Raw genomic sequence first — 70,831 nt, 5'->3', positions numbered from 1 at the left:
CACTCCACTATTGACAACACGGTGAGCACTTTTCCCCTCAAGATTTTAACACAAGACATCACTTTAAGGTAAGCTATCATGGAAGCAGATGGAAAGGAAGGCCTCCTCCCAGCCTTGGGCCGGTCGCCACATAGTCCTCATTGCTTCCCACCCTCCAGCGGTTCCTATCTTCCCAGCAAGGGCACTAAAGACTCAAACCATTCTGTATTCACCTTTATGCTGGAGTATTCTTTTTTCTCTAAAACTAATGTCCAAACATTGAAAACATGTGGAACAGTTGGAACTTTTTTAAAAGAGAAGAGTATAATGACCATCCGTGTATCCATCACTGTGCTCCAACAATTACCGACATCCTGCCGTCCTTGTTTGAAAAGAATATTTTTAACATCATGTTTCCCTCCGTTTTTACGAAAATATATTTTCTCCATTGCCATTGGAATACTCCTAGGTGTGTCTATGCCAGAATGTCATTTTTAGAGTTTTCAAACTCCTCTGTTAATCCCAGCATCAACTTTTCATGATGGCAGACTGCTCTTTACACTTGCATAAAGGGCCACATCTGGAGCTCTGAAATGCTTACACTATGGGTGGGCCACCCTTTATTTGGGTCCCGTTTCTCCTCTCAGAGGGTTCCCTAGGACTGTGTCCTCAGCTGTCCTTTTGGCCTGTGGGCCTGGAGTGACGCGCCAGCCGAGGAGGTGTCAGGTTTAGGCGGCTGACTTTTAGGCGGGATCCACTTACACCAGCTGCGACTCACACATGAGACTCTAAGCTGGGCTAGAACTGGCGCAACAACCTGATGAAATGCACTTGGCACCAGCCTGGTATCTAATCCCCATGTCCACAGCTCCTTGTTACACTCGGTGATACTGTGAAATATCAGCCCCCTGGGGCAGGAGCACTGGGCGCTCTCCCGCGCTCTCAGCACAGTCCTGGTGTGCCGAGCAGTGGCCTGAGCCAAGAGCCTCGCCATGCTGAGTCTCAGCTATCGCTTTGAAAAGGGGGTTCAATATTCTTACCATGGCTTTGCACCCACTGGAGAGAACAGTACAGGTGAGAGCTAAGGCTCTAGCTCCTGGGTGTGGCTTTAGATAAGTTCTTTATCCTCTCTCTGCCTCAGTTTCCTTACCAGTGAAAGAGTATGAGTCTCCATCTCCGAGGGTTGTTGTGAAGATTACATGAGATGTGTCATGTAAAGCTCATGTGCACACCTTGGCACTTACTGAGCAGTTTACAGACATAACTACTTGTTGGCTTTTTGTCTACAAAGACGGCACTTGGGACCAGGGAGACCAGTTGGCCTGGGACAGTCTGGTGCTCACCTGTCATCCCAGAATAATTATTAATAGAGCCTCCCTTTCTTTCTCTAACGTGCTCCGATTTAGATGATAAATTATATGGTCAGCCTACTTATGATCCATCTACAGAAAGAATCGCTTTAAGCCAGAAGTTGCCGACTACTACCCTACAGTGTCTTGTAAGACCTACAGTGTCTTGTAAGACCTACAGTGTCGTGAGATTTGGCAGACACAGATATAACAAAACAAGGCCACTTGCTACGTGTCTGGCACTGCTTTACACACTTTATATGTATTAACTCAACTAATCTTCATTCCAATCCTAGAAGGCGGGGACCATTATTATCCCTGTTGTACAGAGAAGGGAACTGACGCAGAGTGGTTAGCTAACTTGCCTGAGGTCACACAGTCAAGAGGCAGAGCCAGGATTCAAACTCAGGAGCAGTGGCTCCAGAGTCAATTGTACTGTTAGCCACTGGGCCTCACAGATCCAAATCTCATGTGTCACATAAAACCCAGATTCTACATGTAATCCCTGACTTCCAGCTTCTCTTGAAAACTCAGATCTGGACACACTAAGGTTACATTTTCTTATGGCAATAACTGGCTTCCTCCTCTTGCTGTAGCACACTCCCTCAAAGTCTCCCCAGGACCCACCTGTCTCACTTATTTAAGTCACTTGCAAGCATTTGAGTCTGCAACCCCCAGTTTTAGCTATTAAATGCTTCTAACTCTCTGTTGTCATCAAAGACAGTGGTTTTCAACTTTATTATTTTTAGTAGCAGATCTTTTGTGCAATTGAAATCACATGCTTATTCCTAAATATATAAAATACATGACTGTGGGGCTGCCCTGGTGTCTGACTGCAGAAGACATGGCAGAGAAAGGGCTCCAAGTCTCGTCTATGGGTTCTCCTGCTCCCAGCCAGCCCAGAGCCTCCTCGGGAGCACATGGGGTTCGGGGCATCCACTAGAAGGACAGCCGAATGGGGCGCAGGGGCAAGGCCGTGGCGGGAGTTCTTGGCGGTAGATCCCAGGCTTTCAGGGGCACAAGGACCCACATGGAGTTTGCTGCAGGCACACTCCTGGGTCTTGCCCACAGAGGTTTGTATAGCAAGTCTGAGGCAAGGACCCAGCAAGGTGCTTGAAAAGAAAACTCCAGGTGATCCTGGGGCAGGTGTTCCACAGATACACTCTGAAAACACAAGACTGGCCACAAGCTGACCGACTCCTTCGGAGACACATCCCGGGGCCCAGCCTCCAGCAGCACAGGCTTCTCAGACGGCTTTACAGGAGTACAGAGCTCTGTCAATACTCTGGTTCCTGAGAAATACTCTAGTGGGCCTTACAAAAAATGGGGGGTTAGGAGAATAAAAAATCTCTCTCCCCCCGCCACACACACACTCACACGCACGTGCGCACGCTCACACACAGTGAATAAAAGTTCTAGAAAGTATTTGCTCCCAAAGCAAATCGGGTTTGTCAGAAATGAAATCTGCTAAGGCCGATGCTGCGATGACTTTGCACAGACTTCAACGTATTTGTGACCAGTCCTGACAGCCCTAGTATTCTCCTTTTATGGCACCTGGCCTTTTCACAAGTCCTGGGGTATTTAAGGATATGGTTTTCTGGGCCTTGTGTTCTGCCCATACGTGGCGAAGCTGGTGCCCGAAGTGAATCGCCACCTCTGTATAATCCACGGTCTGAGGGGGGAAGAGCAATATTCATTGTTCTTTTGTTGAAGGAGATGGAACTGAGCCATTTATACATTCAAAAAGAAGTCCTGAACTACAAATTTTTGGTAAATACAAAACTGCATTTCAAAACCTTGGTTGGAGAAACCAGTAAGGGACTTTAGAAAAGACGAAGCGTACACAGTCCCATTGGAACAGGATTTGGGAAAAGCCACTTCAGTTAAAAACATGCAAGCTAAAAAAGGAGGGATGTTTTATTACATTATTTCTTCTTTTTAATAAATCCATCAAATCCATCTTGGAAGCAGATAGGGAGTAAGCAAATAAAAAATTTTAAACTTGCATTAATTCTAATCTAATACTAATACTAATCATGATAATTCCTACAAAGTTCTTCTGTGGATATTATATTTCCACTTTTCTGATGAGAAAACTGAGGCATAAGTTTAGCAAGAATGAAAAAAGTCCAAGGGGCTTTTAATATCCATCTCTACAGCCTCTTAGAACAGTATCAAGTTTTAAACTGACCTGACTAGCCTTTGTGACTTCCGCAGCACACCAAGGAAGACGGCTGGCGAGCAGAGTGGGATGTGAACTCCGAGACATCAGCCACTCCCTCGACTCCTGCACTGGATGGGAAGTGAACCCACAAAGCCATCTGGCTCCAGAATGGCGCGGCCCTGGCAATGTGGGTGTCCATGACAACAGTGACCAGGGCACACCAGTCCTTGAGAGGTGTAACAGCAGGAAGGTCTAGAACTCTCTTCTCCTCACACTCCAGCTCCTCTCTCACCCTCTGGTGAGGGATTATCGGGTAGCCTTTTTTCTTTAAAAAACATTTTTCTTTTTAGCACAGATCATTCCCTGTCTAGAATGGCAATGCTGCAGGAGAGAGGCAGGTGCCAGTAGGCTGTGTGGTGGGGAGGGAGGAAGGGCACGCTTCCAAGCCTTAGCAGCCAATAGGTGGCGTCTGATCCCAGGCAGCGCTGGCAGTGAGGGGGCGGCCAGCAGCCATGCAGCAACGTAATCTCCACAGATGGGCGGGCAGCTGGGCAGAGAGTGGAGGGGCAGGGGAGTGAGACAGCTGGCCAGAGGGCCCCAGCTGCCCTGGCTCACCAGGGTGCAGGTGGTACCGACAATGACTGACGTGGAAGTTCTGCAGGGAGCAGCAGAGCTGGGACCAGGGCTGAGCCCCAGCAGGAGCTGTCCTGAGAAACCTGTCATCTCTTCCTGTGATCTGAAACTTACCTTGACGTATTGGGGAAACTCTCTAGTGAACTGTTGAACCCGTCCTATTGCTTTGGGAATGACTGCAGGTGACAGGCAGGGCCCCAACACTGAGCAACATGGTGTTCACAGCCTTAGGCTTTCCTCCCAAGAGGTTCGCTGTTGGGCTAACATCCCAGCCCTCTTCCTTACTCAAGTCTCCCAGCCCATGAACCCCAGTCAAGATTTCTCTCTCCTTCTCCCCTCCTGCACCCCAAATCTCTTCTGCCCTGAGTCTGCTTCCCCCTTCTTTACCCAAGTAACAGGCTGAGCCCCAACATTTTTATGAGAGGGCATCCTGGTCAAAGATGACCTGGAAGAGAAGAGGAGCCGATATGAAAGTTCAACCTACCCAGAACAGAGGGGCTGTGGAGGAAGAAGGTGTGTTTTTATTGTGTGTTTAAGGCCCCTAGGGAATAGGGAGAGCAGCACTTTAAAACATCTTTTATTATGAAATATTTCAGGCCAAAAGAAACATGTAGAGAATAATTTTTTTAAGACATGTATACACTATTCAGCTTTGTCACATCCCAATTTTTCTCAAAGCTGCTTCTGATGTTTTTGTTTCTGTTTGTGAGGAAGATTGGCCCTGAGCTAATGTCTGTTGCCAATCTTCCTCTTTTTGCTTTAGGAAGATGGTCCCTGAGCTAACATCTGTGCCAGTTTTCCTCTACTTTGTATATGGGATGCTGCCACGGCATGGCTTGATGAACAGTGTACGTTCACGCCTGGGATCCAAACCTACAAACCCAGGGCCAGCAGAGCCCACGAACTTAACCACTACGCCACCGGCTGGTTCCCTGATGTTTCTGAGAAACAGACCACTACAGATAGCTGGGGCCTCCTGCATACTTCTCCCCAGTGTTACTCCTCTCCTTCTGGTATTGACCCTGCACTTGGTTGTATTTAACTTTTTAACTCATTTGTATACACCCCCTAAACAACAGACAGTATTGTTTTGCAGTTTTTAAAACTTTATAAACTCCATCGTTCTAAATATATCCTTCTGGACATTTTTTGTTCAGTGTTGGTTTTTGAGATTTACTGATCTTATATACGTAGCTCTACTCGATTTATTTTTACTTGCAATGTTGTATTACGTTGTACAAATACACTCAATAGGTTTATCCATCCCCTGTGAATAGACCTTTAGAATAGCTCTGTTTTTTCATACATCGATGCTGCAATATACATTCTGGTATATGTCTCCTTGTGACCAATATATTTGGATTTATTTCTACCACTGCATTTTGTGCTTGCTGATTACTCCTTTTTTTCCATACTCGTTTTTTTCTCTTCCCTGCATGGAACTAATAGACTTTATTCCACTTCCCTGCTCTACTGATTTGAAAGTTATATACTCTATTTGTTATTACTATTATTCTAGACTTAAATTCTAAACTTAAAGACTGTTCATTGTTCCCCAGTATCTGTTCTCCCCTTCTCTCTCACATAAATAGAACCTCCAACTTTTAGCAGAGCACATGTTTATCCAGAATAATGACAACACTTTCCAACCTTCCCTGCAGCTAGGTACAACCACGTGAATAAGTTTTGGCCAATGGGATGTGAGCAGAAGGAATGAATGTAACCTCCAGGTCACGTGCTTAAAGGGAACAGGTTGGAATGTGGACATGAGGGCAAACCATTTTCAAACACGTAGCAGACATCACCCTAGAGGTAGACTGATTATGCCTGGAATGTGACATGAGAAGGACATAAGCATCTGTCTGGTTTAAGCCGTTGTTATTTGGGATTCTTTCTTACAGCAGCCAAACTATGATCTAGCTAAGACAGTAAGCATAGATTTAAAAAACTTCATGGTGCTTAGACTCATTCTGCTTCCTGAATCTGAGGCTTCATGTCTTTCATCAAGCTTGGAAACTTTTAAGCCATTATCTCTTTAAGTAATGTCTCTCCTTCATTCTCTTCTCCACTTCTGGAATCTTATATAGGATCTTGTCATTCTAGCATCCACATCTCAGTCTCTGTGTCCTTATGCTGCCTTCTGGATGATTTCCTCAAGTCCATCTTTCCATTCGTTAAGTCTGTCTTCAATGGTGCCTAGTCTGATGTTTAACCTATCCACTGAACATTTAATTTCAACGAAAACATTTTTCATTTCTAGCAGTTCTATTTGTTTCTTTTTCAAGTTCACCTGATCTTTTTGGATAGTGTTTTGTTCTTGTCTCATGTTTTCAATTACTTCGTTACATCTGCAATAGTTTTTAATTCACTTATTTTATAGTGTCTTGCCAACTATTCTATTATTAGAAGTTATTGAGGGGTGTCTGGTCCAGTTGTTTGTTGTGTATGTGGACTCTCACTCACTGTAGATTATTCTCTCAAGTATTGAGTCATTGTGGATCATATATTCACCTTCACTAAGGCTTTTTTTTCCATGGAGATCCTGTGTGATCTCAGTTGAGGTCTTGTTTCTCAACCAGGGAGGCTCTGTGTCTGTTCCTACAAGGTTTCCCAGGTGTATCACTGGTCCAGAACTTAGGGTTCCTAATCCACAGAGATAGTACAAATTCTAAGGTTAAACCAATGGCATCCTCAGGTTCTCAGGGAACACTTTCCTTTTTCTTTATTTTTGTTTTTTCTGCCCAGAGCCTTGCCAAGTATGAGAAGCTGTTCTGCCATCTCCCTGTGCTGGTGGATGATTTTCTTTTCCTTGTATACCTTTTTACTTAGGGTAAAGTCCTTTGATAGTCCTGACTTTATGAGGAAGTTTCAGTTTCAACTCCCACTTCCAACTGGCCAGACCTCATCTCTGTTCCCACAGATGTTAAAACTCAAAACTCAAAACTTTCATTACTAAAGGGAGGCCAGACACACACCCCATCCCACTCAGATGCCAGAACTGAGTATCACTCGGGATTTTCCTCACTAATGATTCCTCTTACTTTTTTCAGTGCACAGATCTGCACTGAGAAGCATATTTTAAACAATTAATCCAGTATTTCTAGGTGTTTCATAATGGTCTTTTTTAAGGTTATTTTGTTGTCTGTATTGTTAGAAACAGGAGTCTCTTCCCTCTGAGATGTGTTTTAGACCATCTGGTCTAGATCCCTGCTTATCCTTTCCTTCCTCGCATGCCTCCCCCAATCCCATATCCTAAAGCAAGGTTCTCAAACTTTATAGTGTATGAAACCAATTTCTGGGAGCTTGTTAAACATGCAGATTATTAGCAGCAGGAGACTTGGATCAGGACACCCCACCAGGAATCCAGGGTGGGGCCCAGGAATGTGCATGCTGAACAAGCACTCCAGGTTTCTGGCATAGGTGGTCCCAGGACCACCTTTGAGAACCACTGCGTAAGGCCCACTTCCCTTTCCCTGAGGTGGCTGGATTCTACCCTTTCTACTAGTAGAACCTGAACCATATCCATAGGAACCCTGCTGGTCTCTGTTCTGCAAAGCCTGAACTAAGAGACAGCAATGCCAACAGACCCACCGTTCACGATTCTAGTCCAGGCTAGGCCAGGGCCACTCCCCTCAGCAGTGGAAATGTAGAGGTGATACCAATAATTTGTCTTCCTGGACTCCAGGTTTGAGGCTATCAATAAAATAGGTCATTTATTCAGGCTTTACTAATCAAGACTCTGACATTACTTGAAGAAGGATGGACTGAATTTTACTTTTGTACTATGAAAGAAGGGTTTGCTAGGCAATGGATACAATAAACAAAACTATGGAGAGAATAGTTGATTCAGGTAAGATACATATATTTTCTTAGTGAAGGTCTCTACTATCTAGATGGGTTATGCTCCAAAATGCCTCTGAAAGTCAGCCATTTAGAATGTAGCTTCCCGTAGAAACATTATGACTCATGGTCAGTTTGCCAGACCAGCCTACCCAAGCCTGTAAAGATAATAATTATTCCCATTTAAGATCTATTCTGTGCTAGAACATTTATATATGAGATATGATATAATTCTCAAAATAACTCTGAAAGGTAGACATTTGTGTCCCTGCCTTAAAGGTAAAGGTAGTTGCCTAGGGTCACATAGCTAGTAAGTGGCAGAGCCAGACGTGTCTGGCTCTAAAGCCTGTGACCTCGTCACCAGGAAACCAGGCTGCCTTCCATAGCTCCTTAATAGAGGATGCACAGGAGGGGGAGGATGCCTAGGAGGGTGAGGATTTCCATTCTTCTCTCCTATATCATCCTCCTGCCCCACACTGGAGAAGAAATGTTAAGGGAGTAATAGAACCTTCACTGCACTACACGTGACTCAAGAGTTGATGGAGAACTAAGAAGACCTGTGTCACTTCTTTGGCGTGCCATACGAAGAGGCAGAGCAGGGAAGGATGCAAGCTGACAGCTTAGTCAACTGCTTTGATTTCGGTCTTTTACAAAAAAAAAACACCATGGGTTTCAGTTTGCATGTGTAGAAAGCATCTTATTAAAAGTTAACCCTTCCGTAAGGAGTAGCAAATAAGGATCTAATGCCCAGCATAGTGAATACAGACAACAGCACTCTATTATAATCATCAAACTTGCTAAGAGACTAGAATTTAATTATCCCAACCACTAAAAAGAAATGCTAATTATGTGATAGAGGTGCTAATTACCACTACAATGGCAACCCTATTACAATATATAAAGGTATCAAATTAACATGTTGTACACCTTAAATTACACAATGTTATATCAAATATATTTCAACTAAAAAGAAATAAATGAAATAAAACAACAAAAAAAGAAAGCTCACCTTCCCCAACTCTCCCTCTCTCACACAGACCTCTGTGGTGAGTCGGGCCTACCTGCTCTCCAAGACCCACCTTGTCAGCCAGCAGCTCCCTTATCTTGCTGGCCTGTAGGCGGAACCGGAAGAGCTGGGTTTCCAGGGCCAGGCAGCGCTTCTGCCAGTCCACGCTGGTCCGGCTCTCCACCTTGAGTTCTGCCATGATGGAATCAACTTCTGGATAGTCTAGGGAGCCCTGAGAACCAGCACAGTGAGAGAAGAAAAGATAAATAAGGGTGTGGGAAGAGTTGTGTGGGGAGAGGAGGAGGAGGAGATCAATGGAGGACAGAAAACAGGGCTGGGGAGGTAAGTTAGTCATTGCTCTCCGCCTGTCCCATTGCCACCTTTCTCGGCTCACTGTCTCCCGCTCCACTCTAAGTTAGCCGAGCAACCTCAGGAAATCACAGAACCTGAGAAACCGTAAGGAGAAACTAGTCTCATTTTTACAGAATGGAAAAGTAGGGCTCATCTGTTTTTCATTCAATTATCTATTTAACAAGCATTTATCCATTCAACAAATATTTACATGCCAGACACTGTTCCAGACACTGGAGATGCAAAGGTAATTAAGAGAGGTCCCCTTGTCTTTGAGTTTTTCAAGAAAGTCTAATTGCAAAATTACAAGGTAGTCACAATTGCTTTTTTTTTTTTTCCCTCCCTAAATCCCACCAGTACATAGTTGTATATTTTTAGTTGTGGGTCCTTCTAGTTGTGGCATGTGGGATGCCGCCTCAACACGGCTTAATGAGCGGTGCCATGTCCGTGCCCAGGATCCGAACCCTGGGCCGCCGAAGTGGAGCATGTGAACTTAACCACTCAGCCACAGGGCTGGCCCTTATAAATATAGGGGTTTTAGGGGGGGTTTTTTTTGAGGAAGATTAGCCCTGAGCTAACTACTGCCAATCCTCCTCTTTTTGCCGAGGAAGACTGGCCCTGAGCTAACATCCGTGCCCATCTTCCTCTGCAGTTGCTAATCAATATGCAGATAAATGGGAGCAGGCAAAGGGGGCAGATTATGCTGGGGGGGGGGCGGATGGTGTTTCAAGAAGGCTTAAAGTGGGGAACAGATTCATCTGGGATCACAGAGCTAACTGGAGGCAGAACCCTGGTTCCCAGTTTAGTTCAGATTCTATTACAACTAGATAATTTTAGATGGGAAGAAATGGAAAGAAAATGTAATGGTTTGAATTTCCTTGACAATTTTCTTTTTAGTTGGGATTTTGTCAATTGTTGTCATCAAACCATCCTGCTTTGGAGCAGATTTTCACTCTCTCCTTTAAATTATAAAATGCAAACCAGAAAACTGGTAGATATATTGCTATAGTCTCCGGGAAGAGCCACAAGTCTTTGGAAAACACTTTACACAAATTCAGAACAAATCAAGTAGACATCTATAATATCTCCAGCCAGGGGAATTTAGCCAGATGTCTCCTGGATATATTTAAGAAAAACTGGGTTGGGGATGAGAAAATGAAGAAGGATGTATGAGTGTGCATGAGAGGAGACAGAGGCACAGAGTGAGCACAGAGGAGAAAAGGGCTGGAAGATACATCCAGCATCAGATTTGTTTAAATCCTCCTTCTAGGGCACTGTTAATAAATATGCTTGGCAACAAGCATCACTTTGGTCTGTCCCAGACCCTAACATATGGTCATCCTAGTATTAGATGATTTTAAGGGATGACTGTTAAATCTTTCAGGCTGATATATTTTTAAATGTCATCATTTAGAAATACATATGACTTACAGGTGAAATGATATAATCTCTGAGTCTTGCTTCAACACTTTACGGTAGGGAGTGAGGAGTGGGGGGAGATATATGAAATAAGATTTATCAAAATGTTGATAATTTTTGAAGCTGGGTGATGGGTATATGGGGTTCTTTATACCGGTCTCTCTCTAGTTAAATATATGCCTGGGATTTTCCATAATAAAAATGTTTTTTTAAATCCCTTTTCCCCTCTTCAGGAGCCACATGGCCTCAGAAAACCCAGCCACCTCCTGTACTGCCAAATACTACCCTGATGCACCAGTGAGGCTGTCCTTGACGGGTTAACCACAATATTGCTTCCTATCTCACATCTGACTTTCACAAGTATCTTTCTCCCATTATAGACCACAAATAGCTATCGTTTATTGAGTCCTTATTGTAGGACAGGTACATGTGGCCTCTTTAATCCTCAAGACAACCCATGAGACAAGGGGTAGGCACTAGTGTATACACTCTCACGCGAAGACACGGAGGAACTGAGAGGCTAACCAACTTATATAGAGAGTTCTACAGCTAGTAAGTAGTGGAGCTGGGATTCTTGTTCCAAAGTCCTTCTTGTTATCCACTGTGCTCTTTACCCATCCAAAAACTGGAAAGAACTCTGATTTCAGAGTGAGGTGGATTGTTAAGAATGAAAGAAATATTTTGTAGGATCTTTCGGGATCATTGGTGCTAGGGCAAACCTACATCCCAGATTTTCTAGGGCTTCAAGATCTCAAATATTCTGACACCATGACCTCCATAAGCATAGGCATTTATCATGTGTCCCGATTCTTTGTTTAAAAACCAGCGTCAGTAGACCTGTAGAGAAAGGCCCAACAATTAAACCACTGATGGGTCTGGTGTCTGAGTCTTTTGGTCCTGGGCTGCTCAGAACACTGGACACATGACCTCAGCCCGGCTCTCCGGGAACTGTCATCCCAAACAATCCCAACATTGTGAGCCCCCAGCAATCCCCACCTCAAAGGACTGGGACCAACTGGAACGGGCAGGAAGACAAAAGACAAAAACAAAACATGACCTTTTCTGATCTAAGATCACAGCTGAAAAGACAAAACAGAACCTTGTGGGGGCCTCCAGAGAAGGCTGGGAGGTTTCATGTTTATGTTTGATTTGCTTTGTCCTTTAAGGGGATTTTGCTTTTCCTTGTATAAGTAAAAAATGTGGCAGATCTGAAACTAGGAGCTGAGAGTCTTGCAACTTAGCCCAGGGCTAAGAATTAGCAGTACAAGCACCCAGGTAAAACCAAGGGGCAAGGGAAACTTAATCCTTTTGCGGTATTAAAAGAGATTGGTGAACTTTAATTCCCTCTCATTGATTGTCAAAGCTGCTGCTCAGATTCCATGGGGAGAGTGGAAACTCAAATTATCAAGATCTCCGGGGACTTTAGAAATACGTCATCGGCCTCTGCTGAGCCCTGATATGTGAGATTATACCTAGACGTAGCGAGTGCTCTCCCCAATCAAACATCTGCATGACATCACGGTTTTGAACCCATCAAGCACTCTGCTTAATCCTCTCCCTGCCTTGAGGATGCTGGCAAGGGGGCTGGCACTCATCTTAGGCTTGTCTGGGCATGCGAGGAGAGCTAAGAGGTTTGGAAACGGATCTGGAGCAAGGTGTCTGCTGCCAAGCACAAGCCCCAGAGGCTCTTCCGACCGAAGCAGGTGGTGAGAGCAGCAGCGATAAAACACAGGACGTTAAGGGAAGATACCAGTAAGTTGAACCCCACCTGCCAAGTCACCTTGCGATTGTACCTCCCATAAAGATGCACAAGGATGAGCAGAAATGAATTTACTAATGGTTCTTATCTTTTCAAAGCATTGCGACAGGTGTTACTTCTCTCCTTATCCTCTCGATATCCCTGAGATGTAGGACAAGTGATATTATTCACCATGAACAGATGAGGAACCTCATCACATCTGTGACTTGCTTAGAGACACAGAACTAAGTAGTATAAGAGCTGGGCCAAGAATCCTGATCTCCCAACAGATAGAAGAGTCTCTTTCCATGAAGATGAGTCGGTGGTGGAGGGACAGTCTCACACTACCAGGCTAGCCTAACACAGACGTAACATTAATGGTAAAAATAGATGGGGAAAGGAGAGAAGGGACGTGAGCTGGGGACGAAACCCAGCTCCGCTGTTTTTTTCATTTTTTATTCTGGAAAGCTTCAAACACACACAAGAAGCAGGGAGACTAGTATAGTAAATCCCCATGTGCCTCCCTCTAGCTACAATTATCATCAACTCATGGCCATTCTTGTGAAACCCTGTTCTCTTAATTCCCACTGGTGCCCAGCACACTAAACAGTTTGGCAGGTGAGAGTCAGATGGTTGCCATGGCCTCAACACCTGCTTTGCAACTCCCTAAGTCCTCCAGCTCCCTGGACTGACATGGCCACAGAGGTCAGCAGAGATGTGCCTCAGGGGTAGGGGCTGCAGGTAGGATGGGTGGTGAAAACAGGGCACAGGTAGTCTTTAGGTGACGTCAGACTCTGGGTGTGTATCAGAGAAAACACAAAGGTGACCTGAGCTGGCTCTGGCAGGTTTAGGGATTTGACCAGAAATTGACAAAATGCTAAGATTAAATTTAATTCAACTAACTTTTGTTAGGTGATTTCCCGTGTGCAAGGTTGGGGACATAAAGGTGAATAAAAATCCCATGGCTTGCGAGGATAAACTCTACCATCTGAATATCCAGAAACTTCCCTGCCAGAGGGGCCAATCAATACAAGAGCCTAAAAGAAAGAGGTCAGAGGTCACTGCAGGAGGCATCAGATGGTAACACAGATTCTGTTCTGGGTACAATTTCCACTGGGCTCTCCTGTGTCAGCTCCCTATGGTTCATTCCCTGAGTGTGAGCATCTTTTGTGATTTCCACCTGCTAGTGATGGGCTACCACCATCTTCTAAAAGTGCTCTGCTAGATGAGTCTGACCACCTGCCCAACTGCAGGAAAGGAAGAACTCTGTGCCCTCTTTCTGGTGATGCAGCTCCGGGGGGCGGAGGGGGGAGGTGGGCAGTGAGTAGATGCAGGGCACAGCTCCCTCTGATCTTGCACTGTCATCTGATCAAGCCAACAACATGCGTTTTACCTCTTTTGGGAGCTGAGCGTCACATTTCACAATGTCGGGGGAGACAGGAAAAGGTGAGCACATTCCAGCCTTCAGGGATCTAAAGAGTAGAAGGGGCTGGGACAGCCAGGAATAGCATCCCTTGAGAACAAAACCAGTAAAGAAAAACAGCAGAGTATACAACCTAAGACACCATGTCCTGGCGTCAGACAGGCCTGGGTTTGAATACTGGTTCAGGCACTAATTAATCCCGCAACCTTAAACCATTTGCTTATTAACTTCTCTGAGCCTCACTTACAGTTTGAAATTGAAGGCAGAAAGATTAGGTTGAACCATATGAAATCGTCAACATTTAACCATTTTTTGGCCTTCAAAAACAGCAATTTCATAGACCACACTATGTCAGATTTTTTTGAGAATTAAAGGAGATATTACAAAAGCATGGCACACAGTCGGCACTCAATAAATGACAGCTACTGGGAACAAGCAAAAGGCAAACCAACAGTACCATGGGCATAGGGAGAGATGTGGCCCATAGAGGTGCTCACCACCAGATCCACCTTGGAATGGAGGTCAGGGGATTTTTTAAAACGATTTTATCTCTTTATTTTTGAATATTGAACAAAAGAGTATATGGGGCAAAGTTAAGGCTTCTTCCCACCCCTGTCCTTCAGCAATAGTTCACCCCAGAGACAATCACTGTTATGGGGTTTTATGCCTTTCAGAGATATTCAGTGCACACAGAGGCATTCAAACAGATGTGGCATACACATACACAAGTGGTAGCATACCATACACACTGTACTTGCCAATATAACCTAGAGATCTTCCTAAAGCAATATACATATCTGCCCCATTTCCTCTCCGTGCTTTTTAACAGCTTTATTGTTTTCTATCATGTGGCTATGACATGATTTCATTTAAGAGTCCCTGATTGACAGACATTTGGGTTGTTTGATACCTTTGCTAAAATAAACATGCAGCGATAAATGTTTAATGAATATACATCATTTCATCCACATCAGAATATATGTGAAGGATAAAGTCCCAGAAATGAACTTGTCGGCTTAAGTGACGCACACTTGTATTTGGCCAAACAGTCAAAATTGCCCTCCCCTGAGGCTATTCTAATTCACACTCCAGACAGCAATAAGTGACTGTTTCCTCAGAGAGGAGCTCAGTTGTGAACTAGTTTTTGACAGAAGGGAGGGACGGCTCAGGTGGGCTGGCCAGAGAAGGCAGGATGGTGGCTCAGCAGCCAGCCTGCTGTGAAGTCATGGATCAGGAGTGAGGGAATCCTGGCACCTTGATGTGAGCATGTACAAAGCACTGTCAACCACAAGAAGCAGAGAGCTCCACACCCACACACACAGCCTCAGAGAAGAAGGGGATAGTAAAGAGGAGAGCACCATGGGGGAGGAGAGTGAGAGATACACACATCTCCTTAGCCAGTGACTTCTTAAAGGGGCACAAGGGGCATCACATTTTCTCAGCTCAGTTGTTAGTTTCAGTGAGTTTGGGACCACAGGGTGTACCCCACGGGAACCCAGCTCTGAGCAGGGCCCCTCAGCAGTGTACAGGAGGGACGGTGGCAGACAGTGGACCAAACCCCACATTTGGAATTTAGGAGGCTTCAGTTTGAGTCTTGCCTCTTCCACTCTTTAGCTACATGACCTTGGGCAAATCACAATTGTTCTGAGTCCACTTCCTCCTTTGTAAAATGAGAATAATATGCAGAAACACAGGAATCGATGTTCTATAAAGTGTTAAGTGATGTTACCATATACAGTATCTGACGCACTGAAGACAGTCCAAAAAGTTTGATGAAGGACCCATTGACTTCTCCACTGCAATTGTTACTAAAATAATCTTTCAAGGAGCAGTTTTAGCTGGAACTAAGGCTCTGTCCGGAAGCGTTTTATGAGGAGGATTCTTAGCAAAAGCTTATGGAGATGTCCTGGCAGGGAGAACTCCAACAGGGAGAGGATTCTACCCAGATGAGGGTCTTCACTGCCTCTGCCACCCCACTTAAGGCCCCCTGGTTCCTGGTGACCGATTCCTCTCGAAATCTCAGGACACAAAGCTCCTGGTGTCATTCGGCGCCCAACTTGTTTTCTTTTCTGCTTGGCTGACCTGCCTCTAGGAGTTGAGCCTGATCCCATTAGGACTCCTAAGAGAACCACCGAGAAATCACACAAGCGATAACCTGAGATGAGGTGAGGAGGGGAGCCAGCGAGCGAGACGACAGGTACCGCGGTGGGAAGACTGCCAGTACGCCCCGAGGGCCGTTCCCGGGAGCAACTGGATCCAGCCGGTCCCAAACTCCCGATCCTCCCCTGGAAGGCGACTCCTCGCCTCACCGTGCGGGTCCTCCGAGCCGCACCCGCGGCTCCAGCGCTCCCAGCGGCTGGGAGTTCGGTTCCAGGTGGGGAGGCACCTGCTCCGGAATCGCCCTCGGCCGGAGGGAGCTGGTCCTCTCCGCCGACCAGACACCCTCCCGTCGAGCGCACACCCCGCACGCCCAGCCCTGCCCGCGGGCCGCGGGGCTGCTCACCTCCGGCGGGCTCGCAGGCGTCCGCGCCGCGCCCCCGCACCCGCACCCGCACCCGGCGCCCTCCGCGCGCACCCGCCGCTGACCTTGCGTCGCTCTCGCCCGAGTCCGCGGCGGCCGCCGGGTCTCCGCTCCCCGGCAGCAGGGGTCGGGGTGGGCGGGGCGGCCGGGAGGGGCGCCCGGAGGCTGGCCGCGCACGGCCAGTCCTCGCCTCGCTGCGCCCCGCTCTGCGCTCCGCCGCGCCCCCTCCTCCCGCCCGCTCCCGCCCGCTCCTTAGAGGCCAGCGCCGGCTCGGCTCTGCGGGCGGCTCGCGGAGAGGCACAGGAAATGACCTCAGCGGGCTCGGCCTCCTACCTCTCCGCACCGCGGGCCTCGGCCCTGCGGCGCCGGCCTCCAGGGCTCCGGCCCCCGGCTCTCTGCGGAGGCCGCACAGCTGCCGCGCGGGATCTGCTCAGCTGCCAGCCAGCGTGGCACCCTCGCAGGATGGGACGCGACACCAGACCCTCCCCCCCAAAGGGCGTTCCAGCATTTGTCTAGCGACCTGTAGGAGCTGTAACGCCCACATAGTTGGAGCAGAAATCCTTATTTCAAACAGCCTGTCCCACTGGCAGACCAATGCTCTGATTTGTAATTTGGGGGCGGGGTGGGGGAAGGTCGCCACAGCCCTGGGAGAACTTGCTTGCTTGTGTACTTATGCATTGTTTTATTTTATTTTGTTTCATTTTAAAGATTGGCACCTGGGCTAACAACTGTTGCCAATCTTTTTTTTTCTTCTGCTTTATCTCCCCAGACCCCCCCCCCCCCCCACGCACACACAGAGTTGTATACCTTAGCTGCAGGTCCTTCTACTTGTGGGATGTGGGACGCCGCTAAACGTGGCCTGACAACCGGTGCCATGTCCGCGCCCAGGATCCGAACCCTGAGCCGAGGCAGCGGAGCGCGCGAACTTAACCACTGGGCCACGGAGCCAGCCCCTGTATGCATTATTTTAAAGGAGCCGGCCAAGAGGCCAGAAAGGCCAACAGGACACTGCGGGGCAGCTTGCAGGGCAGTCTTCACTGGACTGTTGTTCTTCGAGGGCTTGCTGTCCGTCAGCTCGCCAGTATTATCCTACACCCAGTGAGCACTGGAACACTCAACTGTTGGTCAGGTGGATATGGGGTAAAGAAGATGAATATGGATATTATTGCAGGGAGGGCGTTTCAAAGCAGAGCTTTCGTCCCCAATCCTGCAGGCTTTCAGTCTAGGCCTGAACAGGGGCAAACACCACCAGGGCCCTTTTCTCCAGCCTGGAGTGAGGCTTTAGAAGACTCACTCCAGGCTGTGGTGAAGGATCCCCTGGCACCACCCCTGGTTTGAATCTGCCTCTCTGGAGGTGAGGCTGGGAGACTGCCAGCTGACAAGCTCTGCACGCAATTCTCATGCACAATTTTGAAAGCTCAGACACTCCAGAAATCTGTTTCCAGTAATTTAGGAGGCAAGGGTGAAAGTTCAGCTGGGCCAATGGGACTCTGGCCTCTGCTATCCCCCTCAACACTCTGGAAGTTGCCTAAGGAAGCCCAAAAGCAAGTCCTCTGGAGTTTGTAAGGGAGATTCATTCATTCATTCATTCATTATGAATAGGTAATCATGCACGGAGTATAAATTTCAAATAATACCGAAGGGCTAACCATGAAAAGTAAGTCTTCCTCCCTCGCTGTCCTGCGTCTCCCAGATCACTCTTCCCCAAATGCAACTGCTGGTGTAAGTTTTTGTGTATATCCTGTCAAGATATTTTATGCATACATAAGTATTCATGTATTCATAAGTACGTATGTATATATATGTATCCATATCCTCCTTTCAACACTAAGGAAGCACACTTTGCTGTTTTCTCTTGGCACTGCCATTTGTTGACTCTCTATGACATACCAGCACACTTAGAGATGTCTTAATTTCTTTAGTGGTTCCCTAGTATTCCTGATGATGGATATTCAGGATGTTTCCAATCTTTGACTGCTATATACCTTGCTACAATGAATATCTTTGAACATACTTCTTGGTCCACATATATGACTGTCTTTATGGTTTAATACTTAGAAGTGGCATTGCTGGCTCTAAACACAATGTGAATTTTAAATTTCCACAGATGCTGCCAAATTGCCCTCAAAGGAGACTACACCAACCTGCACTTCTGTCAGTGTGTTTGAGTGCCCCTTCATTCCCACCCACCTGCGCCAGTGAAGTGATTTATCACAGAGTACAAAGCTTTTAGAAAGGGAGGATTAAATGAGTTAACATGCATGGAGGATTTTAAACACGGCCAGCCCACAGAAAGGCTCAAGAAAGTGTCAGCCGTGGTCTCCCAACCACAGCCGTCTGTGGGCTCCACCTTGCTTTGGGCTCTGTTTCAGTCCCAGCTCTGTAGACTGGGGCAAGTTCCTCCACCCCTCTGGGACTCAGTTTCCATATCTTTGGTATAAGGATCATAATGTCTCTCTCTGGAATTGGTCTGAGGATTAAGTCAGATAATAGAGTTACATAAATTTGCCGATCCAATCATTGTTCAATATTCTTCTTGTTCCCTCAAACTTCCCCCCCAACTTTGTATTTTGAAAATTTCAAACCTAGAGAAGTGGCAAAAAATAGTACATTAAACACCCATTTACTCTTTATCTAGATTTACCAATTGTTAATACATCGCCACATTTACTTTCTCTCTTTCTCTCTCTCTATAAAATAGTTCTTTTTCTCAACCATTCGAGAGTTAGTTGTACACATCATGACCTTTTACCCCCAAATACTTCAGCACATACCTTCCTAAGAACAAGGGTGTTCTCTTAATATTATCACACTTAGGAAATTTAGCATCGGTACAATACTATCATCTACTATATAGGCCATATTTAAATTTCCCCAATTGTCCTTTAAAGCTGAGTTTTATAGCTCTTCTATTTATTGTTACTGGTCCCTACCTAGTACTTGCCAGAGTGAATGGATGCCCAGAGGAGAATGGGCTCGTCCTCTCCTCTGCTCCAGGGAAAGAGTGGCTCCCACAGCCTAGACTCTGGCATTCTTTAGGGCTGCAGGTAATCAATAACAGGCCAGCAGGGATGCTCACAGGCCGAGCAGAGTTTCCCATCGAATGCGAGCGATTGTCCTACCAGCCTTCTTTGCTGATGTTGCCTCCTCTGCCTGACCCCAGCCACCCCATGCTGATGGCCCAGGAGGGTCCTGCCCACCTTCTCCCAACTCTGGCTGGGTTTCTGGTGTCTCCGCCACCTTCCCCATTGGTCCCTACTCGGCAGAGGCAGCTGTTCTGGCTCCAGTGAGGCCTGGTTCCTACGTCACTCTCAATCACAGCCCCTCGCACCACCCCACCACAGGGATGAATGTCTGTGGACCTTCAGGCTGGCCTCTCCCTAACTTAACCCTGGGATTAAGGGAGTCTCAGATGTCTGAGACACTGTCTTTTTCCCACAATCTTTCTGTCTTAAGGCACTTTCTATGTAGCCCTCCATGGAACTGAGACAGATTCAAACTGTGGCCATTGACCAAATCTAAACAATAACATCAATGTACACTGACATCCTTCTCTTTTTCCCTCCCCTCTTCCTTCCTTTCATTCATTCATTCATTCATTCATTCATTTCTGTAGCTGACTTTTAACTTGTTCCATATCCTCTGTTAGATGCCCAGCTACAAGCTTAGATAAACCCTCTCCTTGCTTCCTGCCTCAGTTTGTCCTTTTGTAAAGTGGAGAAATTATTTCCTTGGTACAGCTACCTTTCAGGTGGGAATATTTGAGAATTAGAGGGAAAGACAGGATTATGAGGGAGTCACCACAGAGAGGGAAACTGTGCAAAACTGAAGTAAAGAAAAGCCATCTGGGGCATCATCCTTGGCCAGTACTGTAGTGGGAGAGGGAGTAGAGTGGGAAGGGCTGGGGTGAGAGCTGGGGGCCTCGGAAGCCTGCTGGAAAGGCCCTGAGCCCCCATACCTCTCTGAGGACCACACCTAAAGCTCGTTTCTGTTTGATGTTAGCTTATTATTACAAGTGGCCTGACAGCAGAGAGAGAGGAAGAAGACCATCATGTGCCCGGAGTCAAGGGTCAGTTGGCCACTGAAGCTGAGGGCCTCCTTTTACTCTTCTGGGATGAGGAGGAGACCTGGATGGGCATGCACCGTGAATGGGTCTGAACCAATTTGGCCCTCTGGCAATTGTCAGGTTCTTATATTTGCAGCCACTGGAGATGAGAGGTGAGTGGGGGCCATTCGTCCCCTCTTCCATAACCTCCGACAGGTTAAAAATGGCCAAGGCCAAAATCTGCCAAATATACAAACATTTATTAGCGCGCAGGCACAAGAAGTCCCACACCTGCTTCAAGGGAGTCCGGGAGTTGGCCTGGTCTGGTTTTCCCACGTCATTTATGCACGGGCCCAGGTCATCTTTTTGGCTAACTCCATGTTTTGAAAACCATTTATTTCACCAGTGAAAGATCATTTCTAGCATCCCTCCAGCACATTCAGCTCACTGGTGCAGATTTTGATGGTGTTTGAAGTGCTTCTGTAACCACCTTCTAGGTGTGGATTCCTGATTAGAGTACTTCTGATGCTAACTAACCATTCTAGAGGGGAGAGGAGAGTCAGTTTATATACAGACACCTCACAGTTTAGACTGAGACAGTTAAAAAGTAAGTTCCAACAGGGTCACTATAACAGCATCTTAGTGTGCGCCTGGTCCCCTGGGCAGCACCATGGGAAAGAATGTGGGCCACAGAACAGGCCAGACCTCAGTTCAAGTTGCTGCTTTACCACCTTTGTGCTGAGGTAGACTTGGGGGAGTTGCTTAAGCTTTCTGAGTTAATTCCTCATTTTTAAAATGATGATAATAATAATTCTCACCTCTCAGGGTTGTTGAAAGGTTAAATGAGAGAGTATGGTGTCGGGCACGTAGCAAGTGCTGTATAAATGGTAGCTTTTGCTATTCATTCTTTGAACAAATATTTGCTGGAGGCCTAATTTACCAGATATGCTCCTAGGTGCCTACGTATCTCCTCTAGTAGGTCAAGAGGTGGTTTCTGCACTCAAGGAGGTTTTTCTGCTGCAAGATTGCAACAGATAAGCAAGATGCCTTGAGAGACGGGAATAACTTTAAGAAGAACTGGTGAAATGTTTGACAATTCATCTTCTCCACATCCTGGGCTTTCTAGAGACCCCTCTTGTTTTCTCTTAGCAGGGCTCTGGGCTCCAAAGAGACCCCTCCTGCTTCACTGAAGCCCTCCCAAATCAAGCCCTTCTGCTCTGCCTTCAGGGCCTGGTTTTCAGTTGCTGTTGAAAGGAGGGTAAAGGGGAAGAGGCAGAGGGCAGAGAAGGGGGAGGGGGCCTCAGACTCCCTGGAGTCCTGGGGCCAGTCCTGGTCCAGCCTTCTGCCTCAGGAGCCAGGGGCAGAGCTTGGTAGCTCTTGGGTTACAGAAAATTCAGGAGGCACTCTCTACTGCTGAATCTCGGGGAGCAGCTGGGGCAACCACGGGCTGGGTTAGAGAGGCTCAGAGTCCCCATCCAAGTGGGGCTGAGAGGGGAGTGATTGGACATGCAGGGAGGTGGAGAGTAGGAAGGAAATGAGATGGCCCAGAGGCAGCACAATTGTGTGTGTGTGTGTGTGTGTGTGTGTGTTGGGGGGTGTCCTAACTTGGAGTGTGGACTCTTCTTTCATTTATTCATTCAGTTACTCATGAACAAATATTTGTTGAGTACTTACCGTTTTCCAGGCACTATGCAAGATAACAAAGTATGGCAAGTGTGACCAATGAACTCAGGGCACAGGCTTGAGAACCAGATATGACTGCCGTTGAATCCTGGCTCTTCTCAGTGGGGAACATGGGGAAGAACTGATGTCATCACCACATATATCACTGCAAATGATCTGTCCAGTGCAGCTGCGGGCTCCAGAGCCAGAGAGAGCCAAGATAGGGAGGGGAGGGGTTCTTCATTTATAATACGGGAATTAGAATGCTTTCCTTAGAGTGTGGTTGTAAAGGTGGCGATAAAGGGTCTGCCCCAGGTGTCTGGCATATTAGAGATACCTCATAAGTGTTGTCATATGAAGGTATAAAGGTGTAAAGGAGGGGCCGGCCCAGTAGTGCAGCGGTTAAGAATGCACGTTCTGCTTCAGCAGCCTGGGCTTTGCCGGTTTGGATCCCGGGTGCGGACATGGCAGTCCTTGGCAAACCATGCTGTGGTAGGCGTCCGACACATAAAGTGGAGGAAGATGGGTACAGATGTTAGGTCAGGGCCAGTCTTCTTCAGCAAACAGAGGAGGATTGGCGGTAGATGTTAGTTCAGGGCTAATCTTCCTCAAAAAAAAAAAAAGCATAAAAGACCAGCAAGATGCCTAAAGACTAGGGACTTGGAAGCTAACAAAGAGGAGCGGGTAGAAGGAGGGGCCTGGTCAAGAAGGACTCCAGTGAGAAGGCAGCCAGTGACTCCTCATCTAACCTCCTGTCATAAAATCCTGGGGGCACTGATTAAAAATATGGATTCAGGCCCTGGGCATTGGGATCAACAGCTTCAGGGGACTGTATTTTCATGCTCTTTAGGACTGTAGGGTGCCCGGTATTGACTGGTTTGTCATACATCATATTCCAACGCTCCAATGATCTTCTCAGAGAACAAGAACAGCCCCAGAGGCGAACACAGGGTAGAACTGATGTAATTACAACATATATCAATGCAAAATGATCTGGGCAGTGCAGCTGTGGGCTCCCCAAGCAAGATAGAGCCAGGTGGACGGGAGCTCAGTAGGATGGAGGCAGAGCGGGGGGAGAGGAGATGGCAGGGAAGGAGAAAGGGAAGCTGAGTTGGGAGCTAATAGAGCTCAGGACCAGGTAAACCCAGCCATCTAACTGGGATTCTAGATCATTTTAGAACTTGCAACATCATGGTGTTAAACCAGCTGACTTGTTTCTCCATCAGCTTTCGTCACAGATGAAAACTGGCTGCTCACATCAGGGGGCAGAAGGGCCGGGCAGGGACCAGCTCCAAGTAGGCGGCAGGGTCTACAGCAGCCTGGGGGCCTGTATGGGAAGAGGTTCTGGGGTTCTAAGAAGCCAAGGAAACTTAGGCCAGTCAGGGCGCTGGTTGTGGTACCTTGGCTCCTTTTCTGCGGCACGTGTGTGGCTGCCCCAGACCCTTGAGTTCTCAAGGTGACAGTGTGTGGCCTGTGGGGTCCTCCTCCCAGAGTTCAAATTCCAGCTCTGGCACTTAGGTCAGTACTAGCATTTAGCAAATGCTCATAGATGCTGGCCATTATTCTTATCTCTTCGGCGGAGGACAGACCCAAGCTGATGGAAAGAAAAGTCTTCCTCCCACCCCTACCTCATCCCCAAACTCAATTCTGCGTGAGTGCCCCACTAGTTCTCCTCAGAGTTGAACTAACAGTGTGCAAGGCCGTGAGCCAGGGTCCTGCCTTCATACATCTGATTAATGTTTGGTTGAGCGTCTGCTGTGGTCCAGGGAGTAGGGAGGGAGAGTGTGGAGGAATAGGTGGCTCAGTTCAGGGAAAACTGGACCTCGGAGGGCCTCTTCATCCCCCTGGCCTCCCCTCCTCTAAGCAGTTGCTTCACCTGACTGGAAGAGGCCTGAGGTCTGGGGCGGGGACCTCCCGGTGGGGCTGAGAGTGCGAGTTCCCTCTCCTTCAGGGATACACACACTCCCCCGCAGGGCGCTTTCCAGGCTGAGCGGTTGCTGTAAGAGTGCCCAGAATTCAGAGGAGGAAACACCCGAAGTACCTGAGCAGAGTGAGAAGACAGCCATGCAGCTCTCGCTCCCTCCTTGGCCAAGTGGTTTGGTGTGAAACCAATAGGTCTGTTATCTCCTTTGATCAATCCGGCCCTCACCTCATTGGGCTTCTGATTGTCGTGCTCAGGCTCCAGTTTTTACAAGGAGTGTCAAGGCTCATATCCTATTGGAAGCTCTCTGCCAGCTCCTTTCTGTGAAGAGGGGTTAGTCCAGGTGATAAAACCTGTCTTTCCTCCCCAAGTCCCGGGCACGACCAGCCACCGACCCTCCGGGACGTCGGAGGCTGTCTCTCAGCGCCATCTAGTGGTCAGGATGGCTTGTTTTCTTAATAAGACCCTGAGCGCCTGCATTGGAACTCCCAGCCACACCTAGGCCAGATCTGTTCCCTTCTGATCTGACCACTGCATGCTTTGGTTACCTTGAAAAGTCATGATTAATGGATCTTTCAGCTCTGCCTACAGTGGAGACTTTAAACTCTGCGTAATTTGTTCCTGTTCAATTTTGCATAGTTTCAGGGAAGGGAATTAGAAAACTTAGTGGTATTAAAAGACTAGGGTAAAGTAGGGAAGGAGGGAAAGAACATTCTCCCCCTTCCAAGCTCTGGACGTCCAGCTCCAGCAGTGCGCAGACCACTAGCTTAGCACTTATTCCAGGCGTCTCTCACCCAGCCGTGCCACAAGGACAGGGGACAGGAAGAACTCCTGCTGCACAAAGTGCAGGCTGTGGGTTAAGGATCACCTTTACTCTGCCACGGACAAAGTCATGGGACACGGAGCTGGAACCAGACTGCTTGGCTCAGAGTACCGAGGGAATCCACGTACTGGGAGCCTTGCTCATGGAGAGGTGAGCTTTGGAGTTTTCAGAGAGGTGGTGCAAACAGTGCACCTTTCCAAACGTGAATTTCCACATTTCCAGACCCTGAATTTCCTAGCCCAGGTCCAGAAGAGGGAACGCTAGTCCTTTTACCTTTACAGAGTGGGGGCCACCCAAAGGAATAAGGGAGAGCCGACAGACAGGTCTCGTACTTAAGAAAGGAGGTCAGCAATGGGGCAGAATACACAGATTCCTAGGACAGGAAACCAACAGGCATCACTCTAGGGGTGACACTTGACTGCTGTTCCTTCTAACACTACTCATAGCCCCACTGGCCACTGGGGAAACTCTCAGATGGCTTCTGGAATGGTCTGATCCTGAAAGCAGGAATTTCCCTGCAGCGCACAGGGGATGGTTCTTACATGGACCCAAGATCTCTGGAACAAAAGGTACTCTTGAGAACAGCATGGTTCTTTGGGAAGCAAAATTTTAGTGTTCAAATAAATCCATTGGAATATTCAGAATAAGAAATCTCCCTAAATATACTTGCCCCTCAAGCCAGTGGAATAGTAATGTATGTATGTAGCAATGTACATAAGGTTGGAAGCCATTTATAGAGGTGAAGACCACTAAAATTTTTCTAGGAACTTGTCCTGCACCCCAGATCCCTGCTTTCAGTGACAGGGTTTTATGATTCTTGTGTCCTTTCTTGAGCTACATCATTCAATATTTCTTGCAATTTGTATTAGAAGAAAGGTGCTTGAAAAGACTGTATCGCCCCCCATATTTATAGCAGCAATAATAACAAAATAAAGAAAAAAGACACAATCTAAACGTCTATCAATTAAGACTTAGTAAGTAAATTATTATGATTCATCTAGAAAATAAAATGCTATGTATTGGGGCTGGCCCAGTGGCACACTGGTTAAGTGCGCATGTTCCGCTTTGGTGACCTGGGGTTCACTGGTTCAGATCCCAGATGCGGAAATGGCATCACTTGACAAGCCATGCTGTGGTAGGCATCCCACATATAAAGTAGAGGAAGATGGCCATGGATGTTAGCTCAGGGCCAGTCTTCCTCAGCAAAAAGAGGAGGATTGGCAGCAGATGTTAGCTCAGGGCTAATCTTCCTCAAAAAAAAAAAAAAGCTATGTACTATGCAGTCATTAAAATTTCTATCGAAGAATTATATTTACCAATGTGGAAAGATACTCATTACTTAATGTCAAGTGAAACAATTTCTAGAAAAGTACGTATGATTTATTTTATATAAAACTGTATACATATAACTATTTGTATATCTATGATATAAATCTGAGTAAAAGACTTTTTCCTAAACCTTAACAGTGATTATCTTTGGGTATAGAAATTTGGTGTAATGTTTTTATTTTCTGCTTTGTTCTTTTCTATATTATGTGAATATTTTACAAGGAGTATGAATCATTTTTCTGATAAAGCTATTAAAACGTTTTAAAGTATTGATCTCATCAGTAAAGTAGAAAGCTGAGATTCAGGGAAGTTGATGACTAACCAAAAAAGCCATAATGTGCTGGTCAAAGAGCCAGAATTTGCCCCCATAACTTCCCATCCCTCAAGTTTAATGCGAACTCCTTTGAGTCACTGCCTCTAACAAGTTAAGACCCTGGGGACGGATATGGCAAGTGGGGACCTGGGGAAGTTGGGATCAATGCTGAGATCAAAGGGGACTCACACACTTTTGATATTGCCTGGATCTCTGTTACCTCTTCAGAGCAATTAAGCTATGACCACAACAGCATTACTGGATTCCTATTATACACTATGTTCTTGTGGCCTGGCAATTGTCCACGTCTTGAAAGAGTAGACATAAGTCTGGGGAAAGAGTTAAGTTGGGCCCAGTTCTAATCCAAGCCCATTTTACATCCTGCAAGGGAAATGGCATATTCAGCCATGTTCTCTGCTTGGGGAAAGAAGGACCGTGAAGGTAGTTGGGTGCAGTCCAGAGGCCTGGCTTCGTGAGGTTCTGGGTTGGAGCAGCACAGTGAATGATTTCAAGGAGAAAGTCCAAGGAAGGCCCCTCTTCCTTCCCTCCACCCCTTCTCAGTCCTCTACACCCACCCACATTTGTCCACACTCCTTCACTGCAGCACCAGAGACCATCATGCCCCTTCCATTGACATTCTTAGAGTTCCAGGACATCATCCAGCTCCATTCAGCCTGGTGGACATTTAGGACAGGGAGTGGGACCCACTGGGCCCAGTGTCTTCCTAGAACACAAATTTGGATTTAAATAGTAAAAGCTCAAGGATGTGCTGTAGTATTAATCTCCCATCATACAAATGCCCAGAGGGCACTTACCGGGTCAAGACAAGGCCCCTGAGCAACCAGTTCCCTTCTTAGCCTATGCACCCAAACACAGACATGCAGTTCCAGAACAAAGCACTCACCCCCCGTGTCCTTCCTGTGTGTCATTGGAAACCCCGCTATTCTTCCCTCCTGTCCCTAGACCCTTCTGCTGTATTCTCTGGGGGGGGGGGTCACAGCTCTATATCTGACATTACTGCCCACAGATATGGAAAAATACACCAAAGATGGCACCACCCCTTCCCAAGTATGTATCTTGCTGATAGACGTAAGAGAAAGCAAACCTTGACCTAAGCTGTGGGCAAGAAAGAGAGGCAGAGAGTTTTTGGACAGAAAGAAGTGTGTAAATTTGTAAATACTGGTCAGTTTTGAGCGAAAGCCCAAGAGTTGACTTTACAAATAAAGTGCAGTAGAGATAAAGTTGGATCACGGAAATACCACAGAACACAAATAATCACAGATCTTCCACGGCATGGGAGGTACAGAATTTAAAGCAGTCCCTAGGAGCACGAGGTAATGCTTTGTTATAGACCATCGTGTACTGTCTCATCTCTAAGGCGTAGGTCTCAATCTGTTTACCTGTATGACCCTAATCCTTAGCACCATGCATGGTACATTAATGCTTGTTGAATTGAATAACAACTCCCTTGAAGTCAGGAGTCCAATCCTCCCCACAGCACAGAGCTAGGGAAGAGAAGACACTAAATATATACTTATTAATTAATTAGCATCCGAGACTAATAGGACACCCCAATTGAACCAATTCCCCAGACAAGATAGAGTCCCTGGGATCAGCAACTCCTCAGGCATATGCAGCCTTCCCTGAAGGTGGCAGAGTTCTCCTACAAGGGCCAGGACAAAAAGAGTGAAAAGACTTGAAACAGGTTTTATCCTATCCTCCATGATGCAATCCGCACCCCCCACCTCCCACCCCCTACTGTGAAGCTGGGCTGCCTCTCAGACAGCGCCTATGGGAGAAACCTTTTGACTCAGATCTACAAATAGAAAGATTTCCCCCATTCTAACCCATCCCAGGACCTAGTGGGGCCGAGAATTGGGACTTGGATGAGATGTTGTGATAGAAATTCTTAACCTATTAATGTTGCCAAATCCCAAGATATCCTCCTGCAATCACTGCGTCTGGCTGAAATTTTTCTTTGAACTGATACAGTGAAGTTGGGACAGGCACACAGTGTCCCCTGGGGGAGAACAGCTTAGATAGCAGCATAAAATCTTTTCGTTGCAAAGCCTCCTCATAATCAGGCTCGCCTTAACAATACCCCTTTGTCCCTCCTCAGACGACTAAACTCCTTGCATCCTGGCAAAGGGAGGCACGGAGGGGAGAGGTGACCAGTTTGAAGTTTGGTTTCTAATCTCCAGGGCAGAAATTCTTTCAAATTTGCCCAGCACCTGGGCTGACTGCTGGGTGGGAAATGAAAGCAGCTGGGGAGTGGGGGTGGCTCTCTCCATGGTTCCGAAGTTGACTCTATTCTGCACCCCCCGCCCCGAATCTATAACTTTCACGGTTGAACCCACCCCTTGAAGTATGAAGTAGTATAGTTTCAATGCGCGTGCATATTTTCACATTGATTTCTTTTAGCATTCGCTCCCCACCCCCTTAATTTACTGTTAGTCTCATGAACCTGCACTAATTTTCAGGGCTGTCTTAGAGCACACACATTAATATCTTAATGCTCTACGGATGAATTCACATTTTCACAGAATGGTGAGTTCTTCATTTTCAGGCTCAAGATGTTCACGAATACTGCATAGTCCTTATCCACTGCATTTTCTTTTTGATGACTGAAAAAGAGAGAGGACATGACTTTTGAATATCCCCAAAGTAGGAACACGCACATTATCTTGTGAGCTCTGTGGAAGTCCATACCCTCTTCCCACATAGACATATAAAGAGCAAACCTTCTGACAAACCTGCAGTCAACTTGACCATATCCCCAGGCCCTAAGTCTCCTCCCCTTCCACTGGTACCCCTTTCCACCCCTCAGAGGCATTTTGTAAACATTCAAGGGCATCCTTAACAACCTTTTGCACTTGCCTCCCTTATTACAGTTCACCCATTCCTGAGCACAGCTCAGAGCTGCACAGGTTCCTTAAAACGTCTGCCTGTCTCCAGCTCTAATCCAACTCCAGCATGAGCTTGATTTTATTCAGCATTCTATGCTTTCCTGTCGTGGTACTTTTCAGAGATTCCTGCTACTTTCTCGAAGCTTATGTGTTTCTCCCTTTACCTTCTCTCATAGCCAATAAGCTTACAGGGCAGTGGGTCAGATATAAATTCCCTGTGCTGCCTACGCTCTCCCCACGTCATGGACATTTGCTTTTGGGCTGCATAGCAAGCTTACATCAGGGTATCCTTCTGGCTCTTCCCTGGCCAAGAGGTGAATGCCTTACTCAACTTAGGTAAATTTGACTCTTTTGCACTTGAACAGAAGTGATAAAAAGCTTGAAGTCCAGTTGTTCTGGCAGCAGAGCCCTGAGGAGACTCTCAATTACTTCCCATTACCTGCGCCCCCAAAGCTGTCCTGGTCCTAGGCTTTTCAAGTCTGTTTTGCCAGCATTCCCTCTAAATCTGTGAGCCACCTGATCATATCCTTCCAATAAATTCCTTTTAGACTTAAGATAGCTAAAGTCTGTTTCTGTCGCTTGCAACCAAAGAATCCTAATGATACAGGTTCTTAGCCATATTTTCTGAAAGACAAGAACTTTTCTCTCCTTCCAAGCAAACCATCCATAAAGTGTTGCTCTTGTCTACTGTAAGTAATTTTCTTGATGACTTTTAAGGAAAACAGAAAGATTTCTGTGTGCTTGTTAGAGAGGATAGGTTCCCTGGGGCTTACCCCAGTTATCTCCCTCCCACCTTGTTTTTCTGTAAAGCTGGTCCAAAATAATCTCAAACTCAAGATTGCCTTTGACTTCAATACTTTCTCTGTTCCTACCTCACTTCTTTCTTCCTTATCACAGCATCTGGGACAGACTATACATAACTCTCTCTTGGCCTCCAATTTCTATCTTCCATCTCCCTACCCAGGTCCTTCCTGATCTGGCTGTGGGCCCAGTCCCTCCACTGAAATCACCCTCTTGAGCCACATCTCTCCTGACTTGTGGTCAGAGGGCAACCCCCAGGGAACCAATCCTCTCTAACAAGTATACGGAAGTGTTTCTGGTTCCCCTTGAAAGTCATCAAGAAAATTAGTTACAGTAGACAAGAGCAACCTCTTTATGAATGGTTTACTTTGGAGAAAGGCAGAAAAGTTCTTGTCTTTCAGAAAATATGGCTAAGAACCTAACATATTCAAGCCACTTCGGAGACTACAAAGACACTTGAAAGCCTCTCTTTTTCCCCGCCTGGTGGTAGAAGAGAGATGTGAAGAGAACCACCATTAACTGCCTGCCACAGCCGGGTCATGTACCTGGCACTATGCCAAGTACCTGGCCTGCATCATCTTATTTATGCAGCTGTGGGGTTGGGTATTGTTGTCATTTCTATTTTGCAGATGAGGAAATAGACACAGAAAGGTTAAATAAACTGCCTTAAAACATCTGGCTAGGATGTTGAGTCTGAACTCAAATCCAGGTTGCTTTGACAAGACAAGAAGGCAAAGGAGGTGCTGGCATCCTCTGGTGTGTGCTAGCGCAACAGGGCTTAGTTTGTTCCATGGGCCTCCACTTTGAATCTGTACTTGAATCCCCAGAACCACCATTACTGAGTCTACTTCCGCCAGGGTCACCCTCCCCACCCATTCGCACAACCCTGTATGCAGGTCTCAGTATTCTTTGGGTGAAAAGTCAGGGGACCCACTCATCGCGACACATGCTACTTTTAGGTCTGCTTCTGCAGCAGACCACTCTGCCCTGTACACGCCTAATCTTATTTGAAATCTTCTAGCTGCAGGTGGAAAGGACCTTGGATGAGGTGGCAGAAGACCTGAGTTTGAACTGCATTCTGCCTTAACTAGCAGTATAACCCTGACCAAACCATACAATCTCACTGAGTCTTGATTTCCTCATTAATAAAATGGGGATAAAAATAGCTGCCTTACCCAAAGATAGAAGATATGTCAACTGTAAGGTATTATATAAATTTTTGTTAGGAAGAAATGATTCCTAATTTAGGAATGAGGAAGACCCAGATCATAGAACTAAGTCCTTGGGACAGCTGGATAAAGTAGAGAATGGCTGATGCTAAGGCTTGTGCCTACTTCCTAATTCTTCCTTCTTTCTGATTCTGTAACTGGTCCCTTGGCTTCTATATACTATGGCTTTTATACTAAGGATGAAAATATTAATATTATATATGAAAACATTTCCCTTGACCTCAAAGTTTATTTTTGTCTCTGATTTTAAAAGAAATTCAAACATTTTTGTGGGACCTGAAAATATTGAGGGCACTAGGCACTGTACCTACTGTGCCACATGGTTATGTTGCCTGGAATTCAGATCTTTAGCCTCAGCCCATTACGTGTTCCTCTGCACAGTGCTGCCTCCCAGAGCCAGAGGGAGCCGAGTCAGCTGCCAGCCACAGATTGAGAACTGGGCCTCCAAGGAAAGGGGGCACAGCACAGGTCCCTCTTCAGCAAGGGAGCTATGCTGCCAGACTAACTGAAGCCACTTCCTGCCAGGGTGTTCCTGAGAGGAGGCTGTCTCCTGCCTATCTGACAGTGTTCTAGGGACAGATGGCATGCCTCACTGGAGCCCTGACCCCTTCTCACCCCTCCCTGCCTTACCCCTAGTAGAAAACCCTTTCCTGTTGTTGAAGGCCTACTGTGCACTGAGGACTTTACATGCATTATGCCGTTGGGTCATCACAATATTCTTATAAAGTAGGTGATACTATCTCCATCTTTTTTTTTTTTAAAGATTTTATTTTTTTCCTTTTTCTCCCCAAAGCCCCCCATTACATAGTTGTATATCCTTCGTTGTGGGTCCTTCTAGTTGTGGCATGTGGGACGCTGCCTCAGCGTGGTTTGATGAGCGGTGCCATGTCCACGCCCAGGATTCGAACCAACAAAACACTGGGCCACCTGCAGCGGAGCGCACAAACTTAACCACTCGGCCACAGGGCCAGCCCCTACTATCTCCATCTTACAGAGGAGGAAACTAACTCAGGGAAGCCAAGAGCTCTTGCCACTGATGGCATCACATGGCTGTGTACTTCTTATCCTAGTTTGAGAAACTCAACAAAACTCCTTCTGCCCCTGTTGAACTTTCCTTTTGGAAAGAATGACTCAGCCAGCCCAAGAACAGGGAGTGTATGGTGTAAGCTTAGAACTCCTCGTCCACATTGCCCATCCCTAGTTCGTGACGTATCTTTGCTAATCTCTGAATATTCTGGCCAGGAACAGGAGGTTGACAGTAGACCTGTGGCCCCATCAGTCAATTAGGGGAAGATATAGGATGGGATCAGGGTCAGGCAGTAGGAAAGCAGCCTAGCTTCTCACCCAGAGTGGGGCAAGACCAGCTGGATAAACCTCAGTTCCCTTTTCTTTGAAGACTCTGTGCTGCCTTGGATCTCTGTACCTCTTTGTCACTGTGGCATGTGAGGAAAAGGGAGAGAAGGCTAGGAGAGACACAGCCATCAGACTTCTCAGATCAGGCCTAGGCACACATAGGGTCTGTGTGAGAATAAGAAAAAGGCGCCCCCTCTGGACAGATTATTTACAAAAGGACACCCCTGAGGGACATTATGAATTTTTTTAAACATCCTTTCCTCTTGGCTGTGGCCCCCAGTGCCAGGACCCAGGCTTGGCCTGGAGGTAGGGGCTGGATTACATTCCCACTCCCTGCTCGGCCTTTCTGCAGGACCCAGGACCTGTCTGAGGGGCCTAACTCAAGTCAGGGGCCCTCTGTCACCAATTTCCCATATTCCATGTTCTAGAATCTCCAGGCTTTTCCATCTTCCAATAGAAGAATCTAGATTGACTTCAGAAAGGAAATTTCTGTTTAATCTTTGCAGTAGAAACCAAATTGTGGGCCTTGGAGGTTCAGACCTTGCCTTAGGCAAATTCCTTAACTTCCGTAGGCCTCAGTTTCTCCATTTTGAAAATGGGGATAATAAAAATGACCTTGCAGGACTGTTTCAATGAATGGACTGCACGGAACATAATGCTGGCACACAGTGGGTCTGCAACACCATGTGGAGCGTGGCCCTCAGGTAGCCAGGACCTGCAAGATACCCACGGCAGATGTTGTATGCGCAGTCCCCACAACTCCTGCAAGCTGCGAGGTGAGTGGCCCCGGCCAGTCCTCTCCTCCGTGCTCTTGTAGACATCTCAAATGCAGGCGGGGTGGCGGGGGCCGGGAGGGCCCAGGAGCTCTGCACTGCAGCCACCTGCGCCGCGGCCCGGGCCGAGGGCGCGCTCCCAGGCGCCCAGGACTCGGCCGACTGCCGGCTGCGGGAGGCGGCAGGAGGCGGCGGGGTCGGCGGGGCATCGGACCCGGCGGGTGAGCCCGCGAGAGGTGAGCAAGGAGTTAAGCCGGGCCGGAGGCAGAGCGCCTGTCAGACGCGAGCATGTGCAGTTTGCACCGCATCCGTACTATGGGTGAGTGCCGCCGCCGCCGCCGCCACCGGGGGCTCGGATCGGCCGGGCAGCGGCGGCTGCAGCCCCTGGCCCCCTCGCCGCCGTAGCGGGCGAATGCGGGCCCAGGCGCGGCGCCGGAGGGCGGGCGGTGTGGGGGAGGCACGGCCGGCAACTCGGCGCGGGGGGAGCCCGGACGCCGGGCGTGGGGGCGGGGAGCAGGCGGCGCAGGAGAGCACCCTGAGTCCCCGCGCCGGAGGAGGAGCGGGAGCAAGCCGGGGAGACGGCGCTCCTGGCCGCACCTGCACCCGGCGGGCGGCCGGCCCTGCCCCGCCCCGCTCCTGCTCGCGGCTCCGGCCCGCACCGGTAGGTGCCCCCGATACCCGCAGAGAGGCCTTTCCGCCACCCGGAGAGGTGGCCGCGCGGGGCGGGCAGCGCCGAGCGCGGGGTCGCGGGCGATGGTGCGGTGATGGGGAAGACCGGGCGACCGGGCCGGGGGTGCTGCCGGATCCCGCTTCCTCTTTGCTTTCGGTTTCAAAGCGGCTGCCCCGGCTCGAGAGCGAGCCGAAGATTAGATGGTGCGCCCCGGCTTGGATTCCCTACGGGGGGATGGGCACACAGGGGGGCGTGTTGGGGAAGGGGTGCACGTTGGCAACTTTCCCCGCCTGAAACAAAGGGGCTTCGGAGAGATGCGAGGGAAAGGGGCCAGCCGGGCATCTCCGGCAGCGGAAGGTTGACACCCCCTCGGGAGGGCAGAGCGGGGCGCCAGTCTGAGTGGAAGCTAGGGAGTCCGGGCTTGGGAGTGAGAACCGCGGACCCTCCTGAGTTTGAGGTTGAGGACTTTCCTAAGGAGAGGAAACCGTGAAGATGACCCTCCGCCTTCTCTCCAGGGTGCATGGAAAACCTAGGGGCTGGTGGACTGCACACCTAAAGGTCCTCCCCTCCCCGGGTCCGGGATCTGGGCCCGAGCCCAGCCCCCTGGCTGCCAGCTCGCCATCTGCCCTCCCTGATCTCCGGTGCTTGGTGGGAGAGGCAGGGCTGGGATGGGGACCGTTACAGCTCGGTTCACGGCAAGGGCAGAGAGACATTGGCCTCTCTGCCAGGTATCTTCCTTTCTCTCTTTCTATGCCTGGTCAGAAACTGATCCCTTCCCTTCCTTCCAGGGACTGTCTTTCTCCAGGATCCTTGGGGGTATGTTTGGTTGCCTCAGGTACAGAGCTTAGGGTGGCAGGAGGTTGTTCTGATGCCACTTCAAGCCCTCCCAGGAGGAGAAGAGGAGGACCCCGGGGAGCTGTCTGCCAGTGTAACCTTGGGGGCTCTGCTCAGCAATTCTCTCGTGTTCTCAGCACCTAGTAAAAAATGAGCTGTTACTCTGGCCTTCAGACTTGGGTCATCAGGAGGTCTGGGTTTCTGTCTTTGCTGTAACCAGGAAGAAGAGTCAAGGGGAGGGCTGAATGGCCTGCTCTCAGGGTGGTACGGTGTCTTTCTCTCTAGAAAACAAATGGGCCAGGTTCCAGGTCCCAGGTCCCCGACTTTGTGTCTCCAGGAATGAGGTGCCTCCAGCTCCAAGCCAGCTTGCATGTGACTACTGGCTTCTGTCCTGTAGGAGGACTGCCCCTTGCCTCTCTTCCTCTTAGAAAGGACAGCCATTTGAGAGTTGGGTTTTTCCCCTGGTTGCAAGGCAGAGCTATGTCTGCTTGCCTGTGGAGACGGAAGGCACTTGTGGGGGGGTAAGCGCTGGTCTGCTAGGTGACTCTCCTGCCTGCTCCTGTGTATGAGTTAATGATACAAGTGGTTGGGCCAGAGGTGGGCCTGCCAGGTTACCTCCTCGCTCTAGAGCCGTGGAGGGTGAGATGAGCTAAGAGTTGGCCCCCTCCCCAGGGCTTTGTATTTGGGCACAGCAATGGGTAACTGGGGAGACAACAGGGGCTGGACCAACTTATTTATCTGGTACTTAGAGGGAAATGACAACCTGATTTAATGTTGACTTTGGTCACTTAAAGTTACAGGAGTGAGGGAGGTTTGAGGACCCGGGAGGGGCAGCAGGAGAAATTGAAGTCCCCTGAGCTGTAGGTCTGTGGCCCTGGAACTTGTGGCTGAAGTCAGATGCAGGTGCCAGACGAGAGAGCACCAACAGCCCCACTTCCAGGAACCTTTCCCCTCTGAATGGCAGGGTTGATTATCCCTGAGCCCCTCACTGGCTTTATCCCAAGCCATTTATTCAGAGCGGAGAATAATGATATGGAGACCTGATCTCCCCACCCCCAATGGTGAGAGAAGGGGCTTTTCCGTGGATTGTTCCTCAAATGTACTGACTCTAAGCAGGGAGAATGATACTCTCTCAACTCCCTCTTTTAAAGTGCTGAGGCATGAATTTTACATTTGTAAAGTGATTTAAGCACGTTGGTCCGTGAGTGAAAGATATTAAATGAGTTAGGGAGCTTTATACTGTGTTTATTTCACCTGTATCAGATTTACATATTGTTTTTAAAGGGAATGGTGTCATTTGGCAGGAAAGGACTAAATTACAGCTTTTGTGATAGGGAATGCTCGGTGTCGGTTTTAACAGTGCAGTTTTTAACCAGAAAGGCACTTGCTGCAGCACATAGGCAGCAAGTGTTCCTCTGTCTGCCTCTGCTCTCGGGATGTCTTAGAGTTCCTTCCTACAAGGATTCTTCCTGGTAGACGGTGTCCAGCCCTGGCCTCAGTGACGGTCACCCTCCGAGCTCTGAAGAGGGTCTCTGATGATGCTAGGGACTCTGATGTTAGAAGTTGAGACTGGGGTGAAGGCAGTAAAGTGAAGCCGGTTGGTCTTAGCAGCGGCCGTATCAGATCTGGCTCTCCTTGAGGGAAGGGAAATCTAACCCTCGCACAGCCTGGCTGTTTTCAAATTTGTGTCCCTTTCCTTTCCTCCTCCTGCGCCTCCCCCCGCCCGCCTCCAATTTACAGACAAAGTGGTTTGGGTTTTATTTTATTTCTTTTATTTCAGGAACATTCCTTTTAAGGTGTGGATAATTTCTGACTTGGCAAACTCTCAGCTCCCTTTGTGGCAACACCTGGCTAAGGAGGGAACGTCGGAAGGATTTCTGATGTTCTGAACAGGAAGAAATTCAGCCTTTCTGGTCAGGTCGTCTGCTTACTCCACCACCACGTCCCAGAAATCAGAGGCTTTGATTTGGAAAGTACGGTGTAAGCTGATTTCTGGAGAAGGGCAAAGAGGCAGCACTTTGGATTATGGTTTCCCTTGAGGGAGACTCTCCTTTTGAGAGTTAGCACACTGGCTGTGGGGAATGTGGATGTCTGAGTTGGGGAAGTTTTCCTTTCCTAGGATTTAAGAATGTTTAGACTTAGTGTGGGAGGAGACCCATAGGTTATACTATTTTGTTACAAGACAAAGATGCGCTAATAGAATTTAGGTACCCCTGTGTTGGGTTACAGAGGTACATTTGCCTCAGACTTTGAGCTGTGAGATGCTCTCTGCTGCTGTGATCCAAGGAAAAGGAAATGGGTTTTCCCCTGCAACTCACATCCGTAGATAGAACTGAGGCTGAATATGTAATCTGTCACATCCCCCGGTAAAAACGAAATTTTTTCTCCCTTACCTTTGCTCACATCCATCCTGCAGGTGTGGACTCCCGGTCTCCTCTGCCCTTAGGCCGTCCTCCACATTCATTTTAACATTAGTTCCCCTATGTGTAAATTTAGTGGAGTTGAGGTCACAGAGTGATATTGGCCCCCTACTCCTTCAAAGGATGGTTCTGAAAGGTAACTTTCCACCCTCCCCTGATGTTGGTGCTTCTTCCTTTGGGGTTGGTCACAATCCAGTTTGGCAGTTTGAGGAGTAACCAAAGTCATTGCCAATTCCTGTTGCTGAACATCAGGCTCCCCATCATCCTTTACTCTGCTGGCTCCCCAACAGGGAGTTTGCTGTGGTCTTGGCTCCCGTTGTGGCTGGTGTCATAGGAGGGACAGCATTCTTGAAATTAGAGCAGTCTACATGGGCAGGAGTTGGGTCCTCACATTGTTCCTTCCTGCTGCTCTATCCTCTAGAAGCATGGCAGTTAAAAAAATAAGACTTGCATTATCAAATCCTAACTTAATGTGGGGAGATTGAATCGATAAGGGGGCCTAATCAGAGAGTGCACTTTCCACCAATCCTCTCTACTTCAGAAGCTCTGTGTTCAGAATGCACTGGGTTAGCCATTTATGACTGCTTCTGCAGCTGGATTTGAATGACGAATGCCTTCGAGCTGGTTCATTCATTCATTGTTTCCTTTCAGTTTTTAAGAGGCACCCCATCACATGAGTTTCTGGAATGGTCCATTTCCATCAGAAAGATCACTTACCCTGAGTTTCTGTAAGGCCTTGATACCAGCCCAGAGGAGCTAGGGATGCCCGCCAAGAAGGAGAGTGAAGGGCTACAAAGAGCGGATTCTTTTCTGGACTTCTGAGGGGTGATTCATGCTTCCAGATAAAGTGTGCTTCTTGGCGCTCCATGGTTTCTTTGCTTGCACAGTCAGTGAAGGGACAGCCCTTGGAGCAAGAAGCCCACCTTGTAGACAATAACTGTGTTCTTTGGAGGAATGGTGGGGACCTGTTTGTAGCCCCCTGCCAACCCCAATCTTCTTTTTCATAGCTGTCCTTGGCCAGACCCTATTTCAGTCCCTAGTCCCTAGGATCCCCCTCCCTCTCATTCCCAATCAAAAAAGCTTTTCCAAAGCCAAGAATAAGGCAGCCAGGGCATTGGTCTTACTTTCATCTACCTTCTTAAAATAAATATGGGCAAGAAATATTGTCACCACTGGGCAAAACAAGCCGCGGCTCCAGATTTTTGTTTGGTAATTGTGTTTTTGCCTGCTGTAAATAAGGAGATGACCTTCGTACACTGATCTGTAGATTCCTTAAAGCTTTCATATAGCCTGCACAGTTTCTAGCACATGGTGAGTGCTTATTAAATCATCAGCTGTGATACTTGGATGAGATCAGATACCCAGATTTCTAGGTCATTGGGCAATGCTGTCGTTTGTGTAGGAGCTGATGGTTGGCAAAGACCTCTAGAATCAGGAAATCTGGGATCCCTCCCTGACTCACTTGTGTGACTTTGGACAGCCCATTTCAGCCCTCTGAGACTTACTTCCACAAATGGAGCTTCAGCTGGGTTCAGTGATCATAGCAATAATAACAATGACAACTACTATTTATTGAATACTTACTATATCCCAGGCGTTGGGCTAAGCACTTGCTATATGTTATCCTTCTCTCACAGCAATGAGATAACTACTATTTTTTTTTAAGATATGCTCTTTTTTTGGTGAGGAAGATTGGCCTTGAGCTAATATCTGTTGCCAATCTTCCTCTTTTTTTTTTTCTCCCCAAAGCCCCAGTACATAATTGTATATCCTAGTTGTAAGTCATTCTACTTCTGCTATGTGGGATGCTGCCACAGCATGCCTTGATTAGCGATATGAACGTCCATACCCAGGATCCAAACCAGTGGACACCAGGCTGCCAAAGTAGGAAATGCCAACTTAACCACTCGGCCACGGGGCTGGCCCAGAGATAGCTACTATTAATTATCCCCATTTTACAGCTGGAAACACTGAGGCTCTGAAAGATAAAGTGATCGTACATGTCACACAGCTAGCAAGTGTTCGAATTAGGATTTGAACTGAGATCTGTATGTTTCCTTTGTGTCCTATAGCCTTGGATCACATGATGGAATAAATGTTGGGGAGAAGGTAAAGTGGAGGTAGTGTGAGTTAAGCTATAAGAAGGAGAGCTGATGTTAATTAAACACAGCTAGTTAAAAGGAGAAGGAAGCCCAGATGCTTATTTGAAAAACAACATCCTGACGAATGTTCAGGAAGAAGAGAGAGGTCGGTATCCTGCATTGGGGAAGTAGGCCAGATGGCCTGAGAGTTACTATAAGGGAAACAGACTTATGCTTGGCGTAGGAATGTATCTTATAAACCCCATTTCATTTTGATGCCAAAATTTTTCTCTCACTTAACAGGCTATCTGGGCAGCCTATTTCTTTTTGTCACCCTGCTGCCGTTAGTCATAGTAGCTTATCTTTGCAGATTCTTGACTCCAGTCCTCATCCTCCAACCTAGTTTCTGGGCCTTCCCCTACCCATCATTATCGTCCAGCTGTGGAGACCTGATTATGACTCTGGGGCCCAGGTACACTCTGCAAAGTACAGCAAGCATTGGACTATCCTGTTCTTCTGAGAAAGTATTTGTGGCCACTGATTACTCCATTCAAATGTGACCAGCTATTTCATTGAGGTGATTCTCCTCTCTTTCATCCTTGTTTGTTCCAGGCAAGTTAACTCTGAGGTTTTCTACCACTTTGAGGTGTTTGTGGAAGAAGAATGAATGTTCAAGTGGTGGCCTGGGGGAGGTGAGTGGACCCCCTTGGAAAGTTAGCGTGATGGTGTAAAATGGAGCATTGTGCTAGAGGTGAGGGTACTTGGGTTCTCATCTCAGCTCAGTGACTCTGGGAACGTGACATGAGTCCTTTGTCCTTTAGTTTCCTTATCTCTAAAATAAGAATGTTGGAAGAGAGCTTCTCTAACATCTCTTCCAGTAATAATGTGGGATGATCCAGTAGGATCTGGATAACTTGGTCCTTTCCCAGGGAATAACTCAGCTGATCTGGAATTGTAAGAAGTCAGAGCTGGGAGAGCAGAGGTGGGGTTGAAGGAGAAAAAAGCTAAGGGACAAAGTCGGAGCTGGAGTAAGTTCCTCCTTGTGAAGGGGGACTGGGTCAGGTCGTTCCTCCTTTGACTGTTTAAACGGGGCTACAGAGAGGCGGTGTCTGTTCAACCTTGTACTCACCATCTCCTAAATCATTGGGAACATCCTTGTATCTTGACTTAGAACTTCAACCTCACACTCACCTCATCCTCTGACTGTCCCCAAGTGAAGGCAGCAGCGAAACTGTGCATTGGTGTATGTTTTACATTCTGCGCTTAGATTTGGCAGTCTCCAGGACCTGGTTCAGCCCAGAATCCCCCCAGGGCTCCAGGACCTGGGGACTTGGCTGATGCTTTCCAAGTGACTCCGTGTTACAGAGAGGAGAACATGCCTCCTCTCTGCTGCCTAGTTGCACCTGAAAGAGCAGGATCATACCTAAGCTCAGCCTGGGAACTCAGGGAGCCCAGCTTTTCTGCTTGTGGAATTGGGCCATCTGGATTTCCCTTTGTTGTTCTTTTGTTTTTTGGGGGGTTATTTTTGCTGAGGAAGATTTGCCTAAGCTAACATCCTTTGCCAATCTTCCTCTTTTTGTATGTGAGCAGCTGCCACAGCATGGCCACTGACAGATGAGAGGTGTAGGTCCACGCCCAGGAATTGAACCCAGGCTGCCAAAGTGGAGCACGCTGAATTTAACCACTAGGCCACCAGGCTGGTCCTGGATTTCCCTTTGAGTAGAACCATTTGTCCAAGGACCTTTGGATTCTGCCATCCATTGGTAAATCTTCTCTTTTCATTTCATCATCTTCAAGGATGAGGAGCAAATGAGTTCCCACTAAACCCACCAAACCAGTCTTTCTGTGCTTGCTTTTTCCTTGGTTCCTTATTGTCCTATATCAGTTATTTCTAATGGTGGTTACCATACCATGGGGAATAGAGAGATGGTTTTAGTTGGTACAGGGACAAACATTTCATTTTAATAGCTATGTTTCTAATGAGTGTAAAGAAACATGACTCATTGGAATGTTCTCCTAAAGAGAGTTAATTTTGTCTCCCACTGTCCCTTCAGTTTCTTCAGTGGGATTGGTTCTTCCCCTGCCCTGTGACAAAGGGAAGTCAGGCCCCATAACTTTTCTGGTTATTCTTAGGCAGTAGAAGGTCCAGTGGTCACTTTAAGTCACAAGCGTAGTCTGTTCAGTACTTAATTCCTTCAGTCTTTTGCCACTGGGCTGGGAGGGACAGGAAGGGCTCACTTGCCCGGTGCTGTTGTCTGCCGGCTTCCAGCTTCCTGGGCCTGGCAGGTATTTAATACCATTCTCTCTCTTGTGGCCATGTTCATGGTTTCTCAGAGATTCCTCTCCCACCTATTGCTGGGATCATTCACTTCCAATTGTCTTGAAAAGAGCAAATTATCCTCTAAAATCCAGCTATTCACTTCCAGCCTCTTTCAGCCAAGCTCCTTCAGTCTGTCCAAGTGGCTTTCTTGGACAAGATCTGCTCTGATCTCATGCCAGCCTTTCTCACATGTGGCCCACGTTAGCACAAGGAGACAATCACACATCCTTTGGAGGATGAATTTAGGAATGCAAGCTGAGCCCCCAGCTCTGCCATCTCTCTTGGCTCCCCTGATAGCAGATGGCCAGACTGTGTCTCATGCTTTGGGCATCTCAGGTGGTCAGATGCTGGTCCACCCAGTCCTCCCAGGGTCAGACATCAAGTTTCCTGAGTGGTCCTGTGGAAGGCCATCTCACCAGCTTGGGAGCGTCAGACCTGCTGTACTCAGTGCCTTAGTTAAGACTTTTGATTTAACCTCTTATTATATGTGTGTCACCAAAACCATAACTGTCACAAGAGACTTAACAATTTCATGAATATTATTGCTTAGGAGAAGGCTATACTATGTATTTGACTAAAAGTTTAACTTAAATAAAAAGGTTAACAACAACTAACATTTATCGAGTACTTATAATGCCAGGTACTCTCTTTTGTTTAATCCTCATGAGAGAGGTCCTTGCATTATCTCTATTTTACAAATGAATAAACTGAAGCCAAGAGAGCTTGAGCAGCTTGTCCAAGGTCACACAGTTGGCATCAGAGCATGGATTCAAAAGGAAAGAATCTGACCCCAGAGTGTGCTCTTTTCAACCACTACGCTCTGTCTCTTCCTACAAGGGTGGTGGGCAGCCGTGACAAGTCATGTGGGCAGAATGCAAATGCTTGGGGAATGTTGCCTTAGGCCCTAACAGTAAAGTCTTCACTCTGGCATTCAAGCCCTCCATGCAATGCCTTTACCTGCCTTTCCAAAAACTCCTGTGCCCTTTACTGGAGCCTAATCCACCTGCCCCGCTAAACTGCCGAGCCCAACCCCTCCGGTGCCTCATTATTTCCCTGGCCAGAGGGCCCTCATCTGCTGTGCTGCCTCCGCAAGTTGCAGTCCTTTTAAACGTCAGAGCCCTTCTTTGCCACAAAGGTGTATTTGACCAAAACCGCTTCATGCTGGTTCAGGATCTTTCGCTCCTCTTGTAATTTCATCACCGAATGGGCAGTTATTATGTGCTTCTATGCAAAGAGCAGTGAAGGGCGGCTAGCAGACCCGCGTCCTGATCTCTCCATGCCACTAAACAACTTTTGCTAAGTTATACAAGGCCTTCAACCTCTCTGAACTTTGGTTTCATAATTTTAAAAGTGTGGGTGTGGGTTAGCCTCCTTCATTTTTCAGTGTTCTATGGTTGATGTTTACCTTCTTGTCCCCGCTAACTTTTAAGCTCTTGAGGACTGAAACTCTGTCTTGTATGTCTTAGTCCATCCCAGGATACTGCACAAGATTTTACACACAGAAGGTGTTTAAAAATATTAGTCTGTTGGCTGGTGGGAAATGCTGCTGTAAATCTGCTCTGGGCTTCACTGACTTGTAGAAATCGCCTTCTTCTGGGTGATCACCATAAAGTGAGGACTTTATGATTCTCTTTTCAGCATAAATTTATAACAAAAGCTTTGGGTCTAATCTGCTGCCTTTTTTCTGTAGGAAACTTAATGTAATGCTATTAAGACCCATACTCCTTTATCTAGTTTCAAAATCCAAAACATTCTAAAATGGAAAGCTTTTGGTAAAACCTGACCTGGACTAATATGAGGCCATTGGTCAGCTATCTACTCTGAGTGTGATTATTCATAAATCTGGCCACAAAAGTGTTAATGTGTCTGAATGGGGGTATGCTCCAGACCCTGCTGTGGGGATTATGTAATCTACAGGATGTGCTCTACATTACCTTTTTAAAGATCTGAAAAATTCTGATTTCCCGGGGTTTTGGGTAAGAAACCATGGTGCCGTGTGGTATTTCTCCACAGAGATGCTATTGGCGTTGGGGTGGGATAGATCTTTGTTATGTGGGACTCTCCCAGCATCACAGAACCTCCCATGACCCTGCCTTGTTGGCACCATAGTGTACCAATTTGATTTTTTTAAATATTGCATTATGATACCATTTATCTTGATTACTAAATTTTTTTGGCACCTCCGTAAACTTTTTGCCTGAGGCACATGCCTCTCTTGCCTCACCCAAGTCCCGGCCCATGACTCCGAAACCAAGAAGGCTTCTCCTCTTCCCACTGGTATGTCCCTCGGTGGGAGGTACCTGCTGGGTGCGTTTCGGGTTAACACGAGTGGGGCCCTCTTGGCCACTAGACTGAGTCAGCTCCCCAAAGAGATTTGTCAACCGGATCTTGCATGCACTTCCTACATCTGATGTTTCCTCAGAGCCCATGTAAATCTGGTTCCCTACTTCCATCTAGGACGTGACACAGCTACTTATTTGAGAGTCAGTGTGCTTATTAATCCCTACAGCTACTCTGACTGGATGTTTAAAAAGTTTTTAAAATATACAAATGCTCTTGGAAAAACATGAAAACAATAGAAAAATGTACAGTGATGGAACCTAAAGTGTTCTATTGTGTTTTATTCATGCTTTGTTGAGGAAACTGAGAGGAGAGGTGATAAGAGTTGCAAATGTTAGTGGAGGAGTCAGGCTCAGAACCTGTTTCTGGTCCTCCCTTTAGCATTCCAAGCTGGCAGGCTGCTCCCTTCCTTTCTCCCCAGGTCCCAGTGTCCTCAAGCTGGAAAGGACACAGGAGTCAGTTAGGTATCCCCCTTCTTGATTGAAGGACACATCTTTTTTTGCTTTTTTGCCCTTTGTCATTGTTTGGCAGTGATGGGCGTGCCTAGGGGAATTTAGGCCGCCTCCCCCACCCACCATCACCATTAAATAACCATCTCAGAATCTGAGCCCTAAGTATCCTGGCCTGCCTTTTAAACCTATTGGAGGTCCTCTGAGATCATTTCTCTATCCCTAGTCCTGTCCATGATCCTCACGATATAGCATTTTCCATAAATATCCTTAAGCATCCTCTTACATACTGTTTTCTCATCTTCTCATCCATTAAGGAAGATATTCCCCAGACAAGCCTGGCACCTATTTCTTTGACTTCATCTAAACACATCTTTGCCTCCAGACATTGAACCATTTATTATTTCCCTGGTCCCTACAGATGACTTGTGGTCTTCTACCTATTGTCATTATGCTGGAAAGTGCCGAGATATAGTATAAGTTAAACTAATCATGGAAATGAAATTTCCCAAAGGTACCAAATTGAATAGTTTTCTTAAGCTCCATAGATTGACCACATTGTCCGTGCACTCATCATTCGGGAGCTTCATGTCCGTATTTGTAATGACCATTGAATTTACTCTGTGGGGTTGATGGTTTGAAGTCACCTGATTCTGCTCACTCCTTCATTCCTGTCCACACTGCAGTTTCCCTTGCTTCTAGGGACACATGATCTGGAATGGTGCCCTCTTTTTATTTAGCATATATTTGTAATGCCTCCTAATTACCCTGAATAAAATTCATGGATAATATGACTTACCTCTCTCCGAAAGTTTTTTAAAAATCAATATAATGCCTAAACTGTAATATAAAAGAGAAATAAATGAACAGTTAGTTATAATACAATATCATGCATTCGAATATGTAATTGCTTGGGCACACCTACATGGAAGACAGAAGGAGGAGTCAGATGCTTGAACCTGTACATAGAATCACCGAGAATGTAACAGCTACAAATACCCACAAGATACAGGTGTGTGTATGGGTGACTCGAATACCACAAGACGTGTTGCTGAGGTCGATGTGATTTTCCCAGTTGGCGAGTCACTCTTGGTGAAGTTAAAGAATATCAAGTATAGTATCCCCCGTGATGTGCACTCTAATGGTGTTCCTGGACAATTTAGTATATGTTAAAACCATACGAAATTCTTCTGTGTTTGTTTCAGAAAAGGAGGTTGGTTCTAGACGCAGATAAATATAAACAGGCTTTTCACCTCTGTGAATGTCCAGTGGGACATTGCAAAGTCACGTGGGAGAGTTCTTTTGCGGGCCATGGTGGAAATTGCAGGGCACCCAGGATTCCTAGGTCTCCACCTCCATGTACCTGTAGCACTCCCCACCCACCGTGGTGCTGACAGAAGGTTCCCTCCTCCCAGGGGTGGCCCCGTTGAGACCGCTGGTCTAGAAAGACCAATGCCAGGAACTGGGAGACCTGTGTTCTAGGTCTGCGCTATCGTACCTCCATATTTGTGTGACCTTAACTCCAGATGCCTGCGTCTCCTGTCTGTAAGGGGGTTGTAATGACACACTCGTCCTGCTGGTCTATGGGATTGTGGCTCACTGTGCTCTCCTCCATGACTTCAGGACAGGCCAGAGCATCCGAGTGTGCCCCACATCGTATATCCCATCCATCAGCTCTCCCTCACTGTGGTTTTTTCTTAGCCTTTAAACATCCTTAGGTCTCTCTTATGTGGGAAAGAAAGAAGAGAGATAGGGAGGGAGGAAGGACACCCCCCTCATCTCTACTTCTCCAGCAGCTTTTCTCTCTCTTCCTTCACAAACAAATTTCTCACAAGAGTTATCCGTACACACTGTCTCAGTCACCTCCCTTTGCAGTCACTCCTCCTTCACAAATGGCCCCCAGTGACCTCTGTGCTGCTAAGTCTCTTCAGTCCCTGTCTGACTTGTCTCTGCAGTTGACCACAGCCCCCAAAGCCTTCTGCCCCCAATTCCCTGAACCCTGGTCCTTCCTCAGGCCCCGTTCACAGCGCCTCGCCCCTCCCACCTTCTCCCCAGCATGCTCCTCCTCTGCGCTGCTCCCTCCAGCTGGGGTCTCAGACCTGCCTCCAGCCTAGAGTCCCACGGGCATCTCATACTTAGAGCATCTGACATGTAGCTCATCCTGGGTCACTGAGCATGCCTGTTCCTGTATCTTCTCTCAGGGAATGACACGGCCATTACCCAAGTCAGAAGACTGAGTGTCGTCCTCGACTCCCCCCTCTCTCCCCCTCATTCCCAATAAATCCCTCACCCAGTGCTGTCTGTCCTGCTTTCTTAATAGGTTTCGAGTCTTCGCTAATTTGAGTTGCCTACTTGACCCTTATCGGCATCTAGGATTGCAACCCAACTTACTGTTTGGGCTGGATTAAACCTTTAGAGACCCTCAGCAGGGACCTGTTTAAGGTCCCATAAGTAAGTAAAAATAAATTAATGTAATGCTAAGTTATAAGAGAAAACCGTGGTTTCAGAAAGAACAAAATTTGTGTGCTGAAGCCACAATATCTTCTTTTTGATTCTTTCTCATTTTCTCTTCCTTAAAATAATTTCTTTTGGCGCTCCATTGTGGGCAGTACCGTAAGCAAGTGTCTCGCAGACCAACTGGGCAGTCCAGGACCACTGAGAATGTCAGCCTCCTGTGAGCCGGGCTTGGGTCTTTGCCTCTGTGGTCTTTGTGTGTCCTCGCGTCACAACATAGACCCTGAGGAATTGTTTAATGAACATGTGAGTGAATGCATGTATAATGAGATGAACTTGAAAGGGCTCACTGAAGTAAAAAGCATTGTCAGAATGTAAATTATTATTAGTAGTAACTGTCTGGTATTTGATGTTACAGTAGAATCTCCAAGATTTTCTATTTCCAATGTTTTAAAAACAACCAGCCCCACTGTTTTGCTCCAGCATTCATACTCCAGCCTACCTAGCGATGCATAGTCTGCACGTAAAAGATGCATATAAGGATTTCTGAATTAATAAATAAATGAGTTTGTATAATATGATGGTTTGCTCAATTCTCTTTACCCCACAATGAGGCTGCTTAAAGAGACTATCACCTGTCCGGCTGTGAGGTATTTAAAGTGACCACATCCAGCCGTGACAGACAGTGAACCCGGGGAGGGAGGCTGTGCCTGGGGGTGTGTGTGCATGTAGGCGAGGGATTACTTTGGAATTAGGTGGTGGCGACGGTGGTGGGGTGTGGGAAAGGGGGCACCTACCCTAGAAAGCCTGCCTGAGATCTCAGAAGGCCTAAAGTCAGGCAGTATGAGTAAGACTAGCTACAAATCTTTCTGGGGAAATGAAATACCATGTTACACCCAGAAGGCAGTGGCTTAACAAATACAATCTGACTCATTATTATGGGCTTGAGGACAAAACAGGTGTCAAAACATCTCCAGAAAATATTAATTACCTTTAAGAATAGACCCAAAAGGTTAATAATCCTGTCTCTCTGGTATTAATATGGAGGCCTCCTAGAAGATTGCTGATCTGGGGGAGGGGAAGGAGTAAATCGATGGAGGAGTAAGAAAAGAGAAGGGCCAAATTGGGAGAGGAACTGTGTCCATGAGGGACATTTGTCAGAGCTGGAATTTTTGTGCCCAGTGCAGACATGTGACGACCGATGTCCCACCCGGATTGACCTCCATATCTGCTCCACCCCTACCTCATTCCCCGACTAATGAAAGGGGCCCCTTTGTTGTTTTCTTTCCTCCCAACTTTTTATTTGGAAGTAATTTCAAACTTACAGAAAAGTTACCAGAATCACAAAACACCCCTATACTCTTTATCCAGATTCTCTATTTTTAACATTTTGCTTCATTTGCTTTATCATTTATGTTCTCTCTCTCTCAGTTTTTTCCTGAACTGTTTATGAGTAAGTTCCCTACACCATGGCCTTTATCTCTAAATATTTCGGTGGGGATTTCCTAAGAACAAGGATATTGTTTTATATAACCTTCAGTAAATTGAACATTGATACGATACTTTATCTAATCTGCTGGTTGTATTCCAGTTTTGTCAATTGACCCAGTAATGTCCTTTATAGCATTTTTTCCTGTCCAGGACAGGATTCAGTCTAGTTGTCATGTCTCTTTAGCCTCCTTTCGTCAGAACAGTTCCTCAGCCTTTCTGTTGTTTATGACATTGACATTTTTCAAGATTATAGCCTCCTTTTCCCCCTTTTAGAAAAATAGAATGTTCTTCCCATTGGACTTATCTGATGTTCCCTCATGTTTTGACTCTGGTTACATATTCCTAGCTGGAATATACATGAGTGATGTTGCAACCTTTTCGATGTATTACATCCAGAGGCACTGATACCCATCTGCCCCCTATGTGTGATGTTAAGTTTGAGGCATTCAAGCCCTCAAACTTAACTCAGGTCAGGTGTTGTCCAACTTCCTCACTGTGAGTTTACTAGTTTCCCCTCGCTACTAATAAGCAATCTGTGGGGAGACACTTTAAAACCGTATAAACATCCTGCTCTTCATCAACATTTTGCCTGTAGCTTCACCACCCCTCCCTTCTGGGTGTGCAGGTATTTCTGGATTCCAGACAAGGGATAGGAGTTCAAAGCTGTCTGGAACAAGGTGGCCCAATTCTGAGGGCCTCACCCAGGTAGAAGGGGCCCTGCTGTGCTGGGCCCAGCCCTGTTGAATACCGGCATTTCCACAATAACTTTCCTCTTCTGCCAGCAACAGAAGCTCATTCGTCAGTCTCTCAACTGACGTATAAGAATGTTCTCGCAAAATCTTCTCAGCTTTATTTGGGCACAGTGGGGTATAAAAAGAAGGCTAGTGCCCTCTTGGTGTCTTTAAGGATCCTGCCACAGAGCTGGGGAGACAAGACTCGGACTCACTGGAAGGTAAAGGACAGATAAGTTGTCAGTACTCTGACCCCACAGGACAGCTTAACCAAAGCTATCCCATGACTCTGGAAAATCAGGTGACCTTAGGAGTTTAGGGGAGAAGAGATGGAGTAGCTTAGGTAGGAGGCAGGGACCTTTCGTTATCCAGGGTAATCTTTGGAAGTTGAAGCACAGGCAAATATGGGTAAACAGAGATGAGAGGTAAAGGCGTTCCAGGAGGGGAAGCGTGTGCACAGAGACCGGGCGATGGGAGCATGGATGGTGCGACTGGGGACCAGCCTGGATGGGGTCAAGCAGTTCAGGCCGCAGGATCTACCCTCTTTTGTTTTACAAAGTAACTACTTTGCAACCAAATCTTACTGAGCACCTACCTCAGTGCCAGGCATTTGAAAAAATAACTTTTCCAATCTAAAAGTAATACGTGTTCAGTATAGGAGGCTTGGAAAAAGAGAAATATGTAAAGAAAGATTTTAATGAAGTCACTCTGTTCTTTCATCCAGAGATAACTGGTTAACCGAGGTGTGTTTCCTTCGTTTCTGAGATCTTTAACATTCTTCTGGCAACAGCTTTGTTTTGGTTCATGGATTCTGTAGCCCCTCTTATCCCTCGGAGGATATTCATCATGCTTTTTAAAACATTTCATTTTGTTGACTTTGTTAATTCTGTTTTCTAGCTGGAACTTCTGTTCTCAAATTTGGTGGTTTTGGTTTTGGTGAAATGTTTGGTGAGTCTTTGTTACGTGTCACCTCCCTATGAACCCGAACTCCGTGCTCCGGCCGCCAGTGGCTGTGGACGGGAGGGTAAGAGGTGCCTGCTGGGGACTGCAGGAGCTGTCCAGGTGTCCCCTTGCCCTCCTATCTCAATGTCCAGGGCACAAGCATGGGTGGAGAGGTGGGGCAGGGGCCCACTTGCCTGGCTGCTCCAAATCCAATCACCAACCACTCAGGGACTCTCCTGGGCCCCCAACTGCTGGCTCCAAACTTGGAGACCCCAGAGCTGTTGCTGTGACTGAGCATAGAATCCTCAGCCACACTGTCTGGGTTCAAATCCTAGCCCCAGCATTTACTAGCACTCTGACCTTGAAAAAGCTCTGTAACTCTGGGTCTTATTTATAAAATGAGGATGAGGGTGGTCTCTATCTCAAAGGATTTTTATGAGAGTTAAATGAGATGATATATGGCAAAGTTCTTAGAGCAGTGTCTGGCATATATACGTGCTGTATGAGTGTCAGCTGTTATTTTTTTTTTAATTATTTTGTGATTTTATTTTTTGGGGTTCTGGTTTCTCCATCAGTTTATTCCCATTTGCCTTCCATCTTCAGGCAGCCCAGATAATTCCTTCTTGTTTTCTGGTGCTGTAATGGATTTATTCTTCCTAGAAAATGTCTTTTCTGTCATTTTTTAGAGCCTTGGTGGAGGCAGGTATATCGCCTTGGCCTGCCATCTTGATACGTCGTGCACATTCTTCAGGTTCTTTTTCCCTGAGTATGTACAGGTGTTATTATGATCTGTATCTGTAATACAAACATCAGGGCATCCATTGTCATGTATGTCATCTCACCTGAGAGCCCGGCCCAGGGCAGGACTAGCCACCTGGTCTGGGTTCCCAGATGCTGATCCTGTCCTGGGTAGGACCGGGGGTGGGGGGGGTGAGCAGTTCTCCTCCCGGCCTTCCTCAGCCTGGGCTGAGGCTGTCGTAATAAGTGTAATGGCTCCTCTGTTCCCTTTGTCAAAAGGAATGTTAATTATTTTCAGCAGTCTAATTACGTAGCTAATGAGAGAGTGACTGAGATAACATCCCCTTTAATTACTCTTGCCTAAGTGCTGTTTGGAGCCATATTTTGAGCATGTTGCAAGGCTCAGTGCTTTCGCAGTAGATGGAGCTGTCCAGTGAGAGGCTGAGTGAGGGGCCGGGGCTGCCAGGCTTAAGGCTCTTGGTGGAAGTGCCTGGCTGCAACCAGTGCCCGGCCTGGTGAATGCCAGCCTTTCTTCTGAGCTGTTATTTAAAGGAAAGAGACAGTTTGGATTGGGTCGGGTGTCAAGCAAACAGCAACCATCAGAGCTGCCCCAGAACAACTCTCTTTCCTCATTCTTCTCCCGTGCACCTGCCCTTCAGGCTCCTCTTGGCCAATCAGAAATTACAGTAGGCATTAGCTTGCTTACTAATTTTTTGTCTCCCTCCCAGCCTGTGAGCTCCAAGGGGCCAGGAACATTGCCTTGTTCACACCTATTACAATGCCTGGCCTTCAGCGGGTTTCTCAAGAAATATTTGTTGACTGCTGGAATACGATACCCTGAGTAAACAAACTGGCCTCCACAGGACTTCTTGGAGTAGGGCTTCTGGTTGTTTAGAATTCTCTAGGGTGGCTTGGCTGTAGAAAGCTGTGAAGAGTTGGGCCCTGGGTGTCCAGGCTTGTCCTCAGGAAGACTCACTGGTGGGGCAACCAAGGGGCAGGGTCCCCATTGCTCTGAAGGCGTGGCGTGTGTGGGGATAACCTGTGGGACACCCTGAGTACCTGGCAGTAATAGGGAGAAGCTAGATAAAGAAATGCCTGGTCAGTTTGTCGGTGAGGCTGTGAGGTCACTGTCTGTCCCTTTCCGGCTGACAGGAGTCGTCTTGCTGGTCTCACGTGACAAGGATTCAAGGGCCCCTCAGCTGCTGCCTGATGGGATCTGCATAGGGGATTATTGATGGAGGGGAGGGGAGGCAGCCCTTTACTGTAACGCATGCCTGGCTCTGGGACAGCCGCCAGGCAGCTAATTAGAGAGCCCAGCAGCTGTCCAGCCTTTCAGGCAGCGAGCAGCAGCTACCGAGTGCCAGGAGGTGGGATGGGAGGGTAAGGAGAGGGGCATGGGGCCAGAGACCACCATCCAACGTAGGGGATAGCCGGTCAGGGTTTGTTTCAGAGGGGGGCACTGGGAGGGACAGGTAAGGTAGAGTGGGCTGGATGGGGAGGAGGCAGGGAAGAGAGGAGGGTGACAGGACAGGGAAGCCTCCAGGTGAGACAGAAGACAGGGTGGCAAGATGTCCTGCAGGCAGGGAAACTCAGATTCCAAGCCCTGAGTGGCGGGGTGCAGAATGGAAGGACAAGGCCAAGTGGAGTAGGGGGTCTGTCCCCTATCTCCGCCCACTTCCCCTATGCCCCAGGGCTGGGTCTCCTTGCTCCCCAGGGAGAGCTGACCAGACACAGCCTTTCCCCTAGGGGGATTTGGAATTCCAGTTTCATTTGTAGCTGAGCTGGCCACTCTTTGGTTTGGGAAGTTGCCAAATCCACTTGTGTTCAGGGCTGGTCTTACTATAGGACAAGTAAAAACAGTTGTTCTGGGTCACATGGGAAGAACAGGGGGGAGGGGGCGCTTTGAGTAGCCAGAGGGTTCCCCAGTGGGTCTTTGGGGCATCTTCTCTTTCCTTTGTGGGCATCTGGGGTGGGGGAGATTTGAGGAGTGCTAAGGAGGAGGACAGAGGGAGAGAAAAAGGGATAGTGTTTCGCCTGCCGCTTCCTGGCTCCAGTCTTAGGTTCCGGGCCATGGAGACTGCTGGGGGTGGGGGGCGGGAGTTGAGGGGAGATTTGGTTTTTATGTTCCAGTCAGAGAGGCAGAGATTCAATCATGCAAGCCCAGCTTACCCTAAATAGTTGTAGGGGAGGAGAGAGAATGATGCAGAGGGAATTTCCTGCCAGCAGCTGCTGGTTAAACCTCTTTGAGAAATGAATTCTATGTGCATGAAAACTGGATGTGCCTTTTGAGAGTGCCAGCACATTGTAGAAATAACAGAATAGGCATTGTTATTCTCTGACCTGAACCCGAGCCTGGCCCCTTGCCCACGTAGGAGCCTGCAGTGTCTCCTGCGATGCCTGGGACACTCTGTTCCTGCCCCAGCCCTCCTCATGTGATATGTCTTCTGTGTTATCAGACCCAAGGCACCCACCCCATCCACCAGTCTAGATGATGGCTCTTAGAGGTGGGAGAAAGGAGAGCGAGCACCCTCCTTTCTTTCCTGGTCTGCAGAGAAAGCCCTGGTCATTGTAAACCAATGTTTGTGATGCTTTGTGGGAGAGAGCCCTTCTATGAGGGTGCCCTAAAAATTAGGGAAGACCCCCAGACATCTTTACGTTTCGTTAATAACACTGGCTGGTACAATCACCCAAGAATTTAGCTGGACCCTTCTCCACCTTGTTTGTCCATCTTCCAAGAGAAACTCTGTGGTCTCAAGGAATTCATCTTGTGGAGGGGGAAGCAGAAACGTGGTAATTTTAAGATGAGACAACATGTTTCAATAGAAGGATCCTCAAAGTCCTGTGGGATCATCAATGATGGAATAACTGGGAGGCTGTGGGACAATGGCGTCACAAAGGAATAAGGAGGGAACAGGGTCTCGAAAGAGGAGGGGGTGTGCTGGGCTGCAGAGGAGGGCAGGCAGGGAGGACAGGCTTGAAACTGTGTGGTGGTCTCTGCTCCTTTAAACTCCCAGGAGCATCCGGCATGTTGATAGGGAGGCTGGATGGACAGACTCGGCTGTATGTTTACAAATAAGCTGCTTACAGGACGGACTAAGTAGATTAAGCTGAATGAAGGTTGCGTGCCTACAGACATGTGCCTTGAGAATGAGGTTTGGATGGGAAGCAGTTTGAAGGCATGCTATATGGCGAGGCTGGTGACTCTGGAGCCCAAGGGCCAGGGTTCAAATCAAATGTATGGATTTGACCAAATCTTTTAATGTCCTGAAACTTGGTGATTCATCTCTAAAAGGTTGGGGGGGGAGGGGGCGGCTGATAATTCCTGCCCTCCCCTGCAGGAGTCTTGGGAGAATCTTGAGAGATGATATACCAGAAAAAGTATATTTCACCCCCATAGTAGTTGCTATAAGGGCTCGTCACACCTTCATATGCTCCTAAAAGTTCTCCTTCAGGTCACATAGTCCACAAAGAAGCCTCACGCCCTCTGCTCCCTGGGACCTGCTCTAGGGAGCCAGGGAGTGTCAGAGGAGGATGAGAAGAGCTCGTGCACTTGAAGGCAGAGGCAGGACCCCTGCTATACCATCCCCTCCTCATCCAGCCTCCACCAGCTCCCTGGGGGAAGAGCCTACAGACCAGGAAGCAGGAGGTGTCCAGTGCAAGGCTGGCCCCAGGAGGGAGCCTGTTCTGACTGTTTCAGCTTCACCTACTAGGGCAGCACCTCAGCCAGCAACGGGCTCCCAGGGCTGACTGCAGTGACCGACGGGCTGTGCTGACAGGATGTGGGCTCTGGTTTCTGTTTCTTTTTGGTTTTTACTTGTGCTGTCAATGCTGCCTGCTTAGGGCTCAGGGAAGGGGAAGTGCCCTTATGTCCACGGAAGTGCGGCGGGGGGACTGAAGCCTCAGGTGCAGGGTCAGAGTGGTGCTGGGAATGAAGTGGGTGTCGGATATGTCTCGTTGAAGCCCTTTCCTCGAGATGATAGGTACGTGCCAGGGTGACCCCTGCTCACCATCAGGAAGGCTGGGAGAAGGGAGGCAGATGGCCAGGTGGGGCAGGGTTGGAGGCTCCTGTCTCTGGGGGAGCTGGGGAGGGATAGAGGCAAGGCAGAGCACAGCAGCCCACTCACTTCATACCCTCTGCCTTTCACTTTTCTTGGTGCAGAGGCCCCAGGGAGACACCCAGGGGACGTACACCCTCCCCACCCACAGCACATGTGCACACAGTGAGTTTCAGGTTCCCACCCCAGCCCTTTCACTTCTCGGCTCCTCTGCTCTCTCAAAAGTTGTCTGCTTGGGGAGCAAAGGCCTGAGTCACCCCTGCTCAGAAAGCCTGGGTGTGGGAGGAGGGAGGAAGGTGGCTGTGGGCGTCAGCATGGCGTGGCTGGCACCTCTGTGATCCATCCTGCTTGGCCATCCGTGGGGGCATCCCGCCCCCAGTCACATACTGTTCTCTGTTTCCAAGCGGCCAGTCCGTCCTTCCGTAGGGCCCTGCTGGACCTGCACTCTGTCCTCGGGCTTAGGCAGATGGTGCTGCATCCAAGGGGTTTTCAGGGAAGCTCCAGCACCTTCATATTAAAAGAAAAAATGTCGGACTCTAGATCAAATGGTCAAGTCTTGGGGATATGATTAAAAATATGTTCATGGCAAAGGGCATTATAAAGTCAGATTTATATCAGCTTGTAGTCAATTATTGATGTTAATAGGAAGGGTCTCAACAATAACAGTGATAAAATAATAAAATGAAATAAATATTAGGGTGGCGGGATTGTGGGTGGAGGGGGTTTAGCGTACATTTTGTTGGATTCCTTGTTTGCCTGTGTGTGGTTGTGCTTGACTCCAAAAATGCTAAAACGAATGTCCTTCACTATCTGCCTTCCACGAGGCCCTTGACCGCCCTTGAGAACAGATGTACCCACCACAGGGTGAAGGTGGGAGTGTAATTTGAAGCTAGATGAGAATGGAGCTGGATTCTAAAATTATATTCCCTCTCAGATTTACAAGTGCGCACCCTTTCACTCGTGGTGCAGGAAGCCCTAACCCCACGTGTGAATTGCCTGGGATCCGTCCCAGGCTCTCATCGCTGGATTAACCAGACCGAAGCAAACAGGATGACAGAGAGGAGGTGGCAGGTTCCAGGAGAGGGGCCTCGGGTGGGATGAGTGTCTGGTGCTGGGCCTGGAGCCTGGGCCCTTGTGGTATTTGCCTCAAGTCTGCCTCTCTGGTTGACCTGGTGGCTCAGAGCTGGGGGCACTTTAAGCTAATGAACGCCTCCTCTTTTATTCCCAGGGACACATGGAAGCCACACGCCCACTAGCCTTGGATCAGCTGAGCCCTGGGGCTGATGCTTGCCCACACTGCTGAGAATGGCGCTGAGAGCCAGCCAGGCACCAGGACTAAGGTTAACCTGGGACGCTCCTGGACCGTGATCCTGATGTCTGTTCTGAACCACACGCTCAAGGGTGTGTTAAGTGAGTATATTACAGGCTTCCGGGGATCATAGGCCCCTCCTGCCTCAGCAGCAAGGGCACAGGTCTGGAGGTTCCAGTTCTGAGCCTGCTTCCCCTCCGAGGGCCTGTCACAGGCTACAGTTGTAGAACAGGAGGGCAGTCTCCAGCAGTTCCAGGCCATATCATGTGCTGGAGCCATCTTGTATCTACACGGCCTCCGAAAACTGGGCCAGATCCAGATGGTCCGACATGAGTGATGTGAGACACTCAGCACATAGGAGACAGCATCTTCCCAGATTCTCTTTCTCATCTGGAGGCTCATGGATACTTTGGGCCTCGGGCTTTACTTCTGTGCAATGGGAACGATACCTCCCCTGGGATTCCAGACTCTGCCCAGAAGCCACGAGCAGTTCACATGGCCTTGGGTAGAGCTTCCAGGGCACTGGGAGGTGAGGAATGTTTGGCACCTTAGGTGACATAAAAGTGACACCAGGGGTCAAGAGGAACAAGTCCTCTGATGATTTTGCCATGTTTCAGTGGCACCTCCTCCTCAGTCCAGAGGGGCTGCATGTGGGGCCCCTCTGTGGAGTGTCGCCTGTCCTCACATGGCCTGTCTTTCCAGCCTCAGTCTCTGGCTTTTCCTTGATGATGCTTTGAAAAATGACAATTGGTTGCTTTCCTAAGCCCCGGAGGCCTGTCCAGCCTAAATGCTGTTCTGTTTGTGCAGGGCAGACAGTCCCACTGTGGAATCGGGGACCAGCAGGCAGAGAGCTCCCTGGAAGGCCGGGCAGGAAGAGCTGGTGCTTTTGACTAGACAAACTTTTAGGAGCTGCTGGGCTGGTCCACAGGAGCCCAGAGCCTTACATTCCAGGTGGGAGTTGGCAGGGAGAAAAAAGGGTAACCAGGTATTTCTCAGCTTTAGGGACATCTTGACTCTTTTGCCAGATGAGAGTGTAAAACTCAGGGCTAGAATCTACTTTTCACTCAGTCTGGACTTGCAAAATCAGTCTGCAACTGGATGGTCTTTCAGGAAGTGTGTCCTTGGGTTGATATGTAGCTGGGGCAGTGTGATCGAGCCTGGACTGTGGGAGGGGGGTGGGGGTGGAGAGATGGCCATGGAAGCCACTGTGGGAACGCAGTGACTCAGACGGGAGAGCTGTTCCCCACACAACAGAGAATTCTCCAGAGCAATCTACGTCATTAACCTTAAAACTGTTGTACCCTTGCTTCCAGTCATCCGACTTCTGGAATTATTCATTAAGAAACGGTTCATTAGAAAATAGTCCCAGAAAACAAAAGGGCCAAATTCTTTTGTTACAGGCATAAAAATATGTTTCTTGTGGTGTCATTGTAGTAGTGGAAACGGGAAATAATTTTTCTCCCTTTGGTGAGCATCTAGGTTAAGTAAATTATAGTTTTCCACTTTGTGGAATATTACGCAGCCATTATAATAATGAGAAATAGGCAATACAACAACTTGGAAAAAGGATTATGATACAATAAGTGAAAGTGTCAGGTTATAGAATAAGTACATTATGGTAACTTGTAAAATAAACACATAAGAAAAGATTGCAAGGGGGAAATGGTAAGGGCTGCTCGTTTGGTGGAATCATGAACGCCTTTCTTTCTATAATGCATGAATTTGCTTCTTTTAAAACTAAATTCAATCTGGATGAATACACAGCACACCATTAGTAGTGACTTTCTCTGAGGTGTGGGATAATGGTGACTTTTGCTTTCTAAGGCATTCCTTTCTGTAATGTTTAAATTTCAGCTGCGTACACATGTTACTTTTGTAATCAGAAAAGATAATAAAGATATTTTTAAATGCTAGAATTAAAATTTTTAAAAGGCTATGTTTTCCAAGAAAGAGGAAAAAAGAAAGGCTGAGGCAGCTAGCCGTTTATACCTGCCCTCATCAGTGTTGAAGGGCCTGCACCTGTTTGGGCCCATTCATTCATTCGTTCCACAGGTAATAGTGGGTCTTAGTGCCAGACATGGTTCTGGGCACTGGCTGTCCAGCAGTGAACAGGACAGAGCCCCTGCTCGCATGGAGCTTTCATTCTAATTGAGGGAGATCGACAACAAACAAGTAGCAAAACGTCAGAAAGTAAAAGTGCTATGAAGAAAATAGGATGATGTGAGCAGCAGGCAGGCTATTTTGGACTGGAGATCAGAGAAGGTCTCTGAGGGCTAACAGTTGAGCCAAGACCTGAATGACCACAAGGAGGCAGCCACGTGAGGTCTGGAAACAGCCTTGCAGGCAATGCACAGGATGCCAGCCTGTGGGCCCCACCCACAGGTGCCCTTTGCTGCCTGAGCCCTGGTGAACCTCTGTGCCAGGCTGACTCCATTCCCTAAGCCCACTTGCCCTCCTGCACCTGTCCGCTGGGATTTGCTTAGCATCTGAGGCCCTCTAAAATCTGCCCCCACCTGCCTCCCCGTGTGGACCGGCTGCTCCTGACACTCTGGCTGCTGCTGCTCCAGGCACAGGGCTTCTCTGGGCAGTCTGCTCACTGGTCACTGCCCTTGGCTGGCATTTCTGTGGTGGGGCTGGGCCATCTGAGATTCTGAGCAGCACTGAGGCAAGCCGGCAGTCAGAGAGGCTCTGGGTAATGTGTGTCCTGGTGAGAGGTCTTTGAATGGCACATGCCTTGAAGCCCTGAGGTGTGGCTGCCGCCATAGTCCTGTGAAGGTCAGCTGTGACCCTGGAGGACATTTGTATGGATCCTGCCAGAACTTGGCCTCTCAGAATAGGCTGAGCCTTCAGTAGCTCTGACACCCAGTTCTGAGCTTCACAGATGATCCACATAGAAGCTCACGTCCTTCTTGCTTCTTTTTGTCTCTCCATATACCATCCCAGCCTTCCAAAAGCAGACACTCAGAAAATGATAGTGACCTCAGAGGAGCCTGTAGTCAGCCTCAAGGGCAGTGCAGTGTTCAAGGCTCAGGAACCAGACTTGCTGGGTTTGAATCCCAGCTCTGCCTTTTGTAGCTGTAAGAACGTAGGCTAATTATTTAGCCTTTCTCTGCCTCAATTTCCCCATCAGTAAATGCGCTTGAGGATTATCTGAGTTAATACATGGAAAGTGCTCAGAAGAGTGCCTGATTATTGCTATTGTGATGTGGGAAGTGGAGGGAGGACCATCCCAGGGCCTTTCCTGGGCTTCCCACAGGAAGAAACAGTGGAACTCTATGGCACCTGGGCCAGCCAATGATCACAGGTCTTTCCCCCCACACCTGCTTCCCTTTTGGCCCTGAAACAAGCCCATGTTTTCCTCCCTCACTAATTTGATGACCAAGTTTGACGGTTTCAGTCCTGGCGTCTTGTACCCAGTTGTAAGGGCGCCTGTCCACCCCTCATCCATTCCACTCACCTCCAGCACAGAGCCCACAGGGGACTGGACTTAGGGTCACTGAAGCTGCCCCCCCGCTGCCTTGCCCTCAGCGGCCCCCTGGAAGGGCTGTGCATCTCAGAACTATGGTGATTTGGGTGCCTGGAGAGGGGAAGTAAATGGGGCAAAGAGGAAGGGCTGCGAGGCCTGGCTGCATGGAAGGAGAATCCCAATTTTCTAACAATGTGCTCCTCTGGACAAAAATTCCTAGAATCATTGTGTTGTGGCACCTTAGCTTCCTGGAACAACATGGGAGTTTTTGACAAAACCAAGGGCAATCATCCCCTCTGATTTTGTCTCCAGCCTTTTGGACTTTCATGGGTTCTCTTTGCCCCTTTCCACTGCTCACTCTGCTCTCTGCCACCCCAAGGAACAGCTCAGCAGGCTCTGAGAGCAGCAGGTGAGGTGCAACCTTGGAGGGGCACTGCCCGCCCTGACAAGTCACCTTGAGTTCTGCCCTTTGCCGGAACTCTGTGTTCCAGGCTCTTTTATCAACACTTCCGAGGGCTCTTGTACTTGAGTGTTGTTCCCCAAAATCCCCTTGTGAAACTGTCCACAGCTCTCCAAACTGTTTTCTCTTGTTTTCAGTAGTGCCCACTTTCTCTTCCTCTTTACTCCACTGTGCATTTTCCTTCCTGGGCTGTCCCCTCTTTGTGTCATGGTCCTCAGGATGGTTGTGTTTGTCACCAGGAGAAAGAGGCCAACGTCCAGAGAGCTGCTGGTTCTTCCTGACGCAGGCTTTCCCAGGGCTCTGATCGCAGGGCCAAGCAAGGAGGTACTGGAAGGGTCCGGGGCAAAGGGCTCAGGTTGGGGGAGGCCAGGGCAGGGATAGGGGTCTGTTGGGCCCAGCAGAGGGTGGGCGAGTCTGCCCTTGCTCAAAGTTTAAGCATGGCTCCTGTGATTATTAGAAATGGATTTGGGGAGTGGAGTTCTGGATATCCACCCAAGCCAATGCCTGCCTTTAATCTTAGCATCTGTCCCACCACAGTGTGAGCTGACCTCCCAGCTGACAACACTGTCTTGTATCCCTGTTCCCTGTCTTCATTCCCATCTCCTGGCCCCAGCCAGCACTTCCAGTTTCTCCCATTCATCTTGTGTGGACCAGGCGTGTTCTCCAGGCACAACCCCTTGGACACGGCCTGACCTTGCCTAGGTATGCTTCCCCTCCACCCACGCCTGCTCTTCCAGGTAGGGGAGATTCCAGAAATGGAATCCAGGCCTTGGGCTCACCCTATTCTCTCCCCATCCTCTCTTCTGTTCAGCAGCTAGCCCACTCTCTCACTCTGACAGCTACTCCTTTAATCTTGGTTCTGCTGATAGGGTTTGGGAGGGGTCCAGCTCTTCCAAGTCATCTGCTCGGGCTGGGGGGGGGGGGGGGGGGGGGGGGGGGGGCAAGTGGTAACTGGGGTCTCTGATTTGTTATGGACTGTGAAACCATTCTTGACTGTCCCAAGATGAGACCAAGAGGCAAGGAGAGCAGGATTTTAAAATCAGCATCAAGGTTGGGGTCTGAACTGAGAGATGAATCCACTAGTTATGTCAGGCTGCTGCAGAAGAACACGTCTGAATGGGAAGCCCACTCCCCCAGATCCTGTGGGATGGAGGTGCCAGGGGCATGAGTGCAGGTCAGGTGGACAGACCTAAGTTCAGAGGGGCCTGAGTCGGGCAGAGGCAGTAGTGGTTTCCAGGCCACCGTCTCACCCTCCTTGACCCCTCCTTGCTCCACAGTGAGTTTCCCTGGAGTCTGGGTCTGTTCTCTCCCCAGCCCCTGAACCCCAGCCTGTTGAGGGTTCAGGATAAAATGAGGGTAGGAGAAGCTGTGCCAGGAAAGCTGGCCGTTCGTTACATTGCACCCTTCTTTTCAAGCCTGGCCTCAGAGGGCTGCTTCTGAGACAACTCCCCTTTCCTTAAACCCTCCTGGGCCACACGCAGCTGGAAGCTCGCGTTGACTCTCCTCCGCTGAGGTTTGTTCTCCCGCCATCTGTATGTGCGCTTGTTGTTTTCACGGGGTTGCTTGGCTGCCGGCTTAGGGCTCTGGGTGGAGGTGAAGTCCTGACCTGCTTGGCAAGGAAGGCTGCCTGGCCACTAGTGAGGGCAGGGGCAGCACGACCCTGCCTCAGCTACGAGGCGGTGCTCAAAGCAGGAGCCACTGACCAGGAAGCCCAGCTCCATGCCAGAAATGACTGCCACCCTTTCTTGAGCGTTTGCTGTGGTCTTAGTGTGCGTCTATCAGCTCATTCATCCTCACAGTAACCCTGGGAGCTGGTCTCTCTTATTATCCTCACTCCACCTATAAGGAAACTGAAGCACAGAGAGCTCAGGTGAAGGTGCCCTGGGTCCCGTAGGTGAGGGGTATCAGCCAGGACGCAAACCCAGGCAGTCAGGATCTACACCCCCTTCACACTTGTGATCATGGTCTGTTGTCGGGGGTGGCTCAGGAGGGGAGAACCTGGGTTAATTTTACGCAATTTCAGGTTTCCTTAGGTTCACGTGTCTGACAAATTTATCGAGCATCTTCTATAGACAAGGCACAAAGATGACTAACATTCACTCAACAAATGTTTTTAAGATGAAATTTTATTTTTATAAAAGTTATGCCTACTTATTAGAAAGAGATTTTAGACTATACAGAAAAATATAAAGAAGGAAATAAAAATCACTTATGAGGTCACCATGCAAGGATGATGGTGGCTAAATGTTTTGTATATTTACATGTATACATGCCTTTACAAAATCAAAATCATGTTAAATATTGAGTTTTGAATCCTGCTTTTTTGTCTTAACATTGTATTCAACAAACAGTCATCAAGGCTGTTAGTGCCGGCCTTCAGATGAATCATGGCAAAGCTGAGTGCTGTCGTCCGAGGTGAACTGGGTGCAGAGGTGAACAGGGCAGTGGACGGCTCTGGAGCTGGAGATGTTTAGGAAAGTCTTCACAGAGGAGATGGAACTTGAAGGAGGATGATGGCCTCACGGGCCATAGGCTGGGGGTGGAAGGGCACCCCAGGTAGCAAAAACAGCGATGTAAAGATTCAGAGGACAGGATCCGAGGCAGAGGTGGGTCATGGAGGGCTTTGCCAGCCATCCCTTGGGGGCTGAGCCTTCCTCTCAGTGTTAGATGTTAAAGATCCACTCGTGGGCTGTAAGTGGGGAGAAACGTCGGATTTTCATTTTAGGAAGACTGCTGTTTCCACACACTCCTTCAGAGTGTGATGAGTGAATTGGACAGGAGCACGGCAGGGCAGGGAAGCCAGCTGGGAGACTGCTGGAGTCATCCAGGTGAGAGATGATGAGGGCTTGAGCCAGAGCATCAGGAATGAGAGAGAGGAAGGAAGAGATGGATTTGAAAGATATTTAAGGGGTAGAAAGGGCAGGAGTTAACGGCTGACTTGGTGGTTTGCTTTGGCCAATAAGATATTAGCAGGCATGACTTAACCAGAGCCTTAAAAAGTGCTGGCACGGTTGGACTCGCTCCTTCTTGTGCCTCTGCCCCTGCCCTGAGAAGAACATGCTGGGCTAGTCCACTGGGCCCAGGTGGAGGAAGAGAGGCAAGTGGAGCAGAGCCACCCCAGCCAAGCACAGGACAGAGACCCCAGATGACTCACAGTCTCATGACTGATTCCAGCCAAGATCTGCCAACCCCCACACACATAAGCTGCAATAATAAATGAGAGTTGATTTAAGCCACTGAGTTTTGGGATGGTTTGTTATGTAGCAATTGCTAAGTGATAAAGAATGCCTTTGTTCTTGAATTGAATGCCTACTGTGTGCCAGGTACTACTCTAGGCACTGGGAATGCAGTGCTGAACCTGACAGACAAGGTCCTTTACTCTCAGGGAGCTCATGTTAGAGTGATAATGTGGCAGAGGAAGCTAGAATGATGCCAGGGACTCTGGCTGCTAACTGGGTGTGTGGTGGTACCATTGATCAGGACCGGGGTCATAGAATGGAAACAGGTTTTGGAGTAAAGATAATGAGTTTGATTTAGGAAAGGAGTATGCAGTGCGTGTGGGACATTTAGATGGAGGTGTTCAGGAAGGAGTGAGATACACAGGTGTAGAACACAGGAAAAAGGTCTGGCTGTGGAGAAAGTTGTCAACATATAAAACACAAGATCATGTACCAAAGAGAGACAGTAAGTGCTGTGGATATTCAGAGGAGGAAGAAGGATTTGTGGCTGGGAGGATGAAAAAGGTTTTGTTCTGAAGGTAACCTGTAAGCTGGGTTTGTACTTGTGGAGGTGAGAGGAGAAAAGCACACGAAATACAATGGATAGGATCTGCAAAGGCCTGGAGGTAAGACAGGGAGAGCTGGACTGTACGAATAAGGCTGCCAAAGTAGACCGGAGTGAGATCATGGAGAATCTTGAATGCCAGGCTGAGGATGCTGTAGTGTTTCATGAGGAAATGGGCAGCCATTGAATGTTTTTGAGCAGGGGAGTGACATTAGGTACGCATGTCTAGGAGATGGGCAGTAGTATGCAGTGGGATGAGTTTTGAAGCAGAAATCAAGAGATATGGATTCTAGTCTCAGCTCTTCCATTCACTGGCCCTGGGGTATGGGGCAAATGTCTTCTCTCTGAGTCTCAACTGCCTTTCTTAAAAAAACAGGGGTAAAACTATCTGCCCTTCACATGAATCTTAATTCTGTAAGAACCAATGACAAAACGTGAATGAAAGCGCTTGGAAGACCACAAAGCAATGCACAAGGGTGTGTATTATTGTGACTAGGCCTCCTTTAGCTGAAAGATGAGGCTGGGATTCCCAGACAGATGGGCAGACTGCAGATGTCACCTTGTTAACCTCTGTCCCCTCTCCCACCTCAGAGAGGGGATTGACAGAGATGTCAAACCTGATGTCCACTGGCAGCTGGCAGAGCTGGGATTCATATTCTCATGCCCTGCCTTGCCGTTCTTGATGCAACCCTGAACTCTCCCACCCCACCCTTTGCGTAAAAGACATGTGTCATTTAGAGAATGCCTGCTCAGGAGAGGCCTGTGCCACAGCTGCAGAACAGAGGACTGGAAAAGAGTCGCTGCCCTCAAGGAGCAGACAGGCTAGTTGGATCAAGAGGGCATGTGCATCAAAGTAGTAAATAGAGTGGCACTGGATAAAGGGCCAAATGAGTGGTCCACATAGTCGCTGGTGGAGGGCGAGGAGAAAACAGAGAGGCTGTGGGCCAGGCCAGTCTTGAGGGAAGCAGACTGGGGCCTTGAAGAAGGGTGGGGTTTAAAAGAGAGGAGGGGAAGGGAATAAGAAGTAGAAAGGAGGACTCTCTCCTGTCAGCCCACTGGTTTCCTCTCACCTCGAAACTAAACACCAAAACCCCGCTTAATGGAGCAGTTGAAGACAAATGTGACCACAACGAGCTAGCACTTCACACCCATTAGGATGCCCATCATCAAAAAACCAGAAAATAACAAGTACTGACAAGGATGTGGAGAAACTGGAACCCTTGTGCATTGCTGGTGGGAATGTAAAATGGTACATCCGTTGTGCGAAACAGCAAGGCCCTTCCTCAGAAAATAAAAATAGAATTACCATATGATCCAGCAGTTCCATTTCTGGGTGTACACACAAAAGAATTAAAAGCAGGGACTTGAACAGATATTTGTACACCCATGTGCACAGCAGCGTTATTCACAATAGCCAAAAGGTGGAAGCAACCCATTAATGGATGAATGGATAAACAAAATGTGATAATATCTAGATAGATAGATCACAATGGACTATTATTCAGCTTTTAAAAAGTGAAGGAGATTCTGGCACATGCTACAACACGGATGAACCTTGAAGACGTTATGCTCAGTGAAATGAGCCAGTCACAAAAGGACAAATACTGTATGATTCTACTTAATGAGGTGCCTAGAGTAGTAAAATTCACAGAGACAGAAAGTAGAATGGTGGTTGGGCTGGGGACGGGGTATGGAGTTTCCGTTTGGGATACTGAAAAAGTTCTGGAGATGGATAGTGGTAATGGTTGCACAAAAATGTGAATTACTTAATCGTATACAGTCATGCCTCACTTAATGACGGGGATATGTTCTGAGAAATGCATTGTTAGGTGATTTTGTTGTGTGAACATCATAGAGTGTACTTACACAAACCTAGGTGGCTTAGCCTGCTACACACCTAGGCTGTATGGTACTCATTTTATGGGACCATCATTGTATATGCAGTCCATCGTTGACCGAAATGTCCTTATGCAGTGCAAGACTGTACTTACGAATGGTTAAAGTAGTAACTTTTACATTATGTGTATGTTAGCACCACACACATAAAAGACAAATGTGATAAGTTACTTAGGAAGATCTCCTAAGAGAGAGAAAGATGAGTGAGGAGGAACTGTTTAAGAAGAAGTTGGGGAAGAGATGCGGCTCCCAGAGGATGGGCCTGGGGAGACATGAGCCCGTAGCCTAGAAATTGGGGTGATTGGTGGGCCAGGACAGCCACCTCTTCCACTGACCACAGATGGTCCCAGTGAGTTATTACAGGGAATGTAGTAGACGCCTCCTTCCGAGTAGCATTTGAGTGGAGTTGCTCAGAGGAAGCCAGTGGGGCTGTTTGTTTTCTTCCTTTCATTTCTCCTGCCCACCTGGCTAAGGTAAGGAATATGGAATAAAGTAATGAACATGGAATAGGGTCAAGAATATGACTGGTAACCAAAGGGAAGGGTAGAGGCAGGTTAGAAATCCCCTCAGCCGGGTCACATTAGAGACGGGCTGGGCGGTGGGAAGCCACAGGAGGCGAATCCCTCCCTCCCTCACCTATCTCCTTTGTGTCCCACTCCCCACTCCCCGCAGCCGGCCCCAGTCGGTGCCATGGCTTCAGCCGAGCCCCTGACGGCGCTGTCCCGCTGGTATCTGTACGCCATCCATGGCTACTTCTGCGAGGTGATGTTCACGGCAGCCTGGGAGTTCGTGGTGAACTTGAACTGGAAGTTCCCGGGGGTCACGAGCGTGTGGGCGCTCTTCATCTACGGCACCTCCATCCTTATCGTGGAGCGCATGTACTTGCGCCTGCGGGGCCGCTGCCCGCTGCTGGTGCGCTGCCTCATCTACACGCTCTGGACCTACCTGTGGGAGTTCACCACCGGCTACATCCTGCGTCAGTTCAACGCCTGCCCCTGGGACTACTCCCAGTTCGACTTTGACTTCATGGGCCTCATCACCCTGGAGTACGCCGTGCCCTGGTTCTGCGGGGCCCTCATCGTGGAGCAGTTCGTCATCCGCAACACCCTGCGCCTCCGCTTTGACAAGGATGCAGAGCCCGGGGAGCCCGGCGGCCCCTTGGCCCTGGCCAACGGCCACGTTAAGACTGACTGAGTGGGGGGCTAGTGGGTGGGGCCCGGGGGTCTCTCATGGACCGTGTGGACAAAGATACCAAGCTGGTGGGGTTGCCCTTTCTGTACAGCACAAGCCCAGCCCCAGCCCGGCCTCGGCCCGGTAGGGCGCTCTCATCCCCGCGCACCCTCCACTGTGGGCGGGCATTGGGGCGTGGCCAGGTGTGGGGGCGTGGTCGGGTGTTGGCGGTGAGGTGTCGAGGCAGCCGAGGGACTTTGGGAAAGGTCTGAGGATCTCAGCACAGCTCAGACGCTGGCGGCGGGAGGCCTGTGGCTAAGCAGCGACTGGACTACATGGGTGACTTTGGAAGCAGCAGGCCCTGTCCTGGCTAAGGGACTCAGAGAATGGGCAGAAGACGGGAGGCAAGGCTTGAGGGGGCTTTGGGCTGCTGCAGCGGCCACCTCGCTCCCTCCCACCTTGTTTAGTTGGGCTTTGGCTGGTTCCATTAGGCAATATTCAGGTGCTTGCTTGCAACCAATACCTCCCCAGGGGCCTGCTGAGCTGCAGCTGAGACTGGGCAGCCAGGAGGCTGCTTGGCAGTAGTGTTGGTCTACAAGGGCTGGGAGGCCTTCCCTTGGCTCCACTCCCTTCCCCCAGGGCCCCATGCTGCTCCCTTGGCCTTTTGGGGGCCCCCCTGGTGCTGGATTCCCACCAACCTTGGGCTTTTGGAGGTTTTAATCCCTGTGTGTTGGGTGGCGTTTCCCCCTTTTCTCTTTTATTTTCAAGGCTTTACCACTAGCGGCCCCTTTGTCCATGTCAATCACCCCACCCACCCCCACCCCCACCCCCAGCTCCCTAGCCAACACAGCAGCTGCCGGATATAGAACCCTGAGACAGACCCCGCCTTCCTGCAGCCTTCCCTCCCTATTTCTGCTGGCCTGGTGACTGGGAACACCTCCTCACCCCTGGTCTGCTGGGTGGTGGCAATGCCCTGGTGCTCTTCTCCATGCTCCCTCCGGCAGTGGCCCAGCTGAAAATGAATGACACCCCCAACACGCAGTCAGGCCGAGATGGACCACACGGATCCGCAATGGGGACTTAGAGACAAATCAATTCCGGGTGGTAGTGGTGGTGGGAGGGGTCAAGACACCCGGCTGGTTTACTTTCAAGCCAGTCAGGGACAATCTAGCTTTCTAGGGGATGGAGGAGCAGGTATCCAGTGTTGGAGACCCATGGAGAATGAGGGAGGAGGAAAAAGAGGAGGCCTTTCAGCTTTGGGAGAGCCTTTGGAGCATCCTTAGTGCGAAGAACTCAGTTCTGGTTCTGCCATAGCCCCAGCCCTGCAGCCAAACCTCCTCAGGGCTTCCCCTTCCCCCACTCCTCCCGGCAAGGCTGACCCTTTGAGCTTGCTCCTTAAACAGTATTAACCCTGCCATGCTCATGGTCATTGTCATCTCGGTTGCTCTGCCTTCCCCCATGACAGGTCCATTGCTGGCAGTGGACAGGTGAAATTCTCACTCCAGCTCACTTCCAGCTCCAGCCCCCACTCCCGGAGAGGAGAGGTCCATCAGGATGGCAGCCTATCCCATGGTAGATGGGTTCTTCTTGACCACACTAGGACTCTTAGGTAGAAATTAGCCTCTCTTTCTATAGGTCATTAAAAAGTGATAATCCCACACCTGTGGAGAGAATCTCCTCTTCTTGCTGTGCTGCAGCTCCACCTGGGTGGTGCAGACAGCGCCAGCCAAGGGTGTGTGTTTGCCGGGGCGGGGGGGGGGGGGGGGGTGGGGGACGGGCAGAAGTGATGTCCTGGATTGGGAGAAATGCTGGGAGACTGCCTTTGTGCAGTTGACCCTGTCCAGGACAGGAAGAAGGGTGTTTTCCAGCCTCTGCGTCCTGGCCAAGGTCCTCAAATCCAAGGATGAACTACCTTCTGCAGGGGCCCGCCCTACCTTTGATTTTACTGTGGCCCCAATTCCAAGGCTTTGGGGCTTCCAGGGCTTCAGGCTTCCAGTGGAGGGGTAGACTGCTTTCCAACTACAGGTGGAGGGGATTCCAGAGGGAGAATATTGTCTGGCTTCTCTGTTCCATCCAGGTCATTGTTTCCTTGGTCCTCTCCCCTAATTTCATTTTATCTCAGTCTCCCAGACCCTAACACTCCTTCAGGGTCCCCATGTGGGCCCCTAGACCACACTGCCCATCTTTGCTCTCCCCTTCCACGATAGAATCTGGTGGTCCCCTTGTTGATGTCTCGTAGCATAAGGCCTGCATAATTCTCATCCAGAGCAAGCCCTTGGATGGCCCACCATGTCTGGCCACTCCAGTTGTTGCCCCAAGGGCTTTTCCTGGCATCATCTTCTCTCTGGGTCCTATAAACTCCCAAGTGCAGGAGGTCTCAGAGTAAACCTACCTGCCTGACAATGGGTGGACATTGTGTTTCTGCTTCATCCAAGTGCCCTGTGGCTCCTATTATCCCTAGTAGGGCACAGTGCCCCCAAGAAAGGGAGGTGATGACCTGGGGCTTGACCACAGGATCTGCAGGCTCAGAGCTCACGAGGGGTAGCCCAGACTTCAACTCTTGCTGTTTTGGGTATCTTCAGGGCCCCAATCCCTTAGTGCCCAGGGACCCAAAGTTTGGAGTAATCCCAGCCCTGCCAAGCAGTGGGGGTGCTGGCGGGGAGGGGGTGCTGGCGGGGAAGGTCTGCTTGCTGTTTATAAACCTCTGGTGTCCTGGGCCTCTCTCCACTGGACATGGCAGCATCTCTGAATTACAGATCGCCATGTGCTGCCCTGCATGGTCGAACCGCTTCTGACGTCTGCTAGGTGTCCTGTCACGTGTGCCCTGTCCCCTCTGATGCCAGTGAGTCAGGATGGCCTACGTTTATTCACAGCAATAATACCTGGGGAGTGCCCATGGAGTCCTTTTGTCTGGTCCCTCCCTCTCTGCATGGGTCTCCTGGGGAGGCAGTGCTGAGTGGGTCAGTTCCTGAGAACCTGTGTTTCTGGAGCTCTGGGCTGTGCAGACGTCATGGCAGGGGATGCAGAAAGGAGAGGCCGGCCGCCTAAGGCAGGCAGAGTATCTTCCATCCTGAGGCCACCCCAGATCTGGAGGAGCTGCAGGTCCTGGCTTTGTAAAAGGGCCTTTGAAGTGGGTGGGCCTGTCTCCCACCTCTGGCAGCTCTTCAGAAGAACACACAGCTGGTTTGTGCACCCACTGCCTGCTTTGTCTCCATCGGTCTCTTTGTCTCTTCCTTTTCACATTCGTGCACATGAAATATACTGGTGTTTGTGTGTCAGGACTGGCTCTGACCCATCTCTGTTTCTTCTATTTTGGAGCCCCTGTCCTAGGGGCTGCTGGAGGCCAGGCCCTTCACAGCCTGGCATAGCGCTGTCCTGAACCAAGAGGGCTGCTGGGTGGGTCCACCCTGTTGGGAGGGCAGGTGGCACTCCCAGCCACTCCTTTTCTGTTTTGTCTGACCTGGTAACCTGAATTCTCCACCCAGCCATCCACTCTCCACTGGTAGCAGAATGGATCCAGCCCTTACTTTGGTCCCACGCTGCCAGGCAGATGGGGAGGCCTGGGCAGTATCCAGGTTGGCTACAGGTTAGCCGCATTTGCTCATGAGATGAGCTCCTCTTGAACACGCCATGACCTGGGATGT

The 70,831-nt window shown here is 48.6% G+C and overlaps 2 protein-coding genes across 19 annotated transcripts in view; one reads left to right on the top strand and one right to left on the bottom strand.

Annotated features, from left to right (window-relative positions):
- The window catches only part of LOC124231085 (pleckstrin homology domain-containing family H member 1-like), a 49,960-nt gene extending 33,275 nt beyond the window's left edge, over window positions 1–16,685 (bottom strand). The window contains exons 1-2 of the mRNA XM_046647738.1: window positions 16,489–16,685; window positions 9,045–9,203 (exon numbers count right to left, since the gene is read on the bottom strand). Coding sequence (XP_046503694.1) covers window positions 9,045–9,170 — 126 coding nt within the window. The 5' untranslated portion in view covers window positions 9,171–9,203; window positions 16,489–16,685. The remainder of the gene's footprint in view (window positions 1–9,044; window positions 9,204–16,488) is intronic.
- A 17,097-nt stretch (window positions 16,686–33,782) lies between these two features.
- On the top strand, window positions 33,783–68,946 carry TMEM229B (transmembrane protein 229B). 18 transcript variants are annotated; one of them, XM_046647277.1, is made up of 6 exons: window positions 49,404–49,589; window positions 56,332–56,513; window positions 60,578–60,662; window positions 60,952–61,040; window positions 61,754–61,851; window positions 66,690–68,946. In XM_046647277.1, the coding sequence occupies exon 6, from the start codon at window positions 66,708–66,710 to the stop codon at window positions 67,209–67,211; it is 504 nt and encodes a 167-aa protein (XP_046503233.1). In that variant the 5' UTR covers window positions 49,404–49,589; window positions 56,332–56,513; window positions 60,578–60,662; window positions 60,952–61,040; window positions 61,754–61,851; window positions 66,690–66,707; the 3' UTR covers window positions 67,212–68,946. The 18 variants fall into 18 exon arrangements, with proteins under 18 accessions (XP_046503229.1, XP_046503232.1, XP_046503227.1 ...); XM_046647267.1 differs by having other exon boundaries at window positions 60,876–61,040; XM_046647278.1 differs by lacking the exon at window positions 61,754–61,851 and adding an exon at window positions 57,220–57,363 and having other exon boundaries at window positions 49,405–49,589; window positions 56,332–56,504; window positions 60,876–61,040.
- The last annotated feature ends 1,885 nt before the right edge of the window (window positions 68,947–70,831 follow it).

Source organism: Equus quagga, chromosome 20 (assembly GCF_021613505.1).
Source record: "Equus quagga isolate Etosha38 chromosome 20, UCLA_HA_Equagga_1.0, whole genome shotgun sequence".
Lineage (NCBI taxonomy): Eukaryota > Metazoa > Chordata > Mammalia > Perissodactyla > Equidae > Equus > Equus quagga.
Note: the sequence above shows the minus strand (reverse complement) of the source record. Positions and strands in the feature narration are given on the sequence as shown.

What these genes read in the sequence shown, in the direction of transcription:
- TMEM229B (XM_046647273.1), top strand. Translation starts at nt 66,708, where the DNA reads ATGGCTTCAGCCGAGCCCCTGACGGCGCTGTCCCGCTGGTATCTGTAC.